Source organism: Glycine soja, chromosome 1 (assembly GCF_004193775.1).
Source record: "Glycine soja cultivar W05 chromosome 1, ASM419377v2, whole genome shotgun sequence".
In the NCBI taxonomy this organism is placed as follows: domain Eukaryota; kingdom Viridiplantae; phylum Streptophyta; class Magnoliopsida; order Fabales; family Fabaceae; genus Glycine; species Glycine soja.
In genome coordinates this window covers 39,357,306-39,429,394 of record NC_041002.1, presented here as the reverse complement: position 1 = coordinate 39,429,394, position 72,089 = coordinate 39,357,306, and the positions used below count along the sequence as shown (strand labels likewise).

General features: G+C 40.1%; 2 protein-coding genes across 2 annotated transcripts; one reads left to right on the top strand and one right to left on the bottom strand.

Annotated features, from left to right (window-relative positions):
• Window positions 1-23,727: 23,727 nt before the first annotated feature.
• On the bottom strand, window positions 23,728-24,321 carry LOC114374254. Its single transcript, XM_028331911.1, has 2 exons — window positions 24,226-24,321; window positions 23,728-24,135 (listed from the first exon to the last, which is right to left on the bottom strand). Exons 1-2 carry the CDS (start codon window positions 24,319-24,321, stop codon window positions 23,728-23,730), a joined length of 504 nt encoding a protein of 167 aa, XP_028187712.1.
• Window positions 24,322-28,509: 4,188 nt separating this feature from the next.
• On the top strand, window positions 28,510-30,853 carry LOC114374163. Its single transcript, XM_028331806.1, has 7 exons — window positions 28,510-28,635; window positions 28,716-28,784; window positions 28,935-29,091; window positions 29,362-29,500; window positions 29,621-29,764; window positions 29,996-30,718; window positions 30,820-30,853. The coding sequence occupies exons 1-7, from the start codon at window positions 28,510-28,512 to the stop codon at window positions 30,851-30,853; spliced, it is 1,392 nt and encodes a 463-aa protein (XP_028187607.1).
• The last annotated feature ends 41,236 nt before the right edge of the window (window positions 30,854-72,089 follow it).

Genomic DNA, 72,089 nt, shown 5'->3' with positions numbered 1-72,089 from the left:
ACGTTTCGGAAGCGCCTCGGCTTAGATTTTCTTCACGGAAACAATTTTTCCAAGCGAATTCGAAAGAGAGAGAAGTGCCAAAGGGGCTGAACCCCTTCCTTCTTGCCTTCCTCCCCTATTTAACATTGTAGCTGTGGTTTACAATAATGGCATAAACTTGGAAACCCTGATGAGTCATTAGGGACACCTAACAACAACTTTCAAAATTGCCCCATGTATGGTGTTGCTTGTCAATGTTAGGATTCAACAAGCGATTCTCCTCAAATTTCAGCCAGCCCGTATCAATTAGACCTTGCACCTTACGCTTCAGAGCCCTACCATGCTCAATGGAACGCCCCGGGGCTTCTCCGTGACAAGCACACGTTGCGTTCGAGTCGTATTCTCGGAGAAATGGAGGTTGATGAACCTTGGCTAGGGTTATGGCTACCATTGAATTATCAACTAGATATGGGAGCAAGTCAGCATAGGACACTGGAATTGGGGTGAATTCTACAGGCTTTCTCGTTGCAAAATTCACTTCTTGGTTGGTGTTTTTGGTTTGTGCTAAAGGTGGTGTTCGTCATTGGAAGTGCGGTAGACAGACTTTGTGGTAGATTTAGGGATGGCCTTTGTGGATAACTGGGTGGTGGGTAAGGAGAAAGTTTGTTATTGGCTGAGTAAAGATATTGTTGGGTTGGTGGGAAATTTGGCCGTACAGGAATGGCAGTCACAGCATGGGTTTCTCCCTCATCCTCACCCTCTTTATTTGCCCCAGTTTTCTCAGTCGTCCTAGTAGGATGATCAAATTTGCCTCTTTTCGGACCCACATTGATCCTTTCACTGGCGAAGACCAAATCTGCAAAGCTTTGAGGGTGCGCAGCCCACCATCTTTTCATAGTAGAGTACCGATAATGTGTCTACCATCACGATTATCGTCTCCCTTTCCATTATTGGGGGTACCACCTGGGCCGCCAGATCCCTCCACCTTTTGGGCGTGTTCTTTGAATGATCCGCCCCCTTTTTGCACATGTTCTGTAGTTGCATCCTATCCGGAACCATATCAAAATTGTACTGATACTGCCTAACAAAGGCAACCATTAGGTCCTTCCAAGAATGGACTCGGGAAGGTTCCAAGTTAGTGTACCAGGTAACAGCTACCCCAGTAAGACTTTCTTGGAAGGAATGTATCAGCAATTCCTCATCTTTTGCGTATTCCCCCATCTTCTGACAATACATCTTTAGATGGTTCTTGAGACAAGTAGTCCCCTTGTACTTGTCAAAGTCCAGCACCTTGAACTTGGGAATGACCATGTTTGGGTATTAGGAACAACTTTTCTAGGTTAGCAAAGGCATAATCTTCACCTCCTTCAATGGCCCTGAGCCTTTCCTTTAGATGATCCACCTCTCCCTTTTCGGCCATAGCAGGAGGGGCTCTTCCCACCGCAAAATGCAATGGTTGTGGTTATGGGCGAAACTGAGGGCCCTCCAAAGTGTTTTCAAAGGGTATACCACCAACTGCTTGCCCTTCAGTGGCATATCCGAGCCAAGGCTCGAAGTCAGCTAGATTGTGGTGGGGAATTTCTTGTGTCTCCCCCATGGTTTGAGAGATATGTGCCTGATCAGTTTGGGGTTGTTGGCTCTCAATGAGTATCGGAGTGGAGTTATTGAGATTTTCATTGAGAGTGTACGCCACGTTGGGTGGTGTATAGTTGGGAGGCAAGCCATATGGCGGGAAGGCGTGCTCGTTTTGAATTTGTACATTATGGGGGCTGCCCGTACTTCCCAAATCTTTGCCTACCATATCTGAGGTTGGATGATTCATTTGGTTGATGCCGGATGGGGACATCAGGTTCACCTTAGCAACAACGCTGGTAGCGGCAATTGCAACCGCATTGGCTTCCATTATCTTCTTCACGCTCATCATGGCCTCCATCATTGTGGCCATTTTCTCTTTCATGGCCTCCATGTCGGCCTTCATCTTCTCTTGCACCTCCTATGCTTCACCCATTACTCTAGCTCTAGCATGAGTTCGGTAAGGGCGCCGTAAAGCGTGTCCTTTTCTTTTTGATAACAATGATTAAGATCATTTTTATTTTATTTTATTTATTTATTTATTTTTATTTTCTTTTTCAAGGAAAGAATGCAATGAGCAATGCAACCAATGAAAAGCATGGATGTATGCGAATGATGTACAGTTGAAGTATTGTGCAGGATATAGGGTTGAATCAATTTAGATTTTCCACATGGTCTATGACATCTTTGTCAAGGTGAAACTAGAAGTAACAAGGACATCAACAATCCTAAATATGTTTGGCAGTAGACGAAGCAGTGATGTGACTCGATTCATCTTTTGCCCCAATTTTTGCAAGATAGTTACTTCCATTCTTCAACTTGATTTGATGAACTTTTTTCGAAAAAGCATGAGCTTGGTTCAACCCCATAATCCAAGGAATGGCAATTCTGATCGCCAATACTTCAACAACATCTCATAGGGATGAATGACTCGGGCATACTTTAAGCTTATGCACGGAAAATGTAATTATGAAATTGAGATGCCCGAAGAAACACCATTTCCTAGTTAACCATGCATTAGGTACCATGTTCAATTATTTTGTTTTTTAAGTGAAACGGGTTTATGATCCCAACATGGTTGGCTCGTGGTGCCTAACACATGAAACTAAGAATGTAGTGTGAAGTTTCACGCTTCCCCCTTTTTTGTTTTTGTTTTGTAGAGGAAAACGCAAGGATGAGCAAACATGAAAACAAATGGTATGCAATTTTGCAGATCAAAAAGTTTGTTGAACGCATATGCATGATGATGCCATGACTCATGCAAAATGTGAGGCTGGAATATGATAACGGACAAATGCAGGAACGATATGTTCATTATGATGTTATGAAGAGATGCTTATGCGATGCATGATATGAATGCATTTTACGGACACGAGAGCCCGGAAAATTATCTCTTCTTACTTGCGCATTTGGGGGCGCAGTGCCCCATGTGTACAATTAAGAAGGTGATATGGACCTTCCGGCTTCCCGTGACAAAGGACGAGACCAACATACAATGCATGCTAGAGATAAGATGTGGGAGTGACTTGATTCGCACTGATTTTTGGAGTAAAAACGTGGGATAAACTCATTTTTTTCAAAAAGTTATAACTAGTCAAGATCTGAGCGACAATACAAACTTCCTAGCGGTTTCTAATCAATTTGGTCCATTAAGTCTATCATATGCTGACAATAGCTGAGAAGTCCGTGGATCTCCTCGGGGGCGGAGTAGGTGTCCGCCACTGCTTTGGCCTTGGCTAGGAATGGGGGAAGTTCTTGACTCCTGTTCAAAGTAAGAGCAAATCGGTCCGTCCACATTGTTGCCTCTTGGTGCAATGAATCAATTACCCTTTCCCTTGCTTCCCTTTCTGCTGATATCTTGGCGTACTCATCCTCTAGCCTTTGCTCGTGAGTCGCCGCTAGATTTAGCTTCTCTTTGCACTTATCGATGATGGCCCACATATTCCCTTCAGTCTCGCTTAACTGTTGGGACAAATTTCTTTTCGACCTAAGGCAAACCTTTAGCTCGTCCTTCAAGATCATGCCTTTGACCCGTGATGATTCCTTTCACCTCTTCAGAGCTTGAGCTCACTATTGCTGCCCTATAAAGCCCCTCAAAACTTTGCTTGCACGTGTTCTTCCTTTCGGGCTTTCTTGGTTTCTCGTTCCAAGGCTTCAGCTGTGGCCATATTGACGTCCCTTAGTTCATCATACTCTTTTCAGACTTTGATGGCTATGGACTTGAACTTCTCTTCGACTACCCGGGCTCTTTCAAGATCTGCCTTTAGGGCTTGTACCTCATCACTTTCTTTCGAAGCTTTAACCTCATCGTCTCTCACAGTCTTTAGATTTGGGAGCCAATCCAGTCCTTGTGTTCGGACTCTCAGCCACTTATGATAGCCGCCGATGATCCCATTACTGCTTCCCCTAAGCTCTCTGTCCTTTCTTCACGCCGCATCCCATGCCTTGCGAACTCCTTGGAGTACCCTCGCGTTGTGGTCGCTGAAACCTCGTGCGATGAAAGGCGTGATGCTTTCGTCTGATGGCACTCCTCTCATGGGACATCCTTCGCATGAAGATAGAATCCTGATTCTTCCTTCCTTCTAGCGAGGGAACCATTTAACAGACGCCCCTCCATGCTAGCCAAGAGTTGGTGCACAACAAACAATTCTTGCGCCGCTCTTTTCACATCCCCGGTCGAACGTGTCATACATGGCCAAAATGGCGACGACCAGGCTTTCCTTGCCATGATGAAAGGCGAGGAAAGCGTCAATCGCTGCTAGGTCCACTAACCCTTCCATATTCGGAAAGAGGACAACTCCAAAGATCAAAAGCGCCAAGATGTCAATAAAAGAAAGCCCATTCGCCTTGATTTGCCAAGGCCTTTGCCCTTTCCTCCAAACACTTCCTTGGTACTCCGACTACCCCATTCCTGTTTTGCCTTACACGGTCCAACTCTTGTGCTGAGATTTTCACCACCTTGGCAACTCTTGTCGTGGAGGGATAGAACCCAGAGAAAAGATATGGCTTCCTTCCTCCCAGTGGGCATCCCAGGATTTCTTCAAACTCTTTCACAGTCGGCACTAGCTGGAAGTCCTCAAATGTGAAGCACCTTAGGGGCTGGTCATAATACTGGGAAAGGGATGCAATCGGTTCCATGGAGACTTCTACCCTAGCTAGGTCCCAAATCTTACCATAGGCTTTGTGGAAGGCTTGCCGTTGAAGTTGACCCATTAATTGCCCTAACTTTCATAAACTGGTGACCTTTAAGCTCTTGATTTTGACTTGATAGAACCTCTTTTTAAGCGAAGGCTTTTGACTTGATCCCATGTTTTATTAAAGTGAAATAAAATCTAGTGCGAAACAAAACTCCTACATCTATCATGGGTGGAATGGATGAATGCATGAAAAAATGCATATGACACAGATGCAATTTACGAATACGGGAGCCCGAGAAATTGTTTCCTTCTTGGATACAACGTTTGGGCAGCATGGCACCCAACGTATGTTTTTTAAGAAGGCGACACGGACCCTCCGTCGGTTTGCTAAAGTGAGGGGATCAAAGACGAAACCCACGCATGATGCATATGCGAAAGGCACAACACGGGGATGTACATAGTACGACAATATTCACTGAACATAAGCAAACGGGTATATGATACTTATGCATGGCAGTGTGAAAAATGGCACGCAGCGTGTTTGCTCCGTGCCCCTATTTAAGGGACCTATAAGGGAGAGAACTAACTAGGCTTTTAGCAATAATCCCCAAGGTAGTCATATCTCTCTTGATGGTTTCTAGAGGTATCATCCCCTTTGAAGAACATATTGCAGCAGTAGGGACTACTAGCAACAATAAGTTTTCAAAGACAAAAGCTCTAGATGAGGGTTCACTGTAATCAAGCAAGTCGGAGACCTAGCATGATCACAGATTCACCTCCACTCCTTATGTTCCCATGAACCCGGGTATAGGGCCCTTTTTCACTCACAGTGTGTGCAAATAGTGTTAGTGTTTGTGTGCATCAAATGAATAAATATTTACCTCATGCATACATTCTAAAACACACTAAAAGCAACAAATAGTTTATATACACAAGAACATAAAACAAATAAAGGGAAACCAACAAAGGAGAAAGTCATGATAAAACATTGCACAAGATTAAATGGCCTAACTCTCTAAAAAACAGTCCCCAGTGGAGTCGCCAACTGTCGCAACCTACCCTTCGGCGGGAGGGCGACGCGTGACTCGCGGGATGCGTGTTCCACGAAAGGAATACGCGCGGAGTCGCCACCAACGTTTATTTGAGGAAAACGTCGGAAAAACCGGAAAAGACGCGATCTACGAACTTTTAAGTGAAAGGTTCGGGAGTTGCATTTACGCACGGGGAAGGTATTAGCACCCCACACGTCCGTCCCAAGGGACGGCAGCCTTTAATCGAATGTGCAAACATGACTTTGATTTTTTATGTTCCCTTTTTATGTCTCTATATCCTTTATACCCTTTTTATATTTTCTCTTTTTGTGGTCGACAAGGGTGTTTCCCTTTGCTCCTACGTATTCCTCAATTTGCGATGAGAAAATCAGACCTACGTAGTTCTTTCGGAACAAAGTGTTTGGTTAAATTGTTTTTGTCTTTTTTGCAAAATATGTTTTTATTGAACAAAAGGTCATTTAAGGTGTTGAACCATTAAACGGTCTTTTGATTTTGAAAGGGGAGAAACGTTAAGGCGTTGGACCATTAACGATCTCTTGTTTTTTTGAAAGGAGAGAAACGTTAAGGCATTGGACCATTAACGATCTCTTGTTTTTGAAAGGAGAGAAACGTTAAGGCATTGGACCATTAACGATCTCTTGGGGTGGTCGACAAAAGCGGGGCTTTTGCTCCTACGTATCCTCAATGAGGAACTCAGACCTACGTAGTTCTTTCTTATCAAGTGATTCCTTTTTTACTTTAAGAGGTGATCATTTTAAGGCGTTGGACCTTAAAAATGATCCTTTTTACTTAGTGAGGAAATGAAATGACAAACTTCAAAAGCCTATTTTTTATGGACGAGCTTGACTAGGCGAATTGATTTTAGCCTTTAGTTTCACTTTTAGTTATTAATCAATTCGATTAAGAATGAGAAATCCCAAAGAGAAAACGTCCACTTGATTTTCCGCTTTATTTTACTAAAAGATGTCTTTTTGATTATTATATTATTTTTTACCTCTTTTTGATTTCCAACGTGGTTACGGCACGACCGAACGGTCGGAATTTATTTTAACCGAAGTTAATGGATAATACAATTCAAACGTTCGGTGAAAATTTATTTTATTTTTAAGTTAAGCGAGAAATGACTTAAGTAAAATGGCTTAAGCACGTCAACAGGGGGTATAAAAAGTAAACAAAACGAGAATAAAAATGCACGAAACACAATGTGGACCACTACGGGCACATAGAATGAATCGAAAAGCTTGGTTCGAGGTACTTACCCGTTGAAGATCGAAGAACGATGAAGAACGAATGAAGAACGTCGAAGAACGGTTGAAATCTTTGCGAAATTCCTCACGGAAAACGTTACGGAAACGTTTCGGAAGCGCCTCGGCTTAGATTTTCTTCACGGAAACAATTTTTCCAAGCGAATTCGAAAGAGAGAGAAGTGCCAAAGGGGCTGAACCCCTTCCTTCTTGCCTTCCTCCCCTATTTATAGCAAAATAGGGGAGGTGGTTGCCACCCAGCTCGCCCAGGCGAGCAGGGTTGCTTCCTCCAGAAGCAACCGCCTTCTGGAGGAATATTCCAGAGGGCCCAAGTGGGCCTGGGTGCTATTTGCACCCCCATTTTTACTAAGTACACCCCCCTCTGCTGTTTTTTGGTGATTCTTTTTTCGTAAAGTTACGGAAACTTACGAATTTCGTAACGATACTTGTTTTCTTTCCGTAATGTTACGGAACCTTGCGGATTACATAATCATCCCCTTTTTGACTTACGGAATGTTACGGAACCTCACTTAATTATGCAACGATGCTTCCATTTGATTTCCGGTGTGTCACGGAAACTTACGGATTGTGCATCAATATTTTTTTGGTTTTTCGGCATGTCCTGGAATTTCACAAATTGCCTAATGATGGGTGCCAAGCACCTCACGAGGACCAAAGAATGGTCGCACGTCATCGAGCAAAGGTCCCCGGACGAAATTAGGGTATGACACTGTGTATGTCGGGACAGGATTTTGCTCGGACCGCTGCCGGGAGACGGGTGCGGATCATGCGCACCAACATGACTACCCTGACTTAGACATGGATGACGCTGCTGCTTAGCAACATCCTGCCCAGCGATCATAATTCCGACCTCTCTCTGCCGAAGTGTCAGCTGGTGTATGCCATCCTGACACGGATGAGTGTTCATGTGGCTCAGTTGATCGCTGATGCCATTTATCTATTTGCAGGTATGCCACCTACCAAGCACCCTCTAGACCCAGATAAGTCTAACAGGGCCCTAGGATTTTCAGCATTGATCACGGGTCTCTGCCAGTCGTTCGGGGTTCCTGTCACGCCCAGTAAGGTGATTCGACCGCCGATCACCTGGGCTTTCATAGAGAAGTACTGCACAGCTAGACAGGCATAGGGTGGCGACCCACATGCCCCAGACGCACCGCCGCCACCTCCTCGGGCTGATCCAGCTGGGTCATTTGACACAGAGCGGTATTTGCGGCATTTTGTTCGCCAGCAAGCGGCCAACCACAGGGCACACGTGCAGACCCATGACTGCCTCTACCAGCTCAGCCTTAGCCTGCAGAGCCAGGGTTTCCCTTCGTTTCCATGCCCTACCCCGGATCAGTTCAGGGCAGAGGTCGCATGGCCCAGAGATTGGCCTGAGGCTTAGGCAGGAGAGGCACCCGCAGAGGCTCCCGGCGATGCAAATGAGGCCCGCATGGACGAGGAGATGTTCGATTTGCTCGATTTCTTGGGAGGGAGCGGAGCCACATGATTGGGAGATTCCTAGATCCATATTCTCTTTTAATGTTTCCTCTTTTATCTGTTACGTATCATTTTATTTTTGTTTAACTGAGGGACTAAAGTTTGTTTCGTTTTGATTGACTTTTGTTTTGTGCATACATGTCGTTTGAACTGTTACGTTAGTACTTACTTCGTTGTTGTCAATAGTGTTTGTTGAAATTCCGGAATCATGTAGAATTTTTCATTTAGGAACGTCGTCCAAAATAAAAATAAAATGAACCAAAATCATGATAAAAAGAAAGAAGCGTTGTGAATAAATGTCATGTTCATAAAGAAAAGAAAAAGGGTTTTATATATATATATGTAAAAGGAAAATGTGTATAAAAGAATTTTGTGTGTGTAAATAATGTGTGAAAAGAGATTCCTGTGTGTGTAAGCGACGAGTGTATATAAAGAAACTTTTGTATAAACTACGGGTATGTGTGGAAAAAAACAAAAAAAAAAGAAATATTTGAGCATGAATAGGGTTTGTATATAAACCGTGTTGATGTCCAGAAAAAGAGTTCTAACGCGTGTACAGAAAAAGTTCGTCATGTATAGGAATGAAGGTGTACAAAGAAAAATTTTTTGGTAAATGGCAATGGATGTCTAGTTTTTGTGAACATAAAAATGAAACAAAAAGAAAAAAGAAAGGAAGACCTCGAAGGTTAACATGTTACAGTTAGGAAGCATAAATCATTCGCAGAGAGCAAAAATATCTTCTAGAAAGAAGGGACTGACGCTAAGAGTTTATTTTCCTGAATAACATAGATAAGAATGGGTGAATTCATTGAACTAATGAAAGAACATAATTTGGAAACATTGGGTCTGTTTGTGTAAATTCCCAACCGTAGTATCACAATGTCATAAACGGGATGCTTGAGTGCCCACCTGGCTGTGGCCATGACTAATTTTGCATGTTGTTTTCAAATCATCAATGTTGCGCATGCCTTGTGGAATAATATGGAAGTTCGGCCCGAGACCGACACCTTGACACACGAATTTGTTTTGCCCCAGATATCAAGATCGGGCTCCCACGATAAAAGACCCCATTGAGACACAACCTTAGACTATTTTGAACGTTGGCCTATAAAAAGAATCCTCATCCTTTCCCCCGAAGCAGATGACAGCGGAATCTCCTCAAGGGAGAGCAAATAGAATGCTAAAACCTGATTTAAAAAAAAAAGGAATGGAGAAGGAGAAATGAAAAGAAAGAAAGCGAAGAAAGGAAAAAGAAAGAAAAGAAAAAATGAAAAGAAAGTAAAAGAAGGATTCCCGATCGAAGATCGGAAGGAAGTAAAAAATAAATCAGAGGAAAACAGAATAATTCCCGATCAATGAAAGAAAGAGAACAGAAGATCTTCAGACCAGATAAATTTTCGGCAAGGTAAGTGATAGCCGGCAAAGGAAAACCCATTTTTGGTGGTTCTTCCTTTCGAATTGCCATTCAAAGTCATTCTCGACTGGCGATATCCCGCCCCACATAAACAAAGAGGAAAAGACCGAAACACCCAGCTTCCTCTCCAAAAACACTACCCTCGAGAAAATCCTATTGATCCGTGATCGTACGTGTTGATCTTTGATTTGATAGGAAATCGTGTGCAAAATAAAGTCATGGTGCAGTTATGGTTTGGGATTAGGGTAAAACACTTGCCTGTGTGAGTTTTTTATACACTATGAGTGATTTATTCCCAGTTTCAGCTTAACCCGATGTTTCCCCTGAATGTTCATTTAAGAGCTAAATGTTGACATCTTGCCCTTCATTTTTGGTTACAAGGAAGATTACCCTTGGCATGAGTATATTGTTTCTCTAAGATATGGTGCTTTCGCGAATGATTTATTTTTCTTTGCAAAAAGCAAGTTTGCCCTTTTTAGGTGCAAAAAACCCGGTGGACCATTCGGTCTTGCCAACAAATCTTGTTCGGAGCCCCATGAATTGATTGTCGTTCATGCATCCTCCACCAACGAGTCTGGAGCCCCGCGAATTGATTGCCTAGCGCTATTCGCCAATTCTCCATTCTCCAATTTTATTCGAAGCCCCATGAATTGATTGTCGTTCATGCATCCTCCACCAACGAATCTGGAGCCCCGCGAATTGATTGCCTAGCGCTGTTCGCCAATTCTCCATTCTCCACTTTTATTCGGAGCCCCATGAATTGATTGTCGTTCATGCATCCTCCACCAACGAGTCTGGAGCCCCGCGAATTGATTGCCTAGCGCTGTTCGCCAATTCTCCATTCTCCACTTTTATTCGGATCCCCATGAATTGATTGTCGTTCATGCATCCTCCACCAATGAGTCTGGAGCCCCACGAATTGATTGCCTAGCGATGTTCACCAATTCTCCATTCTCCACTTTTATTTGGAGCCCCATGAATTGATTTTCGTTCATGCATCCTCCAGGAACGAGTCTGGAGCCCCGCGAATTGATTGCCTAGCGCTGTTCGCCAATTCTCCATTCTCCACTTTTATTCGGAGCCCCATGAATTGATTGTCGTTCATGCATCCTCCACCAACGAGTCTGGAGCCCCGCGAATTGATTGCCTAGCGTTGTTCGCCAATTCTCCATTCTCCACTTTTGTTCGGAGCCCCATGAATTGATTGTCGTTCATGCATCCTCCACCAACGAGTCTAGAGCCCCGTGAATTGATTGCCTAGCGTTGTTCGCCAATTCTCCATTCTCCACTTTTGTTCGGAGCCCCATGAGTTGATTGTCATTCATGCATCCTCCACCAATGAGTCTGAAGCCCCGCGAATTGATTGCCTAGCGCTGTTCGCCAATTCTCCATTCTCCACTTTTGTTCAGAGACCCATGAATTGATTGCCTAGCGCTATTCATGTGTCCTCCACCATCAAGTGCGGAGCCTCCGGTGACTGGGAAATGTGGTTTTTGTTATTTTCCCGATTGGTTCCTTCACCAAACATGTGTATATATGTATATTATATTATTGTTGTTTTTGTTGTTGTTTGTATTTTGTTTTGTGTTGTGCAGAAAAAAGAAGAAGTAGAGACGAGAGTCGTCATAGACTAATCACGGAAAGGGCAAAGACAGACGAAATCAATGTTTTTATCTTTACTTTCCTCTTATCTCCGATAAAAGGTAAGTAAAAAGGGGCAACTGTCATACCCTAATTTCGTCCGGGGACTATTGCTTGATGGCATGCAACCTTTGATTGACCGCTTCGAAGTACTTAGCACCCTTTGTTGCACAATATGTGAAGTCCCGAGACGCGCCGGAAATCAAAAGAAAGCATGGTTACACGATCCGTGAAATTCCGTAATGTGGCGGAAACCAAAAGGAAGTATTGTTACGCAATCCGTGAGTTTTCGTAACTTCTTCGAAAGCTAAAAAAGAGTAAATACATGATCCGTAAGGTTCCGTAGCCTTATGGAAAGAAAATAAGTATCGTTACGAAATTCTTAAAGTTTCGCAACGTTACGGAAAAAGAATCACCAAAAAAAGAAAAGGGGTGAATTTAGTAAAAAAAAAGGGTGCAAATAGCAATTAGGCCCACTTGGGCCTTCTAGATTCTTCCTCCAGAAGGCGGTTGCTTCTGGAAGAAGCAACCTGGCTCGCCTGGGCGAGCTGGGTGGCAAGCTCCTCCCCTATTTTGCTATAAATAGGGGGAGGAATGAAGAAGGAAGGGGTTCAGCCCTCTTGGCACTTCGTATTCTCTTGAAATTGCTGAGGAAAAGTTTTTCCGTGAAGAAAATCCAAGTCGAGGCGCTTTCGTAACGTTTCCGTGGGTAATTACGTGAAGATTTTCAACCGTTCTTCGACATTCATCGTTCGTTCTTCGTTTTCCTTCGGTCTTCAACCGGTAAGTACCCCAAACTGAGCTTTTCAATTCATTCTATGTACCCATGGTGGTCCCCATTTGTTTCGTGTACTTTTATTCTCGTTTTCATTTACTTTCCGTACCCCCTTTTGATGTGCTTCAGTCATTTATTTAAGTCATTTCTTGCTTAATCAAAAAAATAAAATAAATTTCAACCGATCATTTGATTTGTAATATCCATTAATTTCTGTTAAAATGAATTCCGACCGTTCGGTCGTGCCGTAACCACGTTGGAAATAAAAAAAAAAGAGGTAAAATAATAATATAATAATTAAAAATATACTTTTTAGTAAAATAAAGCGAAAAAATCAATCGGACATTTCTCTTTGGGATTTCTCGTTCTTAATTGAATTGATTAATAACTAAAGTGAAACTAAGGCTAAAATCAACCCGCAAAGTCAAGCTCGTCCACAAAAAAGTCACTAAAAAAGGTTTTGAAAAGTTCAATATCTCAGTTTTTCTTACCAAATAAATGGATCAATTGTAAGGTCCAACGCCTTAAAATGATCACCTTCCAAGTAAAAAGAATCGTTTGATTCACCCTAAAAAAGAACTACGTAGGTCTGATTTCTTCTTCGATGGAGGGTACGTAGGAGCAAGAGCCCCTCTTTTGTCGACCTCAAAAAAATAAAAAAGAAATAAAAGTTAAGGTAACAAGATTTCCACAATTCTAAAAAATAAGGTTGTTGTCCTTTGAGACAAACGTGAGAGGTGCTAATACCTTCCTCAACCGTAAATACAACTCCCGAACTTGAAATTTTTATTTTCGACCGGTTTCCTTCAGTTTTTCCGACGTTTTCCACAAATAAACGTTGGTGGCGACTCCGCGCATCTTTCCTCCTTTGGAAAGCGCACCCGTGAGCCTCGCCTCGCTCGCTCGCAAAAGGGCATGTTGCGACACCCATGAATTGATTGTCATTCATGCATGCTCCATCGTTGAGTCCAGAGCCCCACGAATTGATTGCCTAGCGCTGTTCGTGCATCCTCCACCATCGAGTCCGGAGCCCCACGAATTGATTGCGTAGCGCTGTTCGTGCATCCTCCACCATCAAATCTGAGTCCGGAGCCCCATGAATTGATTGCCTAGCGTTGTTCATGTATCCTCCACCATCGAGTCCGGAGCCCCATGAATTGATTGCCTAGTGCTATTCATGCATCCTCCGTTATCAAGTACGGAGCCTCCGGTGAGGGGAAAATACGGTTTTTGTTATTTTCCCAATCGGTTCCTTCACCAAACATGTGTATACATGTATATTATGTTATTTTTTTGTTTATTTTGTTTTGTGTTGTGCAGAGAAAGAAGAAGGAGAGACAGGAGTCAATTATTTCAAATCGTTTTGGTTGGAACTATTGTGATTGAGATCAATTAAATCCCCATGATGGGCAAAGGATGGCCTTCGGGAATCATCATAGATTAATTACGGAAAAGGCTAAGACGGACAAAATCAGAGTCTTATCTTTACTTTCCTCCTATCTCCGATAAAGGTAAGTAAAGAGGGGCAACTGTCATACCCTAATTTCGTCCGGGGACCATTGTTTGATGGCATGCAACCTTCGCTTAACCGCTTCGAGGTACTTGACACCCATCGTTAAGCAATCTGTGAAGTTCTGCGACATGTCGGGAGTCGAAAGGAAACATTATTGCGCAATCCGTAAAGTTTCGTAACATTCCAGAAGCCAAAGAGGGGATGGTTGCATAATCCGTAAAGTTTCGTGACATTACGAAAAGAAAACAAGTATCATTACGTAATTCGTGAGGTTCCATAACGTTACGGAAAAAGAATCAGCAAAAAAGGGGCAAAGGGGAGTGTATTTAGCAAAATGGGGGGTGCAAATAGTAATTTTCAAAGGTGGCTTTTTCTTGATTAAGGTGGAAGCAACCTAGCTCGCCTAGGCGAGCTAGGTGGCAACCACCTCCCCCGTTTTGTTCAAAAATGGGCTCCGGGGCTTCTGGGACACCCGTAATGCTTCCATAAAATTCCCATAACCCTAAATAAGCATATTTCATTTAATAGGGGTGAGAAGGAAGAGAAAAAAGAAGAAAATCAAGTCCTATAGGCTTCCGTAAATTACAAAACAAGATGGGTGAACTTATCAAAATAGGGGAGTGCAAATAGCAAATTTGAAATTTTGAATTGGGCCTTCCAGACTTTTTTTCAAAACTGGATTGCTTCTGGCCTGGGCGAGCTGGGCGGGAACCTCATCCCCCCTTTTCCTATCAAAAGGCAAAACGGGCCTGTTCTAAGGGTCCCTGATCCCCCTGACTATGCATTTCAGCTGTTTTGGTTGAAAATAATTGTTTTCGTGAAGAAAATCCAAGCCGAGGTGCTTCCGTAATGCTTCCGTGATGTTTCCGTAAGCAAATCCGTGAAGGTTTTCCTCCGTTCTTCGTTCTTGAACGGGTAAGTTTCCAAATCCGAGACTTTTAATTCATTTCTTGTTTTTTTGGCTTTCATCTTTATTTCGTTCAATTTCGGTTTCTTTTCTTTCATTTTTTTAACAAGCTTTGACTGATCGTTTAAGCCGTTTTCTCACCTAATAAATGATAAAAATGAATTTCAACCAATCATTTGCGTTGTAATCTCGTAATCACTGTTAAAACAAAATCTAACTGATCGTTCACGCTGTAACCTCGATTAAACCAAAAAAGTGCAAAATAATAATAAAATAATCAAAATATCTTTAAATAAAATAATCAAAAAAATTGATCGGACGTTTTTTCTTTGGAAGTTTCCTTGAATGAATTGACTAATAACCAAAGTGAAACTAAGGCTAAAATCAACTCACAAATCAAGCTTTGTCCGCAAAAATCACTGAAAACCGTTTTAAGGTCCAACGCCTTAAACGGTCCTCTTTGCTTTTTATCAGTTAACATGGACCGTTCGAAAGCATAAAATCAACACATCACTGCCTGTTGAAAGAACTACGTAGGTCTCATTTCCTCTTCGATGGAGGATACATAGGAGCAAAAGCCCCGCTTTTGTCGACCTCGTGAGATGGTTAGAGGTCCAACACCTTAGCTTTCTCACCAAGTAAAATGGATCATTTTAAGGTCCAACGCCTTAAATGACCCCCTTCCAAGTAAAAAGAATCACTTGATTCGCCCCTTTTGAAAGAACTACGTAGGTCTGATTTCCTTATCACAATTGAGGAATACGTAGGAGCAAGGGAAACACCCTTGTCGACCACAAAAAGATAAAAAATACAAAAAGAGTAAAAAGACATAAAAACGCAAGAAAGGGAAAAATAATTTGAAGTCATATTTGCACACTTGATTAAAGGCTGTCGTCCCTTGTGACGGGCGTGTGGGGTGCTAATACCTTCCCTGTGCGTAAATACAACTCCCGAACCTTTCACACTTAAAGTTCGTAGACAACATCCTTTTCCGGTTTTTCTGACGTTTTCCTCGAATAAAAATTGGTGGCGACTCTGTGCATTTTCCTTTCTTGGAAGACGCACCCGTGAGCCCTCGCGTCGCCCTCCCGCCGAAGGGTAGGTTGCGACAGCTGCTAAAAAGAACTACGACAATAGGGGCATTTCATTTGGGGAGAGCCAATTCATCTCTTTTGCTTCAGCTGCCATGCCTTTGGAAGTGAATACTTTTTTAAGAGTGATCAATTTAAGGACAATGTGTTGGGTTTTGAAGTGACAGGAATGCCTTTCCTAGCTGCATTAAAACCCACTATTAGAGCTGAAGCAATAGAATCAGCTTTGGTTGTATGGTTTAATGAGAGAACAAAGAGAAGAGGGGTGGTAGATAGGGATTGGGTTCAACAACTATTGATCTTGAGTCACCCATCTGTGGGTTGCTTTGTGACTCAATATGGGTCTGGCTCATTAACAAAGGCTATGGTAAATGAGTGTCAATTGATAAAGGCTTAGAAAGCAACATTGTTATCCTTTTGTGTGCCTCGCAAGTGCTTTGCAGCAAGCTGGTGTGGCCTAGAAATTGCTGCCTAGTGTAAAACAAATTAAATCCCATCCCTTCTAGTATAAAAAACACAACTACAACACCCAGTAAAGCTTATTCCATGTTTGCCCATATCATAAACAAGCACCATATCTGCTGAAACTTGATTGATTCCATGGGCCTGGTAAGAAGATGCGTGTGACCATAAGCCAGACCCATCAAGGCATCAACATAATATGCATTAACAACTTCACTAGTACTCTGCTGATTTCTTCCATCTCCAAACTCAGTTAACCCTCCATCCCATAAGTGCAATTTATAAAAGTCAAAACACCTCAGTCTTGTGTAATTTGAGGCTTATACTTCCAACCCCACATCGAATCAAGTATGGGTGACATGTAACCACTGCATAGTGTAGTGTAGTGTTGTTCATTTGGATTGAACAATTTTGGTCTTGTTTCTTGCAGCAATTTCTCTGTACCTGTGTTGCCCTTCTTGATACTTTGTACTTTATACTGTTATACCTGGATTGCATGACATTGTCCAAACCTTCCTCAATTTTGCCCTCTTCCTCTCCTATAGACATTGTCCAAACCTTTCCACAGACAACCATTAAAGGTATACTAGGGTGCTGCAGTGTGCTTGAGATGTCCATTTAAGGGGAACAATAAAATCTTTAAGCATAAATTTGAAACTACATTAATCAAAATACTTTTTCTTTATAACTTAGATCCCTAGTTTAAGTGTCCAGGCAACAACATCTGAGTTTCCAATTCTAATCTTCAACACACCAAAGTAGAAGTCACAAGTCACAACTACACATTCTATGCCATGGCGCCTATGGATGGTTATATATTTTATACTTCTTTGTGCTATGAAGAGGAACGTTTATATCAAACTAGGCATTAATGGAAGCACCTCCCACAGAATCATTCCTAACCCAAGACACATTCATAACAAGGAGTCAAAAGCCTAAACTACATTCATTAGAATAAAAAAATTGAGAATTCACGAAATAAAGAATTTAGGAGGCCACGAATCTTGAAGATGGATGGCCTATGGATGGAGTTTCCTTTGGTAACCCTCACCATTAAAGATGGGTGGCCTATGGATGGAGTTTCCTTCGTGAAACAGGGAATTCGAGGAGGCCATGAATCTTAAAGTTGTGAAACTTTTCTCAAGATACTTGCTTTGATACCACTTGTTGGATCGAGTGGCCTCGGAATAATTAATTACTAGATTCAATTAGGCTTTACTACTAAGTTATGAGAAAGTAAAGAACAAAAACAATAACATAGAAAAAAGTAAAGCGGAAATAAAAAGTACACAGCGCAAAGATAAATACTGTAGGGAAGAAGAAAATAAACACAAGATTTATATTGGTTCGGCCACAATCCGTGCCTACGTCCAGTCCCCAAGCAACCACCGGTTCTTGAGATTTCCAATAACCTTGTAAAATCCTTTACAAGGAAAGATCCACAAGGGATGTACCCTCCCTTGTACTCTTTGAACAACCAAGTGGATGTACCCTCCACTTGAACTGATCCATAAGAGATGTACCCTCTCTTGTTCTCAGTATTACAACTCAAGTAGATGTACCCTCTACTCGTACCACAAAGGATGTACCCTCCAATGTGTTAAGACAAAGAATTCTTAGGCGGTTAGTCCCTTGAATCTTTGTAAGGGGAAACAAAAGATATATCAGGTGGTTAGTCCTTTGAAATCTTTTGTTTAAAGGGAAGAGGAAGAATCAAAAGAATTATCAGGCGGTTAGTCCTTTGAATCAAAAGAATAGCATAAGTTTTTGGCCAATGAACTTTTCTTGAATAAAGAAAATTTTGAACAAAAACTCTTAGAAAGATGAATGAATGAATGAAAGAAATCTTTTATGCATGCTTTTAAAATTCGTGCCATGGTCACATATTTATAGTCATTTGATGACTCAAGTTAAAAGTTTGACTCTTGGCAATTTCTTCAAAACTAGTCACTTTTAAAAGTTGTGACTCTTTTGAAAACTAGTCACTTTAAAAGTTGTGACTCTTTTGAAAACTAGTCACTTTAAAAGTTGTGACTTTTGAAAAATCTTCAGAAACAAGTCACTTTAAGAATTGTGACTTTTGGTAATTTATTTTTCAAAATAAGTCATTGGTAATCGATTACCATTGTAGTGTAATCGATTACACATCAACAGATGTGACTCTTCATGTTTAAATTTGAAAAACAACATTTAGAAACACTGGTAATCGATTACAAGTATTGTGTAATCGATTACACAAGTTTGAAATGATTTGAAAAGGTTTTATCATAAGTTGTGACTCTTGAAATTTGAAATCTAACGTTTTAAAACATTGGTAATCAATTACATGTTGATGGTAATCGATTACACCTTTGTAAATTAGTTTGAAAAGAATGTTGGCTACTGGTAATCGATTACTGCCTTCTGGTAATCGATTACCAGAGAGTAAAACTCTTGGTAAAAGATTTTTCTTTGAAAAATTCTCTTAAACAAAATTGTGCTATTCGATATTTTTGAAAAACTCTTTTAATACTTATCTTAATTGAGTCTTCTCTTGAATCTTCACTTTAATCTTGAATCTTGATTGAACGACTCTTTGATTCTTGAAACTTTCTTTGATTGAACGACTCTTTGATTCTTGAAACTTGCTTGACTCTTGATTCTTGACTTGAGTCTTTGGCATCATTAAAATAAACTTGGAAAACATTGCTTCCACACTCTTCGGACCAGCTTGTCAGTTCTTTATGCAGATGGTTGCGTACCAATGACCATGATTCTTCACCCATACCCAATAACACAACTATTGCCCGATAACCACAATTACCATCCACTTTGACATCAATAATGTTTTCAATAGAATCCAGCATGCACAAATGAAATTGATCCAACATTGGAATATTTCATCTCTGTATTGGATCCTCAGATGATGATGCACTACATTTCATTGACAAATTACTATTTTGCATAGAGTGTAACGCATCAACATAGTCCCAATAAGACGGATCGCGTTTTGTTGACTTTTGTTGTTTGGTTAGTGGTTTTTTTGGAGAACCCTTGGTCTTCACCTTTTCTGGAGGAGGACACATGGAGTTCATATCAGGATAAGCAATTTCTTGTAGCTTTGACTTCAAATGTACTTTACCACAAAAATCGAGCTGCTCAAAGTGTTTCGATATGATTTCCATCTCCTCAGTTATGGTCACCTGTGTCTTACATAACCCTTGATCTGAAAAACTAAGTCTCCGCCAAAAAATATGGATTGTCTCCAGTGGTATGGAGCTAACAACATATTTAAAAAACTCACATGCACATGGAAGACCGTGGGTACTCCTCATCACACATCCACAACGTGAAAGGTTTTTGCCTGCATAAGCTACACACTCATACTCAGCAGCAATTTCATTTAAAGCGTACCTTGATACCATGCCAAGTTGTTTTTTGTACAAGGTTACTTTAAACACATGCTCAACCACGTGCGTGTTTGTCTTAAAAGATGCTTTAATCTGGGTGTGTTGAAGTGTCATCATATTATTCATTGCTTCCCAAACACTGCATATATCACCAACGGAGTTTTGTAGGAGTCTCTTTAGTGACCAATGAGCACTCTCAAACCTACATATGAAATATACAACAACATGTCAACAACCGCAACATTTTCATTTAAGTCAACACATAAACTAATGAATACAAACAAAAAACAATATTCATACCTGTTAGTGGTTGTGTTTCCTAGATGCATCACTTTGTTGGTCCAAGCTTTCACAATTCTTTCTTTGTGTGGAATCACCCATGTTTGACACACATAGTCCACAAACATAGGCCACAGAGAGGAAGCCAATGCAAAGTTTTTAGGTACTCATCAAAAGAACTCTCACATGGACAGTCAACCAAACTCCCCCAAGCCTCTATCACATAATCCCATGCATTCTTTTGAGAAACTAGGGTTTTGCACTTTGCCTTCACATTCTTATCAATGTGGAACCGACACAGCAAGTTCGTAGCATCCGAGAATACAGTTTTCACTACATTCATCAAAGACAAATCCCTGTCGGTGAATATAACCAAGAGGAGTGCATCAACCCTCATGAAAAGACCTCAAAACCGCTGCAGAGCCCAAACAACATTATTAAGACATTCTCCTTCCAAGTAAGCAAAAGTAGCGGAGAATGTCATTCCTATTGGTGTAACACCAACAATATCAAACAACGATAGTTTGTACCTATTTTTTGTTGGACAAGTGACCTCAATTATCTTAAGAAGGGGGGTTGAATTAAGATACAAAAATTATTCCCAATTAAAATTTAACTCCCTTTTTGAATTAACAATGCACCCTTAATATGAATTACTCAAAAGATAATTAAAAAGAAACTTCTTTAAAGCAAAATATAAATAGCAATAAATAAAAGAAGTTTAAGGGAAGAGAGAAATGCAAACTCGATTTATACTGGTTTGACCACTTCCCGTGCCTACGTCTAGTCCTCAAGCAACCCACTTGAGATTTTCACCAACTTTGTAAAAAAAACCTTTTTACAACTTCTGAACACACAAGGAAACCCTTTCCCTTGTGTTCAAGAAACTCATAATTCAAGAGACAACCAGTCTCTTGATTACAATTGACTTTCTAAGAAGAACATAAAGATTACTCTCCTTTAGAGTGGATAATACAATTTGAAGTTCCTGGATGAACTCTCAATAGATTTGCAAGTGTTTGCCCAAGAGTTGTTGAAAGAGCATTTTACAATGAAGTTCTCTTGGAATATCTCTCTCTTCCTTTTCAAAGTCAGACATACATATATATAGCCCCTTCGTACCTTTTCAAAATGGTTTGAAGAAATGTGTCTTTTCAAAAAGCTTTTTTTGAAATTTTTCACTGGTAATCGATTTCAAGTTTCTGGTAATCGATTACACAATTATATTTTGAAGGGTCATGACTTTTGAATTTGAATTTCAAGAGTTCTGTTGCTGGTAATCAATTACAAACATTTGGTAATCGATTATAGGTTCAAAATTCAAATTCAAAACCCTTTTTAACAACTATTTTTCAAAATTGTCTTCTGGTAATCGATTACATTGTCTGGCAATTGATTACCAGAGCCTTGGATGTCTTGGAAACACTTTGTTTTGAGGCAAGGCTTGATCTTGAGTTAATCTTAAAGCAAGGCTTTGTTTGTTGAAGCAACCTTGTATTAATCTTGAAGCAATGCTTATCCTTTGAAGCAACCTTGTTTGATTCTTCTTTGGCATCATCAAAATCATGTATTCATACATTCACATTTGGTATCAGAGCAAGAATAGATATGGCCTCATCTAACTTTTCATTTCCTGAGGGAAATTTTATTAATAGGCCTCTTGTTTTCAATGACGATGGTTATCACTGTTAGAAAACCCAAATGCAGATCTTTATAAAAGCCATAGTTTTAATATATGGGAAACCTTTGAAATTGGTCCCTTCATTCCTACAATGGTAGTGGGAAATGCAACTATAGAAAAACCTAGAGAAGAGTGGAAAAATCTGACAAGAGAAATTTCAAAGAAAAGAAAGAAAAGAAAGCATACATCACTTGGGAAGATAATGACATAAATTCTTCAAGTGATTCAAAAAATAAAATCATAGATATGGGTCTTATGGTGAAAGATTATGAAAGCGAAGAAAAGAAAAGTTGAAACATTGATAGCAATTGCTCTAAACACATGACAGGAGATGCATCAGAGTTTATTCATAACTTTTTATGATTGTTTTTTTTTATTATTATATATTTTGATTGTTTTATACTGGATATGTATTTTTGTGGGTGCAAAATAGTTTGTTTTAATGCTTTTTGGAATCACTTGACTCTCATATATTGCAACAAGCGGTAACATTTTCTTTTAGACCATGAAATGATACTTGTATGGTATGGCATTCTCTACTCTTTTAATTCATTATAAATTGTTGAATGGTTTTCTCCTCTCTGCTCATGATTTGGTTTTGATGTTGAGAAAGGGGGAGAGATTGATAAAAGATAAAATAGTAAGGGAAATTATCTATTCTTTATGAGAAAACTTTTTATATATGAAGTCTATGAAATCTTCAACTGTCTCACATAAGCAATCATTGCAAAATCAAGGGGGAGTAAACTATACAGATACATATATTTTTTTGTTGATGTTGCTCCTAACCTACACATGGTTGTCATCATAAAAAGAGGGAGAATGTAAATCATACAGGTTTTGATGATGTCAAAAAGAATTTGCTTAATAATGAGTGTCATCATCATAAAGGGGGATAATGTGAATGATGCAAGTTTGATGATGTCGAAAAAGAATTCACTTGATAATGATTGTCATCATCAAAAAGGGGGAGAATGTGAATGTATGAATACATGATTTTGATGATGCCTAAGAAGATCAAACAAGGTTGCTTCAAAGGATAAACATTGCTTAAAGATTAATACTAGATTGCTTCAACAAACAAAGCCTTGCTTCAAGATTAATTCAAGATCAAGCCTTGCCTCAAAACAAAGTGTTTCCAAGACATCCAAGGCTCTAGTAATTGATTACGAGGCAGTGTAATCGATTACCAGAAGACAATTTTGAAAAATAGTTGTTAAAAAGGGTTTTGAATTTAAATTTTGAACCTGTAATCAATTACCAGATGTTTGTAATCGATTACCAGTAACGAAGCTCTTGAAATTCAAATTCAAAAGTCATGACCCTTCAAACACTTGCAAATCTATTGAGAGTTCAAACACTTGTAAATCTATTGAGAGTTCATCCAGGAACTTCAAATTTTATTATCCACTCTAAAGGAGAGTAATCTTTTTGTTCTTCTCAGAAAGTCAATTGTAATCAAGAGACTGGTTGTCTCTTGAATTGTGAGTTTCCTAAACACAAGGGAAAGGGTTTTCTTGGGTGTTCAGAAGTTGTAAAAAGGTTGTTTTACAAAGTTAGTGAAAATCTCAAGTGGGTTGCTTGAGGACTGGACATAGGCAGGGGAAGTGGCCGAACCAGTATAAATCGAGTTTGCATTTCTCTCTTCCCTTATCTCATTTATGTTATTGCAATCAATTTTGTCTTGCATATTTAAAGAACATTATTAAATTGATTGTTGTTTCTTCTTATTCATTATGAGTCTATCATTTAGAAGGGGGTTAAAAGTTTGTTAGTGGGAAATTTTGAAATTTAATTCACCCCCCGCTTATGTTATTAAGGCCACATGTCCAACATTTGTTTTGTAGGTACTACCGATTAAAAAAACCAAATTACAAGAATTGGTTAAATTTACTGCATCAGGATGACTCCAGAACGAGTCATGTACATCATTATCATCCTTCAGCCTATGCCAGTGAATATATTTATCTCGATCAAGTAGCATCATCAGTTGTTGCATTTCGGTGTTAATGCCTCTAATGGAAGAACGATAAACATATATGACATTGTAAATTTGTTTGATTGTTGTTTAATTGTTGTCATTGTGGTCCTTCAACGTAACAAAATATTTCTTGGCTTTACCATCGACTTCGTCATATCAGCAACAACAATCTTCTCATCCTTTGTTAGTCGACCCGCATATGGATGCCTAACTAATGACTTTGCCATTTCGTGATTGTGAGCCCCACAAATTAACTTCACCATCCATCCTCCTCCTCCCGAAACTGGCTTCGCACGCAACTTAAACGAACATCCACATTTTCTGCTGCTAGTGCATATTCTTACCAAATTATGTTTCTTAGGCCTATACTCACCACTCCTTTCACAAGCTATCAACAGAAATGAGGCTCTTCCTCGAACACCAATATCGGTGTCTAACCTCATTATAACAACAACCAATCTAATGTCATGAGCCAACAATCGAGCCCATTGTAAAACTTCATCATGGCTAGCAAACAACTATAACACAATTCAAATAAGGTCTGACATCAGTAAACATGTATGTAATATAATTATTGTACCAACAACAACAACAAATTACACAAATACTTGAGAAGTATTAAAGGCATCATAGCAATCAACGTGTTCTACTTTAATGCCAGCATCTTCCTCATTTTCAACATTCATATCAACTTCTTCAGACATCATACTATCATACATCCACTGCTCTTCGTCCATCTTAATAAAACATTTAATAAATTCAATTCAATGGCAAAAAATTATACAATCACCTCATTTTTTATTGACATAAATATAGTTGTTTACAAAAAAATTATTTTACTGCACATTTTCATTAAAATGTCATATAAATCTAATAAATGCAACATTCAATAAAAAAACATAATTGAGTTAAACATGTAAATACATAATCAGTCATAAAAATTTGTTTAATTATTAATAATTAGTATATTCATTTTTAAGCAATCTAATGTTAGTTAATTATTAATCATTAGTAGTTTTTTTTCACCATTCTAATTACTTAATACATTTTTTATATCACTATAAAAATTAATATCACCATATCAAATTTTCTGAAATTACTAAAACTAATACAATAAAAAAACAAAATTAATAATAATTAAATTAACAATTGTAATCTAATAAATAAAAAAACAAATAAATCTGTATGCACATACGAATCAACAATCTGTATAGGTCATGCAGATTGTCAATCTGTATGAGCAATCCGTATAGGTCATACGGATTGCTGACCTGTATGATCCATACGGATTGGCAATCCATATGGTCGTACGAATTGTTGATCCGTATGTGCATACCATGTTATTGCTTACCTCTCCTTCTCCGACGATGAAAACCGACCAAAATTCACCGTATACTCCTCGCAAATGCACGTACACCACCGGAGACCAAATACACTTCCAAACCACTGGTAACGGAAGCAAGTTACACTGAGTGACGGAAATCTTGCAAAAAAAGAAATGGTGTTGTAGAAATGAAAAAATCCTGCTACTATTTATAATTGAAATTACCATAAGGGTATTTTTGGCATTTTGGAAAATTGTTGGGTGCCCTAAGCAATTCCCTGACATGTAATGCTCTTTATTTAGGGGCTCTTGCTAAATACAAATCCTTGTTTTCTAAGTACACCCCCTTATCTTTATCATTTTCCTTACCAACTATACCCTCTGAGCCTTGTTTTTACACCTCCCATGGTGCTATTCCTTTAAACCCTATTTTACACCTCTTCCTTTTATTGAAAGGATAAAAAGCATTTTCTCTACAAACTCAAGCAATTAGCTTTGGTATCAATCAAAATTAAAATTGAAATTGATATCAGTAGGATAAAATAAAACCCACTTTCCACTTGCACAGTGGAAACTAAAATGAGAGGAAAGAAATGAAATTGCCACAATCACACACTTTATGGAGGAAGAGAATTGAAGTTTTCTCAATATTACATTCACAGATTTTGATTGAATTCACTCATTCAAGAGTGCGGTACATGGATTAGGATCGTGTTTAGCAGTGATTAGACCTAAGGTAAAATTTACATTTAAGTTTTAATTTATTATCAATATTTTTTTACTATGTTCATCAAAATTTAATATTTGAATATTTTTAATATATGAACGGAAAATTCAATCAACCTATTTGTTGGCATAAGTAATGTTATATAAGATTTAAATAATTTTATTTTTAATTTTTTTCGACAATAATTATAATTAAAAGTGCTATTAATAATATTTTACAAACAATGTTTTAAAAAAATAATCTTTTGATATAATGTAATACTTTAATTAGAGTATAATATTTTTAGTATGCACCTTTGCAATATCTTTATTTTTAAATATAAATCAAGAGTAATATACTATTTTTCAATTTTTAGAATTCAAAATAAAAGTTGATAATGATTTAATATTTGAAAATGTATTCAAATTTACTTCCAATTAAAGATTTACTTTTAACTACAAAATGGTTGATACAAATAGAATTTTAGTTAAATGAGTATGATTTTGACATCAAGATTTGCACCATTTTTTTTTCATATATATCAACTATAAATTTAAATTCTATACTAATTTAATTTTTAGGAAAGAAAGAGGTAGGGTCCAAAATAGATGTAAAATAATTTTCTTAATTTTATCAAATAAATAATAAAATTGTACTTAAATTATTTATAATAATACTTATATCTATATTTAAGTACTAATATTTGTGGTCTTTTTTGAAACAATAGTATTTGTGGTCTTATTAATAAATATAAAAATATATAATATATCATACTATAACATAATTTATCATTTAATAATTACTAATATTTTATTAAAAAAATGTATAAAATTATTGAGACCCTAAAGAAAAGTTGGAGGCCTGAGGTCATTGCCTCAATAAAATGATATTGTGTTTAATTGCTAAGAAACTATTTAAGAATCTTAATGACGGTGGCACTTAATTTCTAAGTAAAAGCAATGCCGGTGAAGGAAAGCAATGCAACTTGCGACTGTTTGGCGATCCACTGTAGCTTCTCCATTCTTCGAGTCAAATGGTGATAAATGCTTAAAATCATATTGTTTTAATTTTTAATTGACAAAAATTATGTTTGATCTAATACCTCAGATGAGAGAAACCAAGGAATGCGCTGAACACAACTGCAGAACCATATTTCCATGCAGAGGAAAAAAGCATTAAGGACGACCTGTGAATCACAAAGAATCAAAGACGAAGACAAGCATGACATTGTGAGAGAAGCACAACATGCAAGACAAGGCGGAGTTGTGTGTAAAGAGGATGGAGGGGTGCACTTATCAAACATGGAGGTGTATTTAGGAAGATCCTTCTTTAGGAGTTGTGTGATTTTGAAAGTTTTGAGGTTGTTTGTTTGGATAAAGAGATAAAAATAAACTTATTTCAATTATGCCTAAAAAGATCAATATTAAATTTTGGAGACTAAAGATAAACTTATTCTAAATTTGAGATACTAAAAAATATTTTAAATCTTTCTAAAAGAAACATTTTAAGCCTTAAAATTATTTCTGAAATTTATCCTAACAATTATATGAAAATTATTTCTTGCACCTTCCAATTGTTTCCTACTCCTATTTTGAAATGTAAAATTACATAGAAAGGTCTTTTCGGAATGTAAATTTTGACATTCGAGAGACACCTTTTTAGAATGTAATTTTATCTTCTAGATTAGGTGTTCCGGAAACTTAACAGAGGTGCAGGAAGTAACTACCCAATTATAGGTCATCACAAAGCTTGACGATATCACATCCTTGGTCATGGCATATTGGTCCATCAACCTAAGTTATTATGAGGGAATTGCTAGGGGCACCCAGCAACATTGCTGGTGCACCCAACAATTTTTCAAAAACCCCAAAATACCCCTGAATGTTTTTCTTTTATAAAAAGATGGGTTTTTTTCATCGTTGCTTTCTTTGTTTCTCCGTGGCACTTGTGTTGTGCGATATTTCTCCGTGCTGGTTGTGCTTGTGCTATGCTTTGGTGTGATATTTGTCAACTAAGGTACATAGCTTTCTAGTGTATGGTTGTTTATTTTGGGTAGTGGAATGGTGTAAGTGTTTGATTTGAAGCATATGAAGAACATTTACCGTGAGATTCGACGCAAGAAATTTTCTTCCGCTGTGGACATTACTACTGCGGAAGAAAAAAACTTCTTCCATGGAAGCTCACAGAAGATGTCTTCCGCGAGATTCCACGGAAGAAGCTGTCTTCCGCAGTTGTAATGTCAACGGCGGAAGAAATCTTCTTCCGTGGAATCTCACGGAAGACATTTTCCGTGAGCTTCCACGGAAGAAGCTGTCTTCCGTAGTTGTAATGTCTTCGGCGAGATTCCACGGAAGAAGATTTCTTCTGCTGTTGACATTACAACTACAGAAGACCTCTTCTTCTGTGGAAGCTCACGGAAGATGTCTTCCGTGAGATTCCACAGAAAGAGCTATCTTACGCAGTTGTAATGTCCACAGCGGAAGACATCTTCTTTCGTGGATTAATTTGTTTTATAATTTTTAGTTTTAAGATTATTTTGAATGTTATTTTGGTTAGTTCTATTTGTAATTTATGTGAAACACAAAAATATATTTCTTGGTTGAAGTGTTCGTTTTTTTGCTTAGGTTGAAGTATTTTTTGGTTAAATAAACTTTGTAGGTTATAATTTTGAAATTATGTAATTAAAAGTTGAATTTGGTTGTTGTTAAAATATTGGTGTATATGTAGATTAAATACTTGTGTGAGGTTGTCAAATGTTGAATTAGTTCGATATTCATAGTTTGTACATTTTTTTGGGTTGTTGTATTGTTCAAATTATTTAGTTGAATGTTGAATTAGGTGATAGTTATAGTTTGAATTAAGATGGACGAAGATCAATGGGCATATTACTGTACGATGTCCGAAGTTGATATGGATTTTCAAGATGAACAAGATTGTGGTGTGAATGAAGGACATGTTGATTGTTCAGACGCTTTTAATACTTCTCAGGTAATAATGTCGATCAATTTTAGTTGTTTGGTCTAATGTATGATTTGTGTAAAAATTATTATGTCGTGGTTGTGTCCTAGGTGTTTGCAACCCGAGAAGATGTTTTGCAGTGGGCTCGAACGGTTGCCCATGAAAAAGGTTTTGTTGCAGTAATTACGAGGTCTGATACATATACTGGTAGCAGAGGAAGAACTTCATTTGTGTTAATTGGGTGTGAAAGGAGCGGTAAGTACAAGTGTAGGAAGAAAGAATTTGTTAGAAGAGACACAGGCATTAGAAAATGTGGTTATTCCTTTAAGATTCGTGGAAAACTAGTGCATGGAGGTGAAGGTTGGACGGTGAAGCTGATATGTCGGATTCACAACCATGAATTGGTGAAGACCTTAGTTGGACATCTATATGCTGGGAGATTGACAAATGATGAGAAGAATATCATTGCTGATATGACGAAGTTGAGTGTGAAACCAAGAAACATCCTGCTAACGTTGAAGGAGCACAACGCCAACAGTTGCACCACAATCAAACAAATCTACAATGCAAGAAGTGCATATCGTTCTTCAATCAGAGGAGATGACACTGAAATGCAACACCTAATGAGGCTCCTTGAACGTGACCAATACATTCATTGGTATAGATTGAGGGATCAAGATGTGGTGCGTGATTTGTTTTGGTGTCACCCAGATGCAGTTAAGTTATGTAACACATGTCATCTTATTTTTTTGATAGACAGTACCTACAAAACAAATAGGTGCAGGCTCCCATTGGTTGACTTTGTGGGGGTGGCACCAACCGGGATGACTTTCTTTGCTGGGTTTGCATATCTGGAGGGTGAGCGCATGAACAATCTTGTATGGGCATTGGAACGGTTTCGATGCCTTTTTTTAAGAAACGATCGCCTTCCTGTTGTTATTGTCACAGACAGAGACCTAGCCCTGATGAATGCTGTGAAAGTTGTGTTTCCGGAGTGTACGAATTTGTTGTGCAGGTTTCACATAGACAAGAATGTGAAGGCAAAGTGCAAATCGCTAATTGGTCAGAAGAATGCCTGGGACTACGTAATGGATAGCTGGGGTAACCTGGTAGAGTGTCCTTCAGAACAGGAGTTCTTGTGCACCTTCAAAGGTTTCAAGTAGCGTGTTCCCCATGGCCAATGTTCGTTGACTACGTATGTGAGACATGGATTGTCCCACACAAGGAGAAGTTTATCATGGCCTAGAGGAATAAGGTGATGCACCTAGGCAACACAACAACTAATAGGTATTTGCATGTTTTATTATTTTTGTCAAGTTTGTTTAAATGATTGTTTTAGTATAAATGATTGTTATTAATTTGTGTTGTTTGTTGTGTGTTTTAAATGTAGGGTTGAATCTGCTTATTGGTCTCTGAAAAAGGTATTACAGAATAGTGTTGGAGACCTCTGTAGTGTTTGGGATGCAATGAACAACATGATGACGCTGCAGCACACTGAAATTAAAGCATCATTCGAAACAAGTACGCATGTCGTTGGCCATGTTTTTAAGAAAACCTTATACAAGAGGCTTTTGGGAATGGTGTCAAGGTATGCTTTAAATGAAATTTCGATTGAGTTTGAGCGCGTACGTCATTTCAAAGACAATTTGTCTTGTTGTGGTTGTGTCTTGAGAACCACGCTAGGTCTTCCTTGTGCATGCGAGCTACAAAGGTATGCTAGTGGCAGCATCCCACTGGATGTAGTCCATATGTACTGGAGGAGACTTAGTTTTTCAGACCAGGGGCTATGTGAGGCCGAAGTGAGCATCAAGGAAGAGATGGATAGAATATATAAAAGATTCGAGGAACTTGATGTTTGCGGGAAAGTTACTTTCAAGAGTAAACTTCGAGAATTCGCGTTTCCCGATGAGACCTCTATGTGTCCTCCTCCAACAAAGGTTAAGACGAAAGCTGCCCCAAAAAAAGTAATGAAAAGAAGCGAAAGATCGACAAAGCGTGATCCATCTTATTGGGAGTATGTTGATGCTTATCATTCGGTTCAAAACAGCAACACCTCAGTCAAACCCAGTGCATCATCTTTTGAACCACCGAAGCCAGCAAGGATGATCCCCATGTTGGATCAATTTGCGCCATTTATGCATGGTTTCATTGAGGACGTTGTTGATGTGAAAGCGGATGGTAATTGTGGATATCGGTCAGTTTCCGCTTTGTTAGGTATGGGAGAAGAGTGTTGGGCCGTGATGCGTAACGAATTAATTAAAGAACTTGGCAAATGGTCACAAGACTACATAAAGATCTTTGGTGGCACGAAGAGATATGAACAACTGAGGTTGTCCCTACACGTGGATGGGTTATCCAAGGTATGTGTTTTATGCTTTTTATTTATATAAATAATGTTTACATGAGTGACACATGTATTTTTTTGTGATTTAGGTTAGTATGGACAAATGGATGGATATAACGGATATGAGATATGTAATTGTGTCAAGATATAATGTAATCTTTGTATCGTTGTCACGACAATAGAGCTTCACATTTTTTCCTCTCAGAAGTTGACCACCGGCCGATTCTTCTTTGCATCGCATGATATACGTCGGTCATGTGTTTGGCAGTCATTTTGTTCAGGTCCATTGAAAATTCGTTTCCTCAAATAATTTCAATTATTGAATGAGTTGGTTTGTTCGTTTAAGTTATTATTGTAATTTCACTTACAACAGGTTTATCTGAAAGATCGTTGTCCCTTACCGCCTATGGCGTTGTTATGGTCAACCAATTCGTATCCGGAGGCAAAACAATGGCCAACTGCATATGTAGGTAGAATGTAGCACTACTTAAGCCTAATGACAATTAATACAACGCACGTAGACCTAAGCGGACACTGAACTTGTAATATTTATGTATCTATATTTACGATTGGATTTATGTTCATGTAATTAATCAATATTGAAATACTAATGAATTGTTGCGTGAAAAAATTGACTAATAAATTTCTTTATTGTACGTATATATATTTAAATTATATAATTGCAGAATAGTTATAAATTTTAACATTTAAATTGCAAATTAAATTTTAATAACAAAGCAAATTTGACCAAAATTGGGATAAATCAATTTTACCTCACTTTCAAAATGGTTTTACATCAATTTTTCTTTTAAAATGGTTTTACATCAATTTTTCTTCTAAAAAAACCAGATGTACTGAAAACAAAAAATAAAGATGTTTTGATTATTTTTTTAAAGTTTGTTAGTCACCATAACATTGTATTAGTTTAAAATATAAATCAATTTTATCAATGACTAATTTTTTTATAAAGGCACATATTTATTACTACTAAAAAAGTAATTTATACTCATACAACTTAATTTTATTTATTAAATACTATTTTAATTCTAATATTATAAAAAAACAATATATGTATAATGATGTTAAAATAATTATAATATTAAATAATAAGTTTATTTTACATATTTTTTTTTCTTTAATAAAATTGTGATATCATAATTTTTACTTTTTCTTTCCATATTTGAATGAATGGAATAACATTATTTTCAACATGACAATTTTTTTTCTTTTCCTAAAACAAATCTCTTTGTTAAATTATTTTATCTTCTTTATTTTATATATTCAAATACCATTATAAATGTGACTCATGTGTGTGGTTTATATTTAAATTTCAAACCATATATTTATAGAGAGACAAACATAAATCATAAATGATGTAAGTAAATGTGTTTTATCACATACATAAACAAATACTAAAATTAATAATTTAAATACAATAAAAATATAAATCCTAATCTATGCGGCATCTCTGTCGCGGCCTAAGACTTCCATCTGCGCGTCACCTCTAGCTCTCCTCAGACAACGAGTCATGATGTCATATAAGTCTGTGCCTTCAGTGACCATTTGGAGGTTGATGACCCGCTCCAAATCCTCAGCAATCGCTCCTAAATCCTTAGCCATCCCCTGACATCCTTCGCAGTCAACCTGTCACAGTCAAAATAACAAAGTCAGTATCACATTTTAAAAAAATTTAAATTATGAAAAACTACACAAGTTATGCTTACCACTGAATGCGTAGAGAGATCGGATGCGACTAAAACCTCGGGGATGGGTGGCTCGACGAACTCCTCATCATGAGGGGGAGGCGGATGTCTCGGCTCAGCAGTCTCCTCGGTCCGCATGATGAACGGGTGTGAAATCCGAAAAAACCACTCCATGTAGTCCGGCGCCACCTGCCCAAGAACTACACAGAGCTCCCCTGCAGGCACCAAATGGTCTGAAAAATGCAACCACCGTTCATCTATATCATCACCCGTCAAAGAATCATAAACCGGCGGCGGAGGGACCGTCTAAAGGTAGCCAAACTGTCGAAGAACCCGCTCAGGTCGAACATACACGACAATCTGACCCCATCTGAGCTGGCCGGTGTACGACGATATCAAGTCAAAACCCCTGACTCCTCGGTGCTCAGCATAGGGCATCCAGCACACGTCAGTCACAGTCAGGGCATCCAGACGTCTCCGATATGGGTCTCCGATACGATGCCTACACTTTTCTCTAGGTGTCATTTAGCTCTTAGATGTCCTTACATTACAATAAGACTAATGGTATGCAATTTATGATTGCAGATTTCTTTGGTGCACTCAAGGCTAGAGTATATGATGATGAGGTGAGGAAGTGGATTTTTGTTGTTGGTGTTGACTTCATTGGGAAGAAGCTTGTGAACTCCAAGGAAGGACCTCCAAACTTTGACCAACCGAAGATGACTTTGAGCAAGCTCTTGGAGTATGGTAACATGCTTGTCCAAGAACAAGAGAATGTGGAGAGAGTACAACTGGCAGACAAGTACTTGAAAGAGGCTGCTCTTGGTGATGCTAATCAAGATTCCATCAACAGAGGAACTTTCTATGGTTTGTTCTTTTATCCTGAACCTTGATATAGGATATTTGCATATAACTTAATTAGCATTAGAAATCTGTAGGGGAAACAAAAAAAAAAACTTCTTGTAGAACATATCTCTAAACCTGTGATATTTTTTGTTCACGACTATCCAAAATTTATGTCTTACCTAAATCAGGAAGCTTGGAAAATGAGTGATAATAATATCCTTATAGTGGATCCTTGTTGCTCATTAATATCTTTGCAGGGGTGAAAATGGAGAATTGAGATTGGGAATTCGAAGAGCTGCTCGACCGAGAAATGGTCTTCCTGAATCAATTGTTGGTAGCCAGAGTTATTATCCCAATTTCCTTTCTTTTGTGGCTGATGCTATATCCGCGAAAAGCATGTTTCATGTTTTCTATAGTCCAAGGTACCATACTAATGAATAAGATTTTTTTCGTTTTGCTAGGTGTTTGAAGTACACACTCTAATTATTACCTTTCATTATCATTATGTTGTTGGAAATTATAGATGAAACATCAATTTGAGGTATGTCATGATGACTTATCTGTCAGTTAGTATTGAATCTTAGTTACAATGAAAGTGAAGTATTAGAATATTCTACTTCATATGGTAAGGTATGGAGAAAAGAGTAAGCACCCGAACAAAGCATTTGTTCTTACTAGGAAGGGCTAGATAGATAGCTCACATGTGTCATTTAATTTGTCCTAGTTGTCTATTATTCTTCCAATAAGAGCTTTTCATCCTTGTCAAGGAAGGGATTTAATGGTCAGAAATAGACAGGTAGGCTTTATCAGCAAATATATCCTTATCATCTTGGTGTTGTCCGAAATACTTCCCAAACCATACATGGAGTGGATAGTTAGCTGTTGATAGAACTACATCAACTTCTGTTAAACAACAGCAGAACCATATTTGGCATTTATGGATTTTAATTCTAGCTGAGGTTCCTGACCATACTGTGATATTTCCTGTGAAAAGGAATTGGATAACTGATTTAATTTTGCTCTTTCATTTTGTGTTCCTTTTTCCTCCTTCTTTATAGTAGGCTTCCCTAATCAACAGTGGAAAACAATCCTGAACCTTGATATAAGATTCCATCAACATGGGAAAAGAATCCTAACTAATCCACATAATTTATGCAGTGTATACAGTCATTTAGACATCCTAACCAAATGACAGCAAATAACAATTCAATTTAGACATCCTAATGCATATATAAATCACACCAAATATAATTTCAATTTACATATAAATGCAATTTTAAATACCATATACACTTTGTAATAGCTAATAAATAAATAAAAACTAACTAATAATATCAATAAATTGATGGTTCAGACATAATTTTCAAGAAAAAAAACCAATATACAGCAAAACATGGTCTGCGGAAGAAGTTTCGCAGGTTCTTCCGCGAGAAGGATAGGTAGCCTGTGGAAGAAGGTTCCGCAGGTTCTTCCGCGAGAAGGACATGTACCCTGCAGAAGAAGGTTCCGCAGGTTCTTCCGCGAGCACAAAATGTAGCCTACGGAAGAAGGTTCCGCAGGTTCTTCTGCGTGATCCGCGGAAGACAACGTTCTTCCGCTGGATCCCGCGGAAGAACCTGTAGAAGCTTCTTCCGCTGGATCAAGCGGAAGAACCTTCTTCACCTTCTTCCGCTGGAACCCGCGGAAGAACCTTTTCACCTTTCTTCCGCAGGAGCCCGCGGAAGAACACCTTCTTCCGCTACAATACCCAACGTCCACTTTCACATGCGCAGAAGAAGGTTCTTCTCATGGAAGAACCTTCGTCTTCAACCTCAAGCACCACACATCACTAATGTCGTCTATTCTACAGCCATTTACGTGATTCAAACAGAGACGAGGTTAGAACACTAACCTGGATGGCGGAAGAAATGCACAAAGAAAAACAATGTGGTTACAGTTTTTTGAAATGGAGAACGAAAGCCGGGGAGAACGAAAGCCTGTGGAGGAGAAGAAGGGAACCAAAATGGAGAAGCAAATGACAAAGAAAGCTTGCGCAGAGGAAGAACGGAAGAAGACGAAGGGAGGGAGATTGCTGGGTGCACAGGCAAAGAAGAAGTGCGGAAGAAGAAAAGTTCTTTTTAAAAAAATATATTAACTTTTATTTTTTAAATGAAGGGTATTTTTGGTAGTTCATTGAATTGCTGGGTTCACTAGCAATTTTGCTGGGTGCACCTAGCAATGCCCTTATTATGAGCTAGCACGAAGCCACAAAATCCTTGCTAGTTCTCAGTGCCTATCTTAATGGCCCAACAATTCTAGTTCTCATTTGCCATTGTGAAAGTCCAACTGCCCTTGTAATTATGAGTCGTTGCAAAGGAGGAAACATTAAGGTCGGTTGCATGCCAACAATAGTTGTTGTCTCAAACTATCTACTTATGAAAGGATGCCAATTTTCTTAGCACGTTATAGGAATCTACAAAGAGAGAAGCCAACACCATCTAAACATTATCAAGCAGAGTAAAAAGAAGATTTTCATAGTGAAGAATTTAGAGAATTTGAGAGGAAAATTCAAGAGTGTATAATGTATATGTATATATTTGTAATATACTTCATAGATTATCTCATGATTTATTTTGTTGGTGTAACTAATGATTAGTTGATTCCATCGTCAAGTACTGTTTACATATCAAAAAAATTTCTAGATAGCTTCTTCACAGAATTTAGAATACTTATGCTTATTATCCATAGTGTTTAACTCACTTAGGGCAGTTTAGATGATGCATATGAGCAGGTATATGAGGAGCCTCTAAAAGGACAAATCGCCATACAAAGCTCTAACATCATTAATCATGAGCAGCAAGTGGATCCGAGGTTGAACAGTGAACATGTAAATGAAAAACACCTAAAGGGTTCTTGGCTATTACAAAGCTTCAACATTCCTAACTTTGAATGGCAAGTGGATCATAGGATGAAGAGTGAAAACACTTGTAGCAAAACAATAAAGCTCTGAAATGCCTAATTTTGATTGGCAAGTGGATCATATGTTGAAGAGTACTACTGAGCAAGAGCATAAACCTTTGGAGGCTGCTTGGTCTTTGCAAAGTTTCAACATTCCTAGTTATGAATCACAATTGGATCTTATGATGAAAATTCAACAAGAGCAAAGAGTTTAGACATCTCTACTTATGAATGGCAAGTCAATCATAGGATGAAGAGTGAACAAAGGAATGGACAATCATGGAAGTTTCTTGGCTAAAGGATTGCAGGATTACATTTGAAGGCCTAAACCACAAATCATTATTTTAGACTAGGGACCAAATGGAATGAAATTGTTGCACTAAACACACATGCACATTACACTTCCACATAATTATCTTCCTAGCTATTTTTTTATGATTACCAAAGAAAGGGTTAATATTTCAACATTAATTGGATACTTGGATCAATTGAAATATAAAAATATTCAAGAAAAAGTAACGCATCTTCATATGAACCATATGAGTACTATAAATTGAAGAGTCAACTATGTCCTCACGCTTAGGATTCCTAGCATCCAAAGTCTCGTATGCATGGTGTACTACATGTGTAGTTTGAACGACCTTGTCCTCCCATAATTTTGCGTTCCAACTTTTCCACGTGTTCCATAGAATCATGGCAATATCTGCTAGCTCTTGTTGAGATACTAGCTTGCATATCTCAATCATGAACTCCAAGAATCGTTCTACACATTGCATGATGGGGTATAGGAGATTCCATTTTCTTGCAGATATCCACATATATGTTTTAAGTATGAATACAATGGAGGAAGGTGTGCCAGCAGTTCTCCATATCAATATCCCAAAAAACACACGTTAATCCATAAGCTATACCTCAAGATTGCAATTGAGCTTGAGCAAACAATCATCCTCTATAAGCTTTGCCATTAGAATACGTTTACCTTTAGGGGGCGTTTGGTAGGGGATAACTATTTTAATGTCTGGGAATCATGACAAACATAGGAAATAAAGATTCCTAATCTGAGATTTGCAGGAAACTGAATTTCTCTCATACCAAACTCCTCCTTAGGGGAATGCTCAAGCTCCAAATTGCTCTCCTTTCTCTTGGGACTTTTTGACATTTTGAGTCCATCAATTGCTCCTTTAAACACTTATATGCATACTTTACTGAGTAAATCCCATCTTTTCTCTAATTCCATACTCTAACATCCTCTTGGTCCATGCATAAAGGGGGAATAATTAGAATAGCTGGAACATCTCTTTCATCAAACATAGACATAATCATCCCTATATTCCAGCACATACCATCCTGTTCAAAGAGAGTATTCACCACCCAAATTTTACATGCTAATGGAACTGCCGATCTAACATGAGTGTTGCTATCCCGAAGCCAAGGGTCATCCCATATTTTCACTTTGAGGCCATTTCTAATCGTCCATCTACAACCTTGATGCATCGAAACCTAAGAAGCACAAATACTATGTGTTCTTAAGTTCCATGTATGTTACCTTATAATATCTATGGAAAATGAGGATGATTTTGATAGTTGTCATACCCTAATTTCGTCTAGGGACGATCGTTGGCCAACATTTGGATTCTTGCCGGCTGAATTGAGCTGCTTAACACTAATTGTCGCGCAATCTGTAGGGTTTTGTGATGTTTTGGAAGGAAATGTGCAAAATGTTCAAAAGAGGGGCAAAATTGTCACTTTGGGGACATTTTCTAGCCCCTGGGCCTACTAGAAAGCTTAGGGATGAAGCAACCAGCTCGCTTAGGCAAGCTAGGTTGCTTTTGGAGGAAACAAGCAGCTCGCATGGGTGAGCTGATGTGCAACCTCCTCCGCTCATTTTCCTATAAATAGGCATGAGGGGCTGAAGGGAAAGGGCTCAACATCATTTATAAGAAGTTTTCAATGAAATTAGTGAGAAGGAGGAGAAAGAAGAAGAAAAATTAAGGCCGAGGCGCTTCCGTAACACTTTCATAACGTTTCTTTGATCAATTCCGTGACCGTTCTTCATCTGTTCTTCATCGTTCTTCGATCTTCGACTGGTTAGTTTTCTATTTTGAAGCTTTGAATTCATTCTATGCACCCTTAGGGGTCCATCCTTGCTTTGCATGTCTTCATCTTTATTCTTCTACCATCAGTGATCTTTTTCTTTGTTTTAAGCTAGTTTTGACCGATCGTTTAAGCTGTAATCTCACTTGATCAATGTTAAAATGAATTTTAGCCGATCATTTGTGTTGTAATCTTGTTTAATCACCGTTAAAATAAAATTCAACCGATGGTTTATGCTATAACCTCGGTTAATCATAAAAAAATAGGTTTCAACCGGTCATTTTCTTTGAAAGTTCTCTTTAAATGAGTTGGGAAATAACTAAGTGAAAGCAAAACTAAAATCAACTCATAATTAAGCTTTTGTCTGCAAGAAAATCGCTTGAATCCGTTCAAAGGTCCAACGCCTTAAACTGTCTTTTTGCTTTTATCGGTTAAAACGAATCGTTTAAAAGTCTAAAATCAACACTCTGCATAACTTTCTTGCTTTTCAAAGAACTACGTGGGTCTGAGTTCCTCATCGCAATTAAGGATATGTAGGAGCAAGAGTCCTGCTCTTGTCGACCCCAAAAAGATAAAAAAAAAATGTAAAAAAGGGAAAATAAAACAAACTTGAAGTCATGATTTTGCACATTTGATTAAAGACTGTCGTCCCTTGTGGCGGACGCGTGGGGTGCTAATACCTTCCTTGTGCGTAAAAAACTCCCGAACCTTTATTTCTTAAAATTCGTAGACCCGCTTTTGGTTTTTCTCGCGTTTTCCTTGAATAAACGTTGGTGGCAACTCCGTGCATTTTTCCTTCCTTGGAAGATGCACCCATGAGCCTTGTGTCGCCCTCCCGTCGAAGGGTAGGTTGCGACAATAGTATTCTTTTCTTTTGCAGAAAATTTGGGTAATAATTTAATGTTTTCCATTTTCTTTTATCTGCACTTTTCCAGGGCATCATCTTTGGGAAAAGAGATATGGGTAAATTTCTCGAGAAAGGTTGACTACTGATCGAGGTCATACCCGAATCAAATAAACATTAAAAATGCAGTATCTAGGAAGTGATCCTAGGTCGTCTCCCAACGAGCAATGGTCAACCAAATGTTCATAACAGACAGTAATAAAACAGTAACGAATTGGGGGGGGGGGCTGTTTTTTTTTTGTAAATTAAACAGCAAGTAAATTTGAATTAGAAAATATCAGAATTAAAACACGTTGTTTCCCCTTGATTCACAAGCAAGTCTCTTATCCTAGGTTACGAGGATTTATCCTTTATCAATTCAACCACTTAATCCAACCCTAAATTAAATTACTAGGCGAAATTTAACATAAGACATTCATTATGTGATTAAGCAACACATACACCAATTAATCATGAACGAAACTGATCATTAAGCATGGACGTAAATTAAGTGCAGAGACAATTAATCAAGCACTAAGCATGCATGGATTAATAGCAACAAATACAGAGTAATTGGTGAAGAGGAAAAACTGAGCAGAATGCAATAGTAATAATAAAACCTCAAAGAGAGTTGTGCTTGATCCTCAAGAGAAAACAACGTTGGAGACTTAGCCTTCCATTAATCAATAGAAAATGAAATTGTAGTAGAAAACGAAGAAAACTAGAATTATTTTCCAAAACGAAAGAGAGAGAGAGAGAGAGAGAGAGAGAGCCTAAAACTAGAACCCTGGTGCTATTATATAGTTCTCAGTCCCAAAGCTTACAAATCTGTTTTAAGTCCAAGCCCATTAATAAAATAAAATCTAGATAAGATAAGATAAGATATAGATAAAATAATATCTAGATGAAATAAAATCTAGATAAAATAAGATCTAGATAAAATAATATCTAGATGAGATAAAATCTAGATGAAATAATATCTAGATGAGATAAAATCTAGATAAGATAAGTTTTGGTAGAATAAAATTGCCTGCTCTCTTCAAGTCCAAGCCCAATTACTTATAATTCTTATGAAATTAAATTAAAAACATAAAATTAATCCAGTAGGCCCAAATGATAAAACTGCATAATTAATTTGACAATTAAGGCTAATTAGTAATTAAAATGGTGACAAAAAGGGTTAAGAAATATGAAAAAATGATGACACATCAAATCCCCTCACAGTTAGCCTTTTGCACTCCTGGGCAAAATGAAAAAACAAAGTAAGGGACAAATCCAGAGACATTAAAGAGAAACAAACAGACACAACAACAATTACATATTTCTCAATGAATCTCAAGGAATGAAAAGAATGGGTAACATGCAACATGTAAAGAGTTAAAGAGTCAAGGTTGTCATGAAAATCATCCAAGCATCTCAAACATGGCAAGATAGTAAATCAGCTCAAGAATGAAAAGTGATAAAGCCTCACAAGATATGCACTCTATCTCTCAAGTGTCTAGGCTACTGTTTACTCTCAGAGCACCCATGAAAACAAACACCACATAGACTTGGCAAGACTCTAAAATTGGCAACCACATCACAAGCACATGTACATGAGGATCAAAAGGTCCTTTAAGGTTGTAATGGGGCCAAGGACAAGGTAGATGAAAGTATGGGATGGTAGCTAAAACACAAAGGAATAGAGGAGCAATGGGGAATAAGTGGGAAGTAAGAAAAAATAATAAACCCCAAAACCAAAATTATAAATTAAGCTCTAAAAAGTAACCCAAAACAAAATCAACCGAGTCCTTAAACCAATTCAAGTCTTCAAACCAAGACCTCATTTATTCAACCTCATTCTTTTTCTATATTTTTTTTCTTTTTATTTTTATTTTTTTATGAACGTGAACAGTAGCAATTGAAAGCATTTGAAAAATAAAGAAACAATTAGGCAATATATGTATATACATCAAGCATGGCCAACAAAACATATCATCCAATGAAACATACCCCCCCCCCCTTCACACTTATTCCCAAAACAATTCTAAAGCTCCAAAATTCCTTAAGGGTAGGGTGAAATCATGGTTTTTCACTTAAGGCTTGTAATGAGCTTCAAAACAAAGAAAGGGGAACATAGGCTCAAAGGGGCTATCAAAGGAATTAATTCAAGGTAGGCTCATTTGGCTAGAGGCTTATAAGAACAAAATGCCTAAATCATCTCCCAACATGCATGTGAAGCAAGAAGTATCAACAAGAGTAAAGCCAAGGCTATTGTGCAAGCAATCAATGGGGCAAAACACATCGAACAAAATAGATGATGATGGCTCAAATTCTCACCAAGGGGAAATCTATCACTTTCAATTCGAGCTTTCAAAACTAACTTGACATGTAGAGAAAAACAAGGATTCAATTCAAAAAATGCCAAGAAACTCCTATTTCAAAAACAATTACCCATTACCTGTACATAACCTATAATTCAAAGAGAAAATGCAATGTTGTACACAAAACATAAAACCAAAATAACAAAATTAACCTAGAAAACCTAACAAAATTAAACTAGAAAACCTAATAAAATTAAAGAACAATCTTCTCCCCCCCCCCCCCACACTTAAACAACACATTGTCCTCAATGTAGCACAATCATAAGATCAAGAACAATCAAAGCAATCCATAAATTTGGACAAGTGCAATAAAAGTAAAGAAGGAGACAGAAAAAGAAAACTCCCTAAGTCATGGCAGAAGAGAAGTAGGGTGAAGTAAGGAGGTCTCCTCCACCACTACATCCAAAGGAGGGATTTGTGAGGAATGGTTTAAGCTGGTGTCCATTGACCTTGAAGCTCTTATCTATGGATTCACTTTTGATCTCAACTATACCATAGGGAAAAACATTAGTCACCACAAAAGGACCAATCCACTTTGACCTCAACTTACCACTCATGAGTCCGAGCCTAGAGTTATACAATAAAGCTTTCTGTCCAACCACGAAGTCCTTCTTAGCTATCAAGCTGTCATGGAACTTCTTGGTCTTCTCTTTGTAGAATTTGGAATTCTCATATATCGCTAATAGCTCATTCTCCGTGGTAGTGTAATTTGCTTGAGCAGCATCCAAAGTTTTGGAAGCGTAGTAAATCACCCGAGGCAACTTAACAATCTTTTGAGCGAGGACAGCCCCCAATGCGTAATTGGATGCATTGCACATTAGCTCAAATGGGCCTGTCTAATCAGGTGCCTGAATGATAGGGGTGGTGCCTGAATGATAGGGGTGGTAGTCACCACACACTTGAAGCAATCAAAAGCCTCTTTGCATTGGTCATCAAAATCAAACTCCACCTCCTTTTGCAGCAGATTGGATAGTGGAAGGGCCACTTTGCTAAAATCCTTGATAAAGCGCCTATAAAACCCAGCATGACCAAGAAAAGAACAAACCTCTCGTACACAAGAGGGGTAAGGCAATTGTGAAATAACATCTATTTTTGCAGGGTCTACCTCTATGCCCCTATTGGAAATGATATGCCCTAAAACTATACCTTGTTTAACCATGAAGTGACATTTTTCAAAATTCAGCACAAGGTTAGTTTCAATGCATCTACTAAGAACTCTTTCCAGACTATCCAAACATGTATCAAAAAAGGGTCCATAAATAGTAAAATCATCCATAAAAACCTCCATGCAACTCTCTAAAAAATCACTGAAAATGCTAAGCATACACCGCTGGAAGGTACCAAGGGCGTTGCATAGGCCAAAGGGCATCCTCCTATAGGCAAAAGTGCCAAACGGACAGGTGAATGTGGTCTTTTTCTTTATCCTCAGGAGCAATATGAATTTGTAAATAACCAGAAAAACCATCAAGAAAACAGTAATGAGACTTACCTGCCAAGCGCTCCAGCATTTGATCAATGAAAGGCAGGGGAAAATGATCTTTTCTAGTTACCTGGTTCAGCCTCCTATAATCAATGCAGACTCGCCAGCTATTCTGCGCTCTTGTGGGAATAAGCTCATCCTTTTCATTCTTGATCACTGTGACGCCTGTCTTCTTAGGAACCACTTGAACTGGACTCACCCACTGGCTGTCAGGAAAAGGGTAGATGATTCCAGCTTTTAAGAGCTTGGTCACTTCCTTTTTCACTACATCTAGAATGACGGGGTTGAGTCGCCGCTGTGGCTGCCTCACTAGCTTAGCTCCATCCTCTAAAAGTATCCTATGCATGCAGGAAGATGGGCTAATACCAGGAATTTCTGCTAAAGTCCATCCAATGGCTTTCTTGTGCTTCTTGAGAACTAGCAACAACTTCTCCTCTTGCTCAGCAACAAGGGAGGCAGAGATGATCACTAGAAATTTTTCCTCATCCTCCAACTAAGCATATTTGAGGGTTGCTGGTAAGGGTTTCAACTCTGGTGTAGGTGGTGGCTGAACAGTGGGAGGAACCAGGGTAGGAGAAGAAGAAGGTTCCTCAGCCTATACCTCATAAAGCAAGTCAGAAGTATATGTACTTCCTGCAACATGGTTAGTGCATTCTGACTCTAAAAAATCAACATCAAAAGGTACAACACCAGACTCAAATTCAAATTCATTCTTAGCATAAAAATCAGATACAGGATCAAATTCAAACTCAGATTCAAATTCAATGCATAAGGAATGAGAAGTATGTAGATCAGATAAAAATGGATGTTTCCTACCATGAAGAACATAATCAAAATCAAACATATAATCATCAACAATCTGATCAATTATCTCAGCACGAAAAATAGAATGATCCTCAGATGGATGTTTCATGGCATCCAGAATGTTAAAATGAACAACAATATCACCAAATTCCATAGACAATGTGCCAGCATAAACATCTATCTTGGTTCGAGCTGTTTTCATAAATGGCCTGCCTAAAATAATTGGAACTGAACCATGGGAAAATCCCTCATCCATATTAAGAACATAAAAATCAACAGGAAAAATAAGTTCACCAACCCGAACCAGCACATCCTCTATGAAACCTACGGGGTAAGCAACACTTTTATTTGCCAAATGAATCACTACATCTGTAGATTGCAAAGGTCCAAGAGATAAAGAATTGAAAATGGACAAAGGCATGACACTAACTGATGCTCCTTGATCTAGCATGGCATTCTCAAATTTACTGTTCCCAATAATGCAAGGTATACAGAAAGTACTTGGGTCCTTACATTTCTCAGGAATGTGAGGAACAAATTTACCTATCAATGCTGACACATTTCTGCCCATGCTAATCCTTTCATTGCCTTTGAGCTTCCTTTTGTGGGTGCACAGCTCCTTTAGAAACTTGGCATATCTTGGAATTTGCTTGATGGCATCCAGCAGAGGTATGTTCACCTCTACTTTCCTGAAGGTCTCCAAGATCTCATTTTCTGCATCTTCCATCTTTTTGTTTGGAATTGCTCTAGGTGGGAATGGAAGAGGGATAAGAGGTTGCGGTAAGTCAGAATTACTAGAAGAAGGTCCACCTGCATGAAAACTTTTGTTAGGAAGCTTTCTCCTTTGTGCGACTATCTCATCCCCTTTCTTAGGTGTAGACGGAAGCTTGACAGGTTCAGGTGTAGGTGCAGGTGCAGGTGCTGCTACTGGTGGAGGCACTTGAATTTGGTTGCCAGACCTCAAGGTGATGACACTCACATTTTTTGGATTCTACACAGTTTGTGAAGGCAATTTGTCAGAATTTTGGGACTGAGCTTGGTTCAACTGAGTAGCCATCTTCCCCATCTGATTTGTCAAACTCTGAAAGGAGGCTCTTGTCTCTTGCTGAAATTGCATATTCTGGATGGTCATTTGCCTCACTAACTCTTCTAAGGAAGGTTGAGGAGGAGCCTCAGTTGCTTGTTGTCTTTGCGGTGACTGTTGTTGTTGTTGCTGCTGTATTGGAGGAGGAACATATGGCTTTCTTGGACCAGCAACATTTTGAGAAAGAGGGACAGGCTGTTGTTGTTATGGAGGACTTGTCCATCTCAAATTTGGATGATTCCTCCAACCTGGATTGTATCTATTGCTTGAAAGGTCATAATTATTTTTCTATTATTGGTTTTGCCGCTGAGGAGGTCTATTATAAATGTTTGCAGCATAAGCTTCAGGTTGCTCATCGACTCCAGGTTGCTCATCGACTCCAGATTGCTGCAAAGAAGGACATAGATTTGTATGGTGATCTACAGAAGAACATAGACCACAGACTCTTGCAACAGGTGTAGATTTATAATTCATGGCAAGTTGAGTTACTAGGTTGATCAAGGCATCAAGTTTTCCTTCAAGCTTTTTATTTTCAGTAGATGAAGATGAATCCGTGACCACCTCATGGACTCCTCTAAGAACAATAGCATCATTTCTTGCACTGAATTGTTGGGAGTTGGAAGCCATCTTCTCAATCAAATTCCTAGCCTCAGCAGGGGTCATATCACCAAGAGCTCCACCACTGGCAGCATCAATCATACTCCTCTCCATGTTGCTAAGTCCCTCGTAGAAATATTGAAGAAGGAGTTGCTCAGAAATCTGGTGGTGAAGACAACTTGCACATAATTTCTTGAATCTTTCCCAGTACTCATACAAGCTTTCTCCACTAAGTTGCCTGATGTCTGAAATGTCTTTTCTGATGGCAGTGGTCCTAGATGTAGGGAAAAATTTCTCCAACACCCTCTTAAGTTCATCCCAGCTTAAAATGGACCTGGGAGCAAGGTAGTATAGCCAATCTGTTGCCACTCCCTCCAAAGAATGAGGAAAAGCCTTTAGAAAGATATGATCTTCTTGGACGTCAAGGGGCTTCATGGTGGAACAAACAATATGGAACTCCTTAAGATGCTTATGAGGATCTTCACCTACAAGACCATGAAACTTGGGCAGCAAATGTATTAGTCCAGTCTTGAGAACATATGGAACACCCTAATCAGGATATTGAATGCACAAGCTTTCATAAGTGAAATCAGGTGAAGTCATCTCCCTAAGAGTCCTCTCACAAGGTGGAGGTTGAGCCATGTTCTCAGTATAAAAATTAGTAGTGGAATGCTCAAAATCAGAATATTCTGAATCACCCTCAATAGAATGCTCAAAATGCACAGAATGACCAGGATGCACACTATGCCTAACTAATCTATGAAAGGTTCTATCTATTTCAGGATCAAAGGGTTGTAAATCAGCTGGATTGCCCCTAGTCATGCACTATATGCAGCAAATAATGTCTTTCTCAACAAGCACCTAACAAGGGGGTAAAACTACAGCTATACTCAAATGATATCAAAATGAGCTGAAATTTTGTGAGGAACACCCTAAAATCATGAAAAGATAGCACAAAAAATTTCAAACAAAAATTCAAAGTTTAACTATGAGAACTACCTAAGCAAATTTTAGAAAAATAGGACAATAATACTTGAAAAATAAAAATAAAAACTTAGTAAACGACTGATTTTTGGAGTTTGGGAAGCCCCAACCGGCAACAGCCGGTTGCCACAACATGGGAAATTTTTTTCTACCCCAAATGCATATATAATAATAGTTATTCTGATACCTGGAGTAAAAGTTATGGTCGTTTTAAGTTTTGCTAAAAATAAGTTCAAAAAATTTGTCTCTCTCAAATAATGCCGCACCAAGTGCTCCTGGTATTTTTCACACAAAATATGGATCAAAAGAAGCTATCACACAAAAATTCAACCAAAAATAACAACTCTAACTATCCAAACAAAAATTGTTAATTAAATTGCAAAATCCGTCACTAATTGCCAGTCGTTAATTACTGTTTAGCACTGTTCACAGCAAAACAAAAGGCTGAATCAATCGCTGAATCCGTCACTAAAACAGTCGCTAAAACAGTCACTAAATAGGGAATGAAATTGAATTGCAAAACAGAACACTACACAAAATAAGATAACAAAACACTATTATGAACCTTTGGCCTATTGCTCCTTGCCAACGACGCCAAATTTGATCGAGGCTGTACCCGAATCAAATAAACATTAAAAATGCAGTATCTAGGAAGTGATCATAGGTCGTCTCCCAACGAGCAATGGTCAATCAAATGTTCATAACAAATAGTAATAAAACCATAACGAATTGGGGGGTTATTTGTTTTTGTAAATTAAACAGCAAATAAATTTGAATTAGAAAATATCAGAATTAAAACACGTTTCCCCTTGATTCACAAGCAAGTCTCTTATCCTAGGTTACGAGGATTTATCCTTTATCAGTTCAACCACTTAATCCAACCCTAAATTAAATTACTAAGCGAAATTTAACATAAGGCGTTCATTATGTGATTAAGCAACACATACACCAATTAATCATGAACGAAACTAATCATTAAGCATGAACGTAAATTAAGCGCAGAGACAATTAATCAAGCACTAAGCATGCATGGATTAATAGCAACAAATACAGAGTAATTGGTGAGGAGAAAAACTTAGCAGAATGCAATAGTAATAATAAAACCTCAAAGATAGCAGTGCTTGATCCTCAAGAGAAAACAACGTTGGAGACTTAGCCTTCCATTAATCAATAGAAAATGAAATTGTAGTAGAAAACGAAGAAAACTAGAATTATTCTACAAAACGAAAAAAAAAACTAAAATGAAAGAGAGAGAGAGAGAGAGAGCCTAAAACTAGAACCTTGGTACTGTTATATAGTTCTCAGCCCCAAAGCTTACAAATCTGTTTTAAGTCCAAGCCCATAAATAAAATAAAATCTAGATAAGATAAGATCTAGATAAAATAATATATAGATGAAATAAAATCTAGATAAGATAAGATAAGATAAGATCTAGATAAAATAATATCTAAATGAGATAAAATCTAGATATGATAAGATAAAATCTAGATGAAATAATAACTAGATGAGATAAAATCTAGATAAGATAAGATTTGGTAGAATAAAATTGTCAGCTCTCTTCAAGTCCAAGCCCGATTCCGGATTTAAGCCCAATTACTTATAATTCTTCTGAAATTGAATTAAAAACACAAAATTAATCCAGTAGGCCCAAATAGTAAAACTGCATAATTAATTTGACAATTAATGCTAATCAGTAATTAAAATGGTGACAAAAAGGGTTAAGAAATATGAGAAAATGATGACACATCAGCTACATGTGACGAAAATTATCAAGAAAAGCTTTTGTATTAGTGATCATGGCATATTTCACTAAAATAAAACTATCATTTTAATCTTATAAATAAATCTCAGTATCTCGAGGGATTGGTCCTTGACTTTTAGTTGAGAGATACCCTAGTTTACACCAAAAATATCATGTTAATGATAAAAAAATATATGTTATTAGCTTTGGGATATAACTTAATTTAATTAAAAATGATTAATTTGTTAGTATAATTTACACGTTTATACTAATAATATGTATAGATCTTGAATGGTCTAACTAATAACATGAAATATTGTTAATCTTAAAAAAATACACCAGTAAGAGAATATTGCTTCTGGATTTGAACATATTACTACATTATTACAAAAAAGACATTCAACATCGGTTGAAAAAGGTTGTTAACATTGGTTTTGAACCAATGTCCTGTATATATTTTAACATCAATTATTTACAAACCAATGTTGAAATGCTACATTCATAGCTAAATTTGATCAGAATTCCACATTGGTTTTGGTGTGAATCGATGTAAAAGTAGTGTCATACCCTAATTTCGTCCGGGGACCTTTGCTTGATGACATGCGACCTTTCTTTGGTCCTTGTGAGGTGCTTGGCACCCATCATTAGGCAATTTGTGAAATTCCAGGACATGCCGAAAAACCAAAAAAAATATTGATGCACAATCCGTAAGTTTCCGTGACACACCGGAAATCAAATGGAAGCATCGTTGCATAATTAAGTGAGGTTCCGTAACATTCCGTCAGTCAAAAAGGGGATGATTATGTAATCCGCAAGGTTCCGTAACATTACGGAAAGAAAACAAGTATCGTTACGAAATTCGTAAGTTTCCGTAACTTTACGAAAAAGAATCACCAAAAAAAGCAGAGGGGGGTGTACTTAGTAAAAATGGGGGTGCAAATAGCACCCAGGCCCACTTGGGCCCTCCAGAATATTCCTCCAGAAGGCTGTTGCTTCTGGAGGAAGCAACCTGGCTCGCCTGGGCGAGCTGAGCTCGCCTGGGCGAGCTGGGCGGCAACCACCTCCCCTATTTTGCTATAAATAGGGGAGGAAGTGAAGAAGAAAAGGGTTCAGCCCCTTTGGCACTTCTCTCTCTTTCGAATTTGCTTGGAAAAATTGTTTCCGTGAAGAAAATCTAAGCCGAGGCGCTTCCGAAACGTTTCCGTAACGTTTTCCGTGAGGAATTTCGCAAAGGATTCAACCGTTCTTCGACGTTCTTCATTCGTTCTTCATCGTTCTTCGATCTTCAACGGGTAAGTACCTCGAACCAAGCTTTTCGATTCATTCTATGCACCCATGGTGGTCCACATTGTGTTTCGTGCATTTTTATTCTCATTTTATTTATTTTTTATACCCCCTGTTGACGTGCTTAAGCCATTTTACTTAAGTCATTTCTCGCTTAACTTAAAAATAAAATAAATTTCCACCGAACGTTTGAATTGTATTATCCGTTAACTTCGGTTAAAATAAATTCCGACCGTTCGGTCGTGCCGTAACCACGTTGGAAATCAAAAAGAGGCAAAAAATAATATAATAATAAAAAAAAACATCTTTTAGCAAAATAAAGCGGAAAATCAATCGGACGTTTTCTCTTTGGGATTTCTCATTCTTAATCGAATTGATTAAAAACTAAAGTGAAACTAAGGCTAAAATCAACTCGCCTAGTCAAGCTCGTCCATAAAAAATAGGCTTTTGAAGTTTGTCATTTCAATTTCTCACTAAGTAAAATGGATCATTTTTAAAGTCCAAACGCCTTAAAATGATCACCACCTAAGTAAAAAAGAATCATTTGATAAGAAAGAACTACGTAGGTCTGAGTTCCTCATTGAGGATACGTAGGAGCAAAAGCCCTGCTTTTGTCGACCACCCCAAGAGATCGTTAATGGTCCAATGCCTTAACGTTTCTCTCCTTTAAAAAACAAGAGATCGTTAATGGTCCAATGCCTTAAACGTTTCTCTCCTTTCAAAAACAAGAGATCGTTAATGGTCCAACGCCTTAACGTTTCTCCCCTTTCAAAATCAAAAGACCGTTTAATGGTTCAACACCTTAAATGACCTTTTGTTCAATAAAAACATATTTTGCAAAAAAGACAAAAACAACTTAACCAAACACTTTGTTCCGAAAGAACTACGTAGGTCTGATTTTCTCATCCCAAATTGAGGAATACGTAGGAGCAAAGGGAAACACCCTTGTCGACCACAAAAAAGAGAAAAATATAAAAAGGGTATACAGGACATAGAGACATAAAAAGGGAACATAAAAAATTAAAGTCATGTTTGCACATTCGATTAAAGGCTGCCGTCCCTTGGGACGGACGTGTGGGGTGCTAATACCTTCCCCGTGCGTAAATACAACTCCCGAACCTTTCACTTAAAAGTTCGTAGATCGCGTCTTTTCCAGTTTTTCCGACGTTTTCCTCAAATAAACGTTGGTGGCGACTCCGCGCGTATTCCTTTCGTGGAACACGCATCCTGCGAGTCACGCGTCGCCCCTCCGCCGAAGGGTAGGTTGCGACAGTTGGCGACTCCACTGGGGATATTTTTTTAGAGAGTTAGGCCATTTAATCTTGTGCAAATGCTTTACCATGACTTACTCCTTTGTTGTTTTCCTTCATTATGTACTTGTGTATATAAACTCTTTGTTGCTTTTAGTGCGTTTTAAGATGTATGCATGAGGTAAATCTTTATTCATTTGATGCACAGAAACACCAACACTATTTGCACACACTGTGAGTGAAAAAGGGCCCTATACCCGGGTTCATGGGAACATAAGGAGTGGAGGTGAATCTGTGATCATGCTAGGTCTCCGACTTGCTTGATTACAGTGAACCCTCATCTAGAGCTTTTCTCTTTGAAAACTTATTGTTGCTAGTAGTCCCTACTGCTGCAATATGTTCTTCGAAGGGGATGATACCTCTAGAAACCATCAAGAGAGATATGACTACCTTGGGGATTATTGCTAAAAGCCTAGTTAGTTCTCTCCCTTATAGGTCCCTTAAATAGGGGCACGGAGCAAACACGCTGCGTGCCATTTTTCACACTGCCATGCATAAGTATCATATACCCTTTTGCTTATGTTCGGTAAATATTGTCATACTGTGTACATTCCCGCATTGTGTCTTTTGCATAGGCATTGCATATGGGTTCTGTCTTGATCCCTTCTGTAAACAAACCAACGGAGGGTCCGTGTCGCCTTCTTAAAAACGTGCGTTGGGGCATTTTGCTACCCCTAGACGTCGTATCTAAGAAGGGGACAAATTCCCCGGACCCCCGCATTCCTAGATTGCATCTGTGTCATATGCATTCCATCATGCATTCATCCATCCCACCCATGAGATATCGGAGTTTTGATTTGCACCAGCTTTTGTCTCACTTTAGTAAGCATGGGAACAAATCAAACCGGCAAGAGGTTCTACCAAGTCAAGGTTAAAAGCCTAGATACCACCAGCATCAAGGAATTAGGGCGGTTGATGGAACCTCTCCAAATGCAAGCCTTCCGCAAGACTTACGGAAAGATCTTAGAGTTGACCATAGCAGAGGTGTCCATAGAAGCCATTGCATCACTCACCCAATACTACGACCAGCCTTTGAGGTGCTTCACATTTGGAGACTTCCAATTAGTACCAACCATTGAAGAATTTGAGGAAATTCTAGGATGTCCTCTCGGGGGAAGAAAACCATATCTTTCATCCGGGTGTCTCCCCTCTTTGAGCAGAATTGCAACTGTGGTCAAGGATTCAGCAAGAGGTTTGGACAGCATAAAACAGACTCGGAACGGCATAGCGGGCCTACCACGGAGGTACCTAGAAGACAAGGCGAGGGGTATGGCCAATCAAGGAGATTGGGTCCCGTTTATGGATGTGTTAGCTTTGCTAATTTTTGGGGTCGTCCTCTTTCCAAACGTGGATGGTTTGGTGGACCTAGCAGCAATCGACGCTTTCCTTGCTTACCACCATAGCAAGGAAAGTCCGGTGGTAGCTGTCTTGGCAGATCTATTTGACACATTTAACCGAAGGTGCGAAAAGAGTAGCGCACGGATCATCTGTTGCTTGCCCGCCCTCTGTGTTTGGTTGGTTTCGCACTTGTTCCAACAAGACACAAGACATCCATGTCCGCTCCTGAGCCATCGCTCGTGTACTGAAAAGAGGAGAATAGATTGGGACCAGCTTTTGGCCGGGATAGGAGGTAGAACAATCAGTTGGTTCCCCCGATGGAAGGAAGGAAAAGAAGGAGTCCTTTTCTCATGTGGAGGATACCCAAACATTCCGCTGGTAGGGACGAGGGGTTGTATTAACTACAATCCCGTGCTCGCTATAAGACAACTAGGGTACCCCATGAGGGGAGCACCGACGGAAGAAAGCATGTCTCCTTTCCTTGTGAGGGATTTCGGCGCACGAAATTCCAAGTCTATACAAAGAATCCATAAGGCATGGGAAACCCCGTTAAGGAAAGACCAAGAACTTAGAGGCATTCGTAATGGCATCATTGGTGGGTACCACGAATGGCTGAAAGTTCATATATGAAGTTTAGATTGGCTCGCCAAGTTAAAAGTCGTCAGCGAAGAGAGTTTTGAAGCACCGGAAGAGGACGAAGAAGTCCAAGCTCTCAAAAGCGAGTTAGGAAAGGCGAAACTTGCCAAAGAGAAGTTCAAGTTGGCCGCTACACACGTTCGAAAGGAGTGTGCCGGGTTACGGGAAGAGAATGCGATTACCGCAAGAGCCCTTGAACAAGAAACCAAGAGGGCTCGCAAGGAAGAGTATGGCCGGAATAAATTTCGCGGAGCTCTATGGGGTAGCAATAGTGAACTCAAGTTGCGAAGGGAAGAAAGGGACCAGTCACGAGCACATAGCATGGTTCTGAAAGAGGAGTTAATTGCTTGTTCAAGGTCCAAAAGAAGCTTGTCTCAGCATTTATGCGAGACGGAGACCAACATGCTAGCTATCATCGCCAAGTACCAAGAAGAGTTAGGTCTAGCCACGGCCCACGAGCATAGAATCGCCGACGAGTATGCTCAAGTATATGCGGAAAAAGAGGCTAGAGGAAGGGTGATCGACTCTTTACACCAAGAGGCAACCATGTGGATGGATCGGTTTGCTCTTACCTTGAACGGGAGTCAAGAACTTCCCCGCTTGTTAGCCAAGGCCAAGGCGATGGCAGACACCTACTCCGCCCCCGAAGAGATTCATGGGCTTCTCGGCTATTGTCAGCATATGATAGACTTAATGGCCCACATAATTAGAAATCGTTAGGAAACTTGTATGGTCTTTCAGACCTTGACTAGATACGACTTCCTTTTTGAAATAAAATGAGTTGGTCCCATGTTTCTACTCCAAAAAGCTTGTGCAAATCAAATCACTCCTACATTTTATCTCTAGCATGCATTTTCTTTCTTTACCCCCTCCTCACGTTTGGTTTTTTAGGGAAAAACACCATAACTAAACGCGCCGCAAGGTATCCCTATCGCACCAGATCCAAATCTAGAACGATGGGTGATCAAGAGGAGACGCAGGAACAGATGAAAGCCGACATGTTAGCTCTGAAAGAACAAATGGCCTCCATGATGGAGGCCATGTTAAGTATGAAGCAGCTCATAGAGAAGAACGCGGCCACCGCCGCCGCTGTCAGTTCGGCTGCCGAAGCAGACCCGACTCTCTTGGCAACTACGCACCATCCTCCCTCAAACATAGTAGGACGGGGAAGGGACACACTGGGGCACGATGGCAGCCCTCACCTGGGATACAACCGAGCGGCTTACCCTTATGGATTGCCGCCCAACTATTCACCACCCGTCTTGCAAGAAGATGCGGGCCACATTGCCTCTCCCGCCCATGAAAGAGAGCCTCCTCAGCAGCCCGACGAAGTCCACAAAGACCCTCAAGATTATGCTCGAAGGGATGTCGAGTTCTATCCCCCGATCCCCGAAGGGCTGGCACCAGGCACGTTGCCTCAACCCAACATCGCAGCACCACCAATAGTTTTGTCCACGGAAGGGCCGCCTCCAGCAACTGAAGAAAGGAGGAAGCTCGATCTCCTTGAGGAAAGATTGAGGGCCGTGGAAGGATTTGGGGATTATCCGTTCGCAGACATGACAGATCTTTGCTTAGTACCCGATGTTGTTATTCCCCCGAAGTTCAAAGTGTCGGACTTTGACAAGTATAAAGGGACGACTTGTCCCAAAAACCATCTCAAGATGTACTGCCGTAAGATGGGCGCCCACTCTAAAGATGAAAAGCTATTAATACACTTCCTTCAGGATAGCTTGGCCGGAGCTGCGGTAGTGTGGTACACTAATTTGGAAGCTTCCCGTATCCGTACTTGGAAGGATCTGATTACCGTCTTCCTAAGGCAGTATTAGTACAATTCTGATATGGCTCCTGACCGTACTCAACTGCAGAATATGTTCAAGAAAGAGGGTGAAACCTTTAAAGAATATGCGCAGCGATGGAGGGATTTGGCGGCACAAGTAGCTCCTCCCATGGTTGAGAGAGAGATGATCACCATGATGGTAGACACTCTGCCAGTGTTCTACTATGAGAAGCTAGTAGGTTACATGCCGTCCAGCTTTGCGGATCTAGTGTTTGTCGGGGAAAGAATCTAGGTAGGATTGAAAAGAGGAGAGTTTGATTACGTTTCCTCCACAAATGCGAATGCCAAAAGAATCGGGGCAACAGGGGCAAAAAGGAAGGAGGGAGATGCCCATGCCGTCTCTTCAACACCCGCGTGGGTCAAACCCCAGCAAACACCTCATGGTACCCATCAGTTCGCGCAACATCACCCAAGCTTCTCGGCTCATACTGGGAACGCCTCTAGTTCAACACCCGTGCAGCCTAAGGCACCCACCCAGAGGGAAGCTCCCCAAGTTCCAACTCCGAACACGACTCGACCGGCCGGTAATTCCAACACGACAAGGAACTTCCCTCCGAGGCCATTTTCGGAATTCACCCCACTCCCAATGACGTACGAAGATCTTCTGCCATCCCTCATCGCCAATCATTTGGCCGTGGTAACTCCCTGAAGGGTCCTCGAACCCCCTTTCCCGAAGTGGTATGACCCTAACGCAACTTGCAAGTACCATGGGGGTGTCCCGGGGCATTTCGTCGAAAAATGCTTGGCCCTTAAATACAAGGTCCAACATTTAATGGATGCTGGATGGCTGACTTTCCAAGAGGATCGGCCCAATGTGAGAACCAACCCGCTCGCCAATCATGGAGGGGGAGCGGTTAATGCAGTTGAGTCCGATAGGCCGCATAGGTCTAAACCTTTAAGGGATGTGGCAACCCCTAGGAGGTTTATCTTTGAGGCCCTACAATAAGGAGGTGTGATTCCCCATAGTGGGTGTAAGGAGGATTCCTGTCTGCTACACTCCGGCGAGCTGCATGACATGGAGACATGTTTGGGAGTAGAGGAATTGTTACAGCGGATGATAGATCAAGGTCGACTGGAAGTCGGCAGTGAAGGAAAAGAAGAGCAGCATATATGCATGCAGTCTATGGAGGGAAGCAGTGTTGCGAAGCCCAAACCCTTGGCGATATACTTCACTAAAAGCGCAGCTTCGCAAAAGCCCGGACACCCCTTAATAGCCAAACCTGTTCCTTTCCCGTACCAAAATAGCCATGCGGTCCCGTGGAGATATACACCTCCGAGGGAGAAGGAAGAAGAAGTCACTGACGTCAGCTCGCTGTCAGCTAAAGTAACAAATATCATGGGACTGAGTGGTGTGACCCGTAGTGGTCGTGTGTTCGCACCTCCGGACCTACCAGTCCAACCCGCGGACGTCAAGGGAAAAGGAAAAGTGGTGGAGGAACAAGATGGCGAAGCACCCCACGCTTCGAATAAAGATATTCCGGCAAAGGGCCCCCCGGAGAAAAAGGATGGTAAAAAGGAGGTGTCGCTAGAGGAAGCCAGCGAGTTCCTTTGGATAATTCTGCAGAGCGAATTCAAGGTTATCGAACAGCTCAACAAAACCCCGGCCAGGGTCTCGCTGTTGGAGTTACTTATGAGCTCCGAGCCTCATCAGGCTCTGCTAGTAAAAGTTCTGAACGAGGCTCATGTGGCCCAAGATATCTCGGTAGAAGGTTTCGGAGGGCTGGTCAACAATATCACTGCCAACAACTATCTTGCCTTCGCCGAAGAAGAAATCCCCGCCGAGGGGAGATGGCATAATAAGGCTTTACACGTATCAGTCAAGTGTATGGACCATATCGTAGCCAAGGTGCTCATTGATAATGGTTCCAGTTTAAACGTGATGCCTAAGAGCACTTTGGAGAAGTTACCATTCAATGCTTCCCACTTAAAACCAAGTTCAATGGTGGTTCGTGCCTTCGACGGCACTCGCCGAGAGGTTAGGGGAGAGATCGATCTCCCAGTACAAATAGGCCCTCACACCTGTCAAGTCACCTTCCAAATAATGGATATTAACCCCCCTTACAGCTGCCTGTTGGGGCGCCCGTGGATCCACTCAGTGGGAGTTGTGCCTTCTACACTCCACCAAAAGCTGAAATTCGTAGTGGAGGGGCACTTGGTCATCGTGTCAGGCGAGGAAGACATCTTGGTAAGCTGCCCATCCTCCATGCCTTATGTGGAAGCCGCAGAAGAATCGTTAGAAACTGCTTTCCAGTCTTTTGAGGTGGTCAGCATTTCCTCCGTGGACTCCCTCTTTGGGCAGCCTTGTCTGTCCGATGCAGCGGTAATGATGGCCCGAGTTATGTTGGGGAACGGTTATGAACCCGGGATGGGTTTAGGCAAAGACAACGGCGGCATAACTAGCCTGATAAATACTCAAGGAAACCGTGGGAAGTATGGTTTAGGCTATAAGCCCACTCAGGCGGACATGAAAAGAAGCATCGCGGGAAGGAAGAACAGTGGTCAAAGCTCGCGTTGGAGACAAGAAAGTGAAGGAAGCCCGCCCTGCCACATAAGTAGAAGCTTTATAAGCGCGGGTCTGGGAGACAAAGGTCAAGTGTTCGCGATATGCGAAGATGATGTTCCGAGTACTTTGGATTTGGTACGACCATGCCCTCCCGATTTCCGGCTGGGAAATTGGCGAGTGGAAGAACGCCCCGGCATTTACGCAACGAGCATAATGTAAACCTTTACGGTTTTAAAAGCTCTATAGTTGGGCCTAGGCTTTAGAGTTTTTCCTTTTGTTAAGGCTTTGTGTCTTTTGTTTTTGAATTTATAATACAAGGATCTTTCTTCATCTGTTCCTGGTCTCTACCCATTCTCATTCATTTGCATGTTTACTTCTTTTTCTGAAACGGCAGATCCGATGACGAGTCCCCCGAAGGTACTAATACCTGGGACCCGCCTATCAACTTCAAGCAAGAAATGAATCAAACGGAAGATGAAGGAAATGAGGATGTGGGACTTCCCCCAGAACTAGAAAGAATGGTCGCCCATGAGGACCAAGAAACGGGGCCTCATCAAGAAGAAACAGAGCTAGTAGACTTAGGAATTGGCAGTGGAAAGAGGGAAGTAAAGATAGGTACAGGTATTACCGCACCTATCCGTGAAGAATTAATAATCCTGCTAAAAGACTACCAAGACATCTTTGCTTGGTCATACCAAGATATGCCCGGTTTGAGTTCTGACATTGTACAGCACCGATTACCTCTAAATCCCGAATGTTCCCCGGTAAAACAGAAACTGAGAAGGATGAAGCCCGAAACCTCCTTGAAAATAAAAGAAGAAGTGAAGAAGCAATTTGACGCTAGATTTCTGACCGTCGCTCGGTATCCAGAATGGGTTGCCAACATCGTACCAGTTCCTAAGAAAGATGGGAAAGTACGAATGTGTGTGGATTATCGGGACCTGAATCGGGCCAGTCCCAAGGACAATTTTCCTTTACCACACATCGATATCCTCGTGGATAACACGGCCAATTTCGCCTTATTTTCCTTCATGGACGGTTTCTCTGGTTACAATCAGATAAAGATGGCGCCCGAGGATATGGAAAAGACTACTTTCGTCACCCTGTAGGGGACGTTCTGTTACAAAGTGATGTCCTTTGGACTCAAGAATGCCGGGGCAACTTATCAACGGGCCATGGTAGCTTTGTTCCATGATATGATGCATCAAGAGATCGAGGTCTACGTGGACGACATAATTGCTAAATCTAAATCCGAGGAAGAACACCTTGTCAACCTGCGGAAGTTGTTCGAAAGGCTTAAGAAATATCAATTAAGGTTGAACCCCGCTAAGTGTACCTTTGGGGTCAAATCAGGGAAATTGCTTGGTTTCATTGTAAGCCAGAAGGTGATAGAGGTAGACCCCGAAAAAGTGAAGGCTATCCTTGAGATGCCAAAACCCCGTACGGAGAGGCAAGTCCGAGGTTTCCTGGAGCGCTTGAATTATATTGCCAAATTCATATCGCAGCTCACCGCCATTTGTGAGCCGTTGTTCAAGCTCTTGCGCAAAAACCAAACTGATCGCTGGAATGAGGATTGCCAAGAGGCTTTTGGAAGGATCAAAAAGTGCCTAATGAATCCTCCCGTGCTTATGCCACCAGTACCTGGAAGGCCTCTCATTTTGTACATGACAATCTTGGACGAGTCAATGGGGTGTATGCTGGGGCAACATGACGAATCCGGGAAAAAGGAGCGCGCTGTTTACTACCTAAGTAAGAAGTTCACGACCTATGAGATGAATTACTCCTTGCTCGAAAGAACGTGTTGTGCTTTAGTATGGGCATCCCATCGCCTAAGGCAGTACATGCTGAGCCATACTACCTGGTTGATATCCAGAATGGACCCGGTTAAGTACATCTTTGAAAAGCCAGCTCTCACGGGACGAATCGCCCGGTGGCAAGTCCTGCTATCTGAGTTTGATATAGTCTACGTCACCCAAAAGGCGATAAAAGGAAGCGCTTTAGCAGATTATTTGGCTCAACGGCCTCTTAACGACTACCAGCCCATGCATCCTGAATTCCCGGATGAGGACATCATGGCCTTGTTCGAGGAAAAATTGGACGAAGATCGAGACAAATGGACTGTATGGTTTGACGGAGCGTCAAACATTCTAGGTCATGGCGTTGGGGCAGTGTTGGTCTCTCCGGACAATCAATGTGTACCTTTCACAGCCAGGCTAGGATTCGACTGCACCAACAACATGGCCGAATATGAAGCATGTGCCCTAGCCGTCCAGGCAGCGATTGACTCCAATGTCAAACTACTCAAGGTGTACGGCGACTCGGCATTGGTAATCCATTAGCTGAGAGGGGAATGGGAAACTAGAGATCCCAAGCTGATACCCTACAAAGCCTATATCAAGGAATTGGCTAAGACCTTCGATGAGATCTCCTTCCATCATGTTCCCCGCGAGGAAGATCAAATGGCGGATGTGCTTGCTACGTTGGCGTCTATGTTCCAGCTAACACCGCACGGGGATCTACCCTACATTGAATTTTGGTGTCGTGGCAAACCCGCGCATTGTTGCCAAGTGGAAGAGGAACAGGACGGAAAGCCTTGGTATTTTGACATCAAGCGATATGTCGTAAGCAAAGAATACCCGCCAGAGATTGCCGACAACGATAAAAGGACATTGAGAAGGTTGGCAGCCGGTTTCTTCATGAGCGGAAGCATACTGTATAAAAGAAATCACGACATGACACTCCTGCGGTGTGTGGATGCCAAGGAGGCAAATCACATGATCGAGGAAGTCCATGAGGGCTCGTTTGGAATGTACGCCAACGGGCATGCTATGGCCAGGAAGATCCTAAGAGCAGGTTATTACTGGCTTACCATGGAAAGTGATTGTTGTGTCCATGTGAGGAAATGCCACAAATGTCAAGCATTCTCGGATAATGTCAATGCCCCACCACATCCTCTGAATGTCATGTCCGCCCCTTGGCCTTTCTCCATGTGGGAAATAGATGTCATCGGGGCCATTGAGCCCAAGGCCTCGAATGGTCATCGCTTCATCCTCGTAGCGATAGATTATTTCACCAAGTGGGTCGAGGCGGCTTCATATACCAATGTCACGAGGAATGTGGTGGTCAGGTTCATTAAGAAAGAGATCATCTGCCGATATGGTTTGCCAAGGAAGATTATCACGGACAACGGCACCAACCTGAATAACAAGATGATGGGGGAAATGTGCGAGGAGTTTAAAATCCAGCATCACAATTCCACACCCTACCGGCCAAAGATGAATGGAGCCGTGGAAGCGGCCAATAAGAATATCAAAAAGATTATCCAAAAGATGACCGTGTCATACAAGGATTGGCACGAAATGCTCCCATTCGCGTTACACGGTTACCGGACTTCAGTGCGAACGTCAACTGGGGCAACGCCGTTCTCATTGGTATATGGGATGGAGGCTGTGTTACCGTTTGAGGTAGAAGTCCCGTCATTAAGGATCTTGGCAGAATCCGGATTAAAGGAATCAGAGTGGGCTCAAACGCGCTATGATCAGCTCAACCTCGTTGAGGGTAAGCGCTTAACGGCCATAAGTCATGGGCGCTTATACCAGCAAAGAATGAAGAGTGCATTCGACAAGAAAGTACGCTTACGCAAGTTCCATGAGGGAGACCTTGTGCTAAAGAAAATGTCCCATGCTGTCAAGGACCATCGAGGGAAATGGGCCCCGAACTACGAAGGGCCTTTTGTTGTGAAGAGGGCTTTTTCCGGAGGAGCCCTGGTGCTTACCAACATGGATGGCGAAGAGCTACCTTCACCCGTGAACTCTGATGTCGTCAAACAATATTATGCTTAGAAGCTGGGGCAATTAAGGATGTCGCTGCATGTTCTTTATCTTTATGCGTTTTCTGGATTTCCCCCAGGGATTTCCTGTCTGTTGTATCTCTCGTTACAATCTTTCAAAGAAATGAACGTGGATTCGAGGCTTTAGTCCTCACGTTAGTTTCAAACCTTGCGTTAATCTGTGATCACCTGAGCCCTTCCGCTCAGTTCATGGGATGCCCCAAGCGCTTAATTAGAATTGAACCTGAACCAACTTTCCCTAAATTTGCTGCGTTTGAAAACATTCATGCATACGCATACGCATACGCATGCATATTGTTGTGGTAAAACAGGGGCAGGATCATCTTGGGCTACCTTCTGGGGTAGAGACAAAACATGAACGGCAGAAACCAATCAAGGTAAGATAATGACGCGGTCAAGATTGGCCATACCTGGTTATTTATTACTTGCAGGTACTTAAGGACGGATGCAAGTGGGGATGGGGTCACGACCGACTGATCGTTGCCCCTTCTCTGCGCGAAACAAGCAGAGAATGTCGCTGCAAGGCAGCCCCGTATCCTTTGTATTTTGCAGTTTTCTTTTACTATTTGTTTGTTTTAAAAAGTAAAAATAAGTAATCAACGCCTAATTCTAACCTAAGTAAGTTCAAGTTAGGCAAGACGCTAATCCATGAGAAAGGAGGGGACATGGTTAAATGTTCCCCTCAAAAAAAAAAAAAAATGTGCAGGTTAGCTCGCCTGGGCGAGCTGGGTCGCCTGGGCGAGCCACCCCTGCACCAAATTATAAGAATGACGAAAGGGGGGACGTTTTTGCATTCAAAAACTTCTTTTCCCCCCTTTCAAAAGCCATACCCACGGGATTGACGAGTTTGCAGCCCTAGGGTCATCCTTTTTCGCATTTTTGATTCCGTTTTGCGCTTTTGTTCATCACCAACAAGTAAGTGTTCCATCCCTAAGCTTTCTAGCTTTTCATTGGTGTATTTTGATCTCCTTTTGGTGCTCTAAATTGTGGGAATGTGCTCAAATATATGGGGCAATTTTGGTTTGTTTTCTTGCTTGATTAGGTTGAATTAGGGGTTTGTATGGGATGGCCCTAGGCCTATAATTCATTTTGGAACAATGTGACATGCCACATTGTTCCCGTTCTCTTGCTATTGACGCCTAAACGCGCGCCCACCAAGTGTTCGGTGAAATGCCTCAATGGCATTAGCGCGTGACTTTTGTAAGGAAGCAACCCATGGGGCATTTTGGTTTGTACATATTTTTGGAATATGCATTCATTCTCGAAAAAGGCTAGAGTAATTGCCCCACACATATCCTAGGCCTAGGAACTAAAATTTTATGCAAAAAGAACACAAGAGGAGGTGCATATTGGGTAAAGTTACCCTTTTTTGGCCAGCTATCAGCTATGGGCCACGCTACAATAATTTCCCTACGCCTAGATGTTTAGGAATTTTGCTCGTCATGAATGTGTAGGTTTAGAATAGGTAGCAAAATACCTTTGGCAATTTACACTTTGGATATGATAGCAAAATACTTGGATGTATGTACATATAATTTTTGGTAGTCAAAATGTCTCACAAAAAAATATATATATAAATATGTTGCATGTTATGTAAAGAAAATACATTACAAAGAAAATATATACCTTTTAATTTAAATACAATTTTAGTCAGCAAAGGAAAATATACTTGAATTTGCATGCGGCTTTAGGTAGCAAAAACTTGAAAAGAGCATGAAATGTAGCACCTTATTGTGTAGATAGTCAAGATTCATCATGAAGTTTGTGTATGTATAGGTATTAGAAATACCAAGATGTGCACATGTGCAATTTTTGGTACCCCAAAATGCTTTGAGTATGCATGTATGTAAATTTAGCCAAGGAGATGTGTGTGATGTAAGTAACAAATACACCTTGGAAGTACATGTAAATAATCTAGGTAACGAAGCTGCCTTGATTGTATATGGGTGCATTTTTCTTAGTTAATAGAATGTCTTGTGCAAGTGAACGTTCGTAAGGAAATATGCGCATAAGCTTGCTCTAAATTTACATTGATGTTTGTATTTATGGGAGGAGGTTGTATGCCATTTTTGTTTTAAGAGTAGTGTCCTACTGGTAAAACTAACTTTCCAAATGTTTGCCTTCGCAGGAAATGGCCCCGAGGAAGCTTGCCTCAAAGAGGTCCAGGAAGGACAAGGCAGCCGAAGGAACTAGTTCCGCTCCGGAGTATGACAGTCACCGCTTTAGGAGCGCTGTACACCAGCAGCGCTTCGAGGCCATCAAGGGATGGTCGTTTCTCCGGGAGCGATGCGTCCAGCTCAGGGATGACGAGTATGCTGATTTCCAGGAGGAAATAGGGCGCCGACGGTGGGCATCACTGGTTACTCCCATGGCCAAGTTTAATCCAGAAATAGTCCTTGAGTTTTATGCCAATGCTTGGCCAACAGAGGAGGGCGTGCATGACATGAGATCCTGGGTAAGGGGTCAGTGGATCCCGTTTGATGCCGACGCTATCGGCCAACTCCTAGGATATCCGTTGGTGCTGGAAGAGGGCCAGGAATGTGAGTATGGCCAGAGGAGGAACCGGTCTGATGGGTTCGATGAGGAGGCCATCGCCCAGCTGCTATGTATACCGGGGCAGGATTTTGCCCGGACTGCTGCAGGGAAGCGAGTGCGAATCATGCGCACCAACATGACCACCCTGACCCAAATATGGATGACGTTGCTCCTCAGCAACATCCTGCCCACCGATCATAATTCCGACCTTCCCATGCCGAAGTGTCAGCTGGTGTACGCCATCCTGACACGGATGAGCATCCATGTGGCTCAGTTGATCGCTGATGCCATCTATATTTTTGCAGGTATGGCGCCCACTAGGCACCCTTTGGACCCAGATAAGTCCAACAGGGCCCTGGGATTTCCCGCACTGATCACAGGACTCTGCCAGTCGTTTGGAGTCCCCGTTGCACCTACTAAGGTGATTCGGCCGCCCATCACCCGGGCTTTTATTGAGAAGTACTGTACCCAGAGACAGGCTCAGGGTGATGCTCCACAGGCCGCAGGCGCGCCACCACCACCTCATCAGGCTGGCCAGGCTGGGGCATTTGACATGGAGCAGTATTTACGGCATTTGGTTCGCCAACAGGCGGCCAACCACCGAGCACATGTACAGACCCATGATTGTCTGTACCAGATGAGCCTTAGCATGCAGAGCCAGGGCTTCGCTTCTTTTTCATGCCCTACTCCAGACCAGTTCAGGGCAGAGGTTGCATGGCCCGGAGATTGGCCCGAGGCCCAAGCAGGAGAGGCACCCCCAGAAGCTCCCGGCGATGGAGAAGAGGCCCACGAGGACGAGGAGATGGCCGATTTGCTTGACTTCTTGGGAGGGAGTGGAGATACGTGACTGGGAGATCCCCAAATTCATGTTTTCTTTCATATTTCTTTTATCATTTTTATTCTATGTTATTGTTTTGACTTGAGAGACTAATGTTTGTGTTTGTTGTTTCGATTGTCATTTGTACAGCGCATACATTTTTTTTAGATTGTTGCGTTAGTGTTTATATATCATTACTATCGATGATGTTTGAAATTCTGGAACCGTGTAGAGTTCTTCGTTTAGGAACATCGTCCAAAAAATATATATGTAAAATAAACAAAAATCATGATGAAAATAAAAATAGAAAAGAAAAAAATGAAATGAATGAAATGGAAAAGAGAACAAAAGGGAAAAGAAGAGAGCAAGTAAAGAAAAAGAGAGCAAATAAGAAAAAAAAAAGGGGAAAAGCAAGTAAGGAAAAAGGTGGAAAAAGAGAAAATAAGTTGTCTAGCTAAAAACCGACATGCTTTTGAAAAGAGATGATTTCCAACTTTTCTTTAAAAAAAAATTCATTGATCATAACCGATTTTTGAAGAAAAAACGTGTCTACACCTGAAGGGTGAATGCTGTGAAAATTTCCCCGGACGCCCGAAATGGACTTGGATGAATGCACAAATTGATAAAAGAACATATTTTGGAAACATTGGGTTGACTAAAATAGAGGAAATGAATCCTGAGCCCTAGCATCACATGACCATAAAAATTTGACACTTGAGTGTCTGCATAGGTGCATGCATGACCAGTTTTGCATAAAATTTCCAAATCATCATTTTTGCATTTGTGTCATGGAAATAATGTGGGGCACCCCTTTTATCCTTGAACCAAACCAAACCCCGCCATGTATCATGCCCAGTCATTCTACAAATCTTGAGCCAAAATCCTGACTCACCATAAACCTTGACCCAGGGTGAGAATGTCAATCCTTACTCTCGGAGACAAAAAAGAAGGAAAGGAAATTTCCAATCAAAGAAAAAAAGAAGAAGAAAGGAAATTTCCAATCAAAGAAAAAGAAAAGAAGAGGAAAGGAAATTCCCAATCAAAGAGTGGGAGAAAGAAAAAAGAAAAGAGAAAATTTCCAACCAAAGAATGGGAGAAAGTAAAAAAGAAGAAAGCTCCTGGTCAAAGAAACCAGAAGAAATGTGCAGAGAGGTCCTTGGACCAGACAATATCTGAACAATACAGAATTGTAACCAAATGAACAAAAAGAAGGAAAGGAAACCACAACCTAAAATGGTCTTCTCCCTTTGATTACCAACCAAAATCCCGTGCGCTAGCGACTTTTTCGCCCCGCACTAAACAAAAAAACAGAAAAAGAAAAAGCCAACAAAAAAATCAAAAGCCAAAAACACACAAAAGCCGAAAAAACCACCAAAAGAACCCATTCCCAAGGGAAGTCCTATTGATCCATGATCACACATGTAATTTTTGATTTGATAGGAAATAATTTGCAAAGTCAAGTCAGGATATATCTATGGTTCGGAATTAGGATGAAACACTTACCTGTGCGAGGTTGATACACTTTGAGTGATTTTCTTCTATTTTGTCGAACCCAGTGTTTCCTCTAAATGTTCATTTAGAAACGAAATGCTAACATCCAAAATCTCATTTATGGTTATGGGGGATTTCATCAGCAGACTCTCCTTCCCCGGTAGACGCATTGTTTTTCACTCAAAAAAAGCATATGCTGCTCTAAATCAGTTGGAATATTTATCTCTTTACTAAAGCATGTTTGCATTTTAGCGAAGAAAACACCGAGACTTTTTCAAGTCTCACAAGTTATCTAGAACTACGTAGGTCTGAGTTCCTCATTGGAGGATACGTAGGAGCAAGAGCCTTGCTTTTGTCGGCCGCCCCATAATCTTTGTCATACTGACCCTGAGGTCATGTGAAACACACCCTTGTGTCATCCAGAGGTGGCGGGCCCGATGATACGCGGAGATACCTTACGGTTATCCGCACCCTTGTGTCATCCAGAGGCAGCGGGCCCGATGATACGCGGAGATACCTTACGGTTATCCGCACCCTTGTGTCATCCAGAGGCGGCGTGCCCGATGATACGTGGAGATACCTTACGGTTATCCGCACACTTTTGTCATCCAGAGGCGGCGGGCCCGATGACAAGCAGAGACAAAATTTGGTCATTCTGCACCCTTTTGTCATCCAGAGGCGGCGGGCCCGATGATACGCGGAGATACCTTACGGTTATCCGCACCCTTGTGTCATCCAGAGGCGGCGGGCCCGATGATACGCGGAGATACCTTACGGTTATCCGCACCCTTTTGTCATCCAGAGGCGGCGGGCCCGATGACAAGCAGAGACAAAATTTGGTCATTCTGCACCCTTGTGTCATCCAGAGGCGGCGGGCCCGATGATACGCGGAGATACCTTACGGTTATCCGCACCCTTGTGTCATCCAGAGGCGGCGGGCCCGATGATACGCGGAGATACCTTACGGTTATCCGCACCCTTTTGTCATCCAGAGGCGGCGGGCCCGATGACAAGCAGAGACAAAATTTGGTCATTCTGCACCCTTGTGTCATCCAGAGGCGGCGGGCCCGATGATACGCGGAGATACCTTACGGTTATCCGCACCCTTTTGTCATCCAGAGGCGGCGGGCCCGATGATACGCGGAGATACCTTACGGTTATCCGCACCCTTGTGTCATCCAGAGGCGGCGGGCCCGATGATACGCGGAGATACCTTACGGTTATCCGCACCCTTGTGTCATCCAGAGGCGGCGGGCCCGATGATACGCGGAAATACCCGAGTGGTTATCCGTATAAACATTCTTTTGCTATCTGTAAGACAGAACGCTTGATAGCATGCAGAGACTGACATAGTCTTCTGCACCTTTTGTTCCTCCGGGAACAACAAGTCATTTACATGCGGAAATTTTATGGTCACCCGTGACTCTCGTTAACCGAGAGGAGCGAAATTAGTGTCATACACTAATTTTCGTCCGGGGACCTTTGCTTGATGACATGTGACCTTTCTTTGGTCCTTGTGAGGTGCTTGGCACCCATCATTAGGCAATTTGTGAAATTCCGGGAACGACAAGTCATGGTCACCCGCGACTCTCGTCAACCGAGAGGAGCGAAATTAGTGTCATACACTAATTTTCGTCCGGGGGCCTTTGCTTGATGACATGCGACCTTTCTTTGGTCCTTGTGAGGTGCTTGGCACCCATCATTAGGCAATTTGTGAAATTCCGGGAACGACAAGTCATGGTCACCCGCGACTCTCGTCAACCGAGAGGAGCGAAATTAGTGTCATACACTAATTTTCGTCCGGGGGCCTTTGCTTGATGACATGCGACCTTTCTTTGGTCCTTGTGAGGTGCTTGGCACCCATCATTAGGCAATTTGTGAAATTCTGGGAACAACAAGTCATTTGCATGTGAAAATTTTATAGTCACCCGCGACTCTCGTCAAATCGAGAGGAACGAAATTAGTGTCTTATCTTTACTTTCCTTTTATCTCCAATAAAAGACAAGTAAAGAGGGGCAACTGTCATACCCTAATTTCGTCCGGGGACCTTTGCTTGATGACATGCGACCTTTCTTTGGTCCTTGTGAGGTGCTTGGCACCCATCATTAGGCAATTTGTGAAATTCCAGGACATGCCGAAAAACCAAAAAAAATATTGATGCACAATCCGTAAGTTTCCGTGACACACCGGAAATCAAATGGAAGCATCGTTGCATAATTAAGTGAGGTTCCGTAACATTCCGTAAGTCAAAAAGGGGATGATTATGTAATCCGCAAGGTTCCGTAACATTACGGAAAGAAAACAAGTATCGTTACGAAATTCGTAAGTTTCCGTAACTTTACGAAAAAGAATCACCAAAAAAAAGCAGAGGGGGGTGTACTAAGTAAAAATGGGGGTGCAAATAGCACCCAGGCCCACTTGGGCCCTCTAGAATATTCCTCCAGAAGGTTGTTGCTTCTGGAGGAAGCAACCTGGCTCACTTGGGCGAGCTGGGCGGCAACCACCTCCCCTATTTTGCTATAAATAGGGGAGGAAGTGAAGAAGAAAAGGGTTCAGCACCTTTGGCACTTCTCTCTCTTTCGAATTTGCTTGGAAAAATTGTTTCCGTGAAGAAAATCTAAGCCGAGGCGCTTCCGAAACGTTTTCGTAACGTTTTCCGTGAGGAATTTCGCAAAGGTTTCGACCGTTCTTCGACGTTCTTCATTCGTTCTTCATCGTTCTTCGATCTTCAACGGGTAAGTACCTCGAACCAAGCTTTTCAATTCATGCTATGCACCCATGGTGGTCCACATTGTGTTTCGTGCATTTTTATTCTCGTTTTGTTTATTTTTTATACCCCCTGTTGACGTGCTTAAGCCATTTTACTTAAGTCATTTCTCGCTTAACTTAAAAATAAAATAAATTTCCACCGAACGTTTGAATTGTATTATCCGTTAACTTCGGTTAAAATAAATTCCGACCGTTCGGTCGTGCCGTAACCACGTTGGAAATCAAAAAGAGGCAAAAAATAATATAATAATAAATAAAAAAAAACATCTTTTAGCAAAATAAAGCGGAAAATCAATCGGACGTTTTCTCTTTGGGATTTCTCATTCGTAATCGAATTGATTAAAAACTAAAGTGAAACTAAGGCTAAAATCAACTCGCCTAGTCAAGCTCGTCCATAAAAAATAGGCTTTTGAAGTTTGTCATTTCAATTTCTCACTAAGTAAAATGAATCATTTTTAAAGTCCAAACGCCTTAAAATGATCACCACCTAAGTGAAAAAGAATCATTTGATAAGAAAGAACTACGTAGGTCTGAGTTCCTCATTGAGGATACGTAGGAGCAAAAGCCCCGCTTTTGTCGACCACCCCAAGAGATCTTTAATGGTCCAATGCCTTAACGTTTCTCTCCTTTCAAAAACAAGAGATCGTTAATGGTCCAATGCCTTAACGTTTCTCTCCTTTCAAAAACAAGAGATCGTTAATGGTCCAACGCCTTAACGTTTCTCCCCTTTCAAAATCAAAAGACCGTTTAATGGTTCAACACCTTAAATGACCTTTTGTTCAATAAAAACATATTTTGCAAAAAAGACAAAAACAACTTAACCAAACACTTTGTTCCGAAAGAACTACGTAGGTCTGATTTTCTCATCCCAAATTGAGGAATACGTAGGAGCAAAGGGAAACACACTTGTCGACCACAAAAAAGAGAAAAATATAAAAAGGGTATAAAGGACATAGAGACATAAAAAGGGAACATAAAAAATTAAAGTCATGTTTGCACATTCGATTAAAGGCTGTCGTCCCTTGGGACGGACGTGTGGGGTGCTAATACCTTCCCCGTGCGTAAATACAACTCCCGAACCTTTCACTTAAAAGTTCGTAGATCGCGTCTTTTCCGGTTTTTCTGACGTTTTCCTCAAATAAACGTTGGTGGCGACTCCACGCGTATTCCTTTCGTGGAACACGCATCCTGCGAGTCACGCGTCGCCCCCCCGCCGAAGGGTAGGTTGCGACAAGTAGCTTCTCAATATTGGTTTTGGTAAGAACCAATGTGGAAGTAGCTATTTAACATCGGTTTTGCCTAAAACCGATGTTGAATACCATATTTCTACATTGGTTTTCTCTAAACCAATGTAGAATGTACATTTTTATTTTTTTTTGTTTTAACAATAAACCCAACCTGTAATTCAAAAAAGGAAAAAATCAGACCTAAACAATTTCAATGATACAATATATTTATATTGGAATTACTAATACATTTACTAATAGTTTCATGTTAATAGATGATGCAAATCATGTTTACAAGTCTAGTCCAAATCAAAGCTTTGGTAAAATGCAGGTTAAACTATTCTAAACATCCTTAAGCATTCAATGCTCAATAATCATAAGATAATTGACATTATGTAATTGAAAGTGCAATAAATTTAATGATTTTTTTTCAAGTAAACAACATAGCATCGTCTTCCAATCATTATTGATAGCCTCCGAGACTATGATGAACATCCAATGCATAGCCACACTCAATGCCTCCAATTTGAAAATTACTCTAAATTCAATATGGAATTTATTATATACCATAATTTCAAACTAATAAAATGTCATTAATGATATTGTAGCATGTTTGTACAAAATTACTTACTTTTAGTTTAATCTAGTTAACTTTGTTGGATGAATTTGAGTGTTTAGCATGGAATCCCTTCGAAACTCTGGTTAAAAGAAACATGCATGAAAATTGTAAGATCAAAACATTCATGTATATATATTACGAAGGAAATAGTAAATATGTTTCAAATTAAAACTTATTGGTTAACCATGCTTTTGAATTTAGGGCCACCATTCTTGTGCAAGGAACAAAACCATACAACAACATTCTCCCTATGAAAGATCACCACAAGTTGCCAACGTTGTCTGCATTGGAGAATAGTTAGTTACAATTCATACAAATTCTAAATAAATTTGTTAATTTTTACTTACTGGTTCAAGTAAACTCCTAGGTAGACTTCCTTTTTATGATTCTTGGATCCATGTTTGAATGTACTCTTGACATTGTTGTTACGCATTCCTACTATTTTGGATGCATTGAGGCTCAAAGAATCCATACACAGAGCCATAGCCTAATCTCATACTTTCGTTATTGAAATCAATGTAAATTGTTAATGAATTACAATTAATTAGTTATTGGACCTAGAATTAAAACCTACTTACATGATCCAAAGTTGTATAACAACAATGTTAACACATGTATTGTTGTATCTTATTTATGCTAGATCATTGGAATTTATGTACTAGGGGACACCATCATTATTCACCCTAAAGATCAAGGGATCCCACACACCTCAAAATTATTCTTGTACATTTGTACACTCACCATAAACAACTCAAAGATGGGATCATCATCAACTTGTTTCTTTGATCCCTATGAATCCTACATAGTTAATAAACATAAGTTAATGTTAGTTAACACTTTATTTAGGTCAATTTATTTCGTAATACTAAACAACACATCTAAATTAAAACATACCTTTTGTGAATAGGGATCACTCTTAGAATTTGAGTGAGACATGGTGGACCGGTTTCTTTGGTCCAAGTGAATCCTACATATTTAATAAACACAAGTTAATGTTAGTTAACACTTCATTTAGGTGAATTTATTTCTTAATTAAAAAAACAACTAAAGTAAAATACACCTCCAATGAAACAAGCTTCACTAGACGTCTCGGCCATGCAATGAAGGTGTTGAAGGTCTCCTCAGCTAACTTAACCTTTTTAGTGGGAATAAGGACTGGAGCAGTAGCATCTCGAACTTCTTTAACCCCCACCTTCCAAACATCATCGATTATAAGCATGTTGTGTAAGGTTTATGTCCCCACATAAACTCTTTCAAGGGCCACCATACAGGGACAATGCTTATCAACGTACAAGCCACATTGATCTAACATGTCAGGATTATGATCCTCTGCTATGTATTAGCATCACTATCAACACAACTTTACTTTATGCTCACATAGGTACCAAGAAAAGGTACATTTGGCTCAA

Excerpts from the sequence above, each read along its gene's own strand:
- LOC114374254 (XM_028331911.1), bottom strand. The coding sequence starts at position 24,321 with ATGTCTGAAGAAGTTGATATGAATGTTGAAAATGAGGAAGATGCTGGC. Across the intron at positions 24,136-24,225 it reads ATGCCTTTAATACTTCTCAA|TTGTTTGCTAGCCATGATGA; the intron begins GTATTTGTGTAA and ends ATTGTGTTATAG.
- LOC114374163 (XM_028331806.1), top strand. The coding sequence starts at position 28,510 with ATGGACGAAGATCAATGGGCATATTACTGTACGATGTCCGAAGTTGAT. Across the intron at positions 28,785-28,934 it reads ATGAAAAAGGTTTTGTTGCA|ATTCGTGGAAAACTAGTGCA; the intron begins GTAATTACGAGG and ends TATTCCTTTAAG. Across the intron at positions 29,501-29,620 it reads CTTGTATGGGCATTGGAACG|GTTTCACATAGACAAGAATG; the intron begins GTTTCGATGCCT and ends TTTGTTGTGCAG.